This window comes from Eurypyga helias, unplaced genomic scaffold (genome assembly GCF_000690775.1).
Source record: "Eurypyga helias isolate BGI_N326 unplaced genomic scaffold, ASM69077v1 scaffold18994, whole genome shotgun sequence".
In the NCBI taxonomy this organism is placed as follows: Eukaryota; Metazoa; Chordata; class Aves; order Eurypygiformes; family Eurypygidae; genus Eurypyga; species Eurypyga helias.
Window position 1 is genome coordinate 1 of NW_010248415.1, and position 58,114 is coordinate 58,114.

Here is a 58,114-nt window from a genome sequence, read left to right on the forward strand (position 1 = left end):
GGCAGTCTGCCTCCGTCAGTAATGGCTTTCGGAGTGCCCCCGGTGCCTCTCGCCGAGCTCGTCCCTGACGTGCTGAGGGAGTTTCCGGTCCGCAGGTGGCTGCGAAGTGGGCAAGGGCCCGAGCGGCAGCAAACCTTTCCTCTACGCTCAACTCCAGCGACCGGGGAGTACCCGCCTTTCCAGTCTGACTGCCCACCCCAACTGCCCGGAAAGTCCCTCAGCCCCACGATGGGTACAGCCAGTGTGGAGATGCTGCGGGCCCGGCTGCCCTCCCTGAAACACTGGCAGGGGGGCCGGAAGAGGGGTGCGCCGCGCTAAGAATCGAGTCAGTGCTTACCTGTGGGTCTCTGCCACTTCAGAACTGCTCTGGGAGGCTGCTCTGGTCTGTGGGGAGGCTGAGGTGGCAGAAGGGGCCCATTTGCCTCTAACCACCCCCCTGCAAGGCCTATACTGCAGCTGAGCCCAATAAGGTGACCTTGCTGAAAAACCTGTGTAGAACTTGGTGCTGTAAAGCAGAGACAGAAGACCTGTGCTGGATCCCAGTTGCAGCTGTCTAATCACGCAGGAAGAGGTTCCTGGACATTGTGTAAAAAACTAATTATTTCCTTACTTCTCTTGGATTGCTTTGTTTTCTGTATTTCATGCACAAAACCAGATTAGATAGTTTAACATTGTTTTGAGAATGGGACACTGAAAAAACACGGTGCTCTAGTAAAGTAAACTCAAATCAGCAATAATAAATTGTAAAAAATAGTGTACTTCTTTACCTTCGTACATTCCTCTCTCACCACCCTTGCCTGGTTCTTTTCCTTCTTTTTTCACGTCCTCTTCACAGGAAAGAATGAATACAATCTTCTGGTAATTGGTGGAGGGTCTGGAGGCCTTGCTTGTGCAAAAGAAGGTTTGTATGTATAAATAACTAACAAAACTTTTGTTTTAGCTTAAATGGTGTTTATGGAAACTAAGAGAAGTGTTACTGATAATGCTAAAGCTTTTTAAGAAACATAGTATATTTCAGTCCCTGCATATTAATAATTAACTCAGCTCTATACAGTTAATCTGCAAATTAATTCACACCCTCAGGTGGGGTGATCTTGTTTGCTTTCCCATTAAACTTTAAAAAAAAAAATTCTTCTTTTGTCATGGGAAAATCTGTTAAGTATTTATTTCACTGTTACTGAAAAATACTCTGCAGTGCCTCCATAGATACTGTATTTTTAAAATAATTTAATTAGTTCTTGTTTATGTATTAAAACAACAGTCCCTTCGGACTGTTTCCAAGAACTGTTTAACTGCTGCAGAGAACCTTGCCCCTTTGTAATGCAGTGTAACGTGCTCAGCAACCCACAAGGTTCTTAAACATCTCATTTGAGGTCAAATTGCATTTTCAGAGCTGGTGGAAACTGGAGGTTCTAGTCTGAGTTATTCACTGTCTTCTGGGGAATTTGCTGATTCCATAGGCAGTCTGGGTCCCTAGTCTGGCATCTTGCATCCTGGGTTAGACAGTATAAACCACCAGCTGCCATCTCCTGTACTCTCAATTTGTACCTGTGCCACTAAAAATGTTTAGGTTTGTGTGTTTCTCCTTCGTCTAAATACCTTGTCTTGTTGGCTTTTTTTTCTTTAAAGCTGCTCAGTTTGGAAGGAAAGTGGCTGTTTTGGATTATGTGGAACCTTCTCCACAAGGTACGGAAGAGAAATATTAGGATATTTGCATATGTGTATGAAGTGTTTGCCTAGGTGAGCATATTGCTCCAGGCAGCAAAGTGGCCAAAGCCATACTGCTTGTTTTGCTTGTAGTAAAAGTCCTTAAGACCAGCATGCTGTGCTGCTTGTTCCCTCCAGTGATGTCCCAGCTCTGCCTGGTTCCTCTGCACATTAAGGTTGTTAGCAGTGTTTGATGCTACTATTTCTAATAGACTTTGGACTTCAGTATGAGAGAATAAAAATATTGACTCTGTCAAAATGTCATTTATAATTTCTAAAAAATATCAATCTCATCATGTCGAGGCTCTTCATGTAAAACAAGATCTGCAAATGCAAATAAGCAAATGTAAATATGTAGTAACTGGATCTTCAGAGCTCTGAGAAACATCTTGAGATGGTTTGAATTTTAGAAGAAAATTATATAGAGATAGTTTTTATCAAAACAACTTAACATAAGCAGCGGTAGCAACTGATCTCTAGGAGAGAATAAACTGTGTGTTGTTTCAGAACTTTTAAACTAATTGCAGGAACAATCTAGTTCTCTAGGTAACCCAATTGCATTAAGTTACACTAACCTGATGCACTGACTTTTTAAAAAATTTCTTTCTATTTTTTTTCCCAAGGAACCAAATGGGGACTTGGTGGAACTTGTGTGAATGTAGGCTGCATTCCTAAAAAGCTTATGCATCAAGCAGCCCTTTTAGGGAGTGCCCTTAAAGATGCCCAGCACTATGGCTGGAATACAGCCCAACCTGTTCATCATTCCTGGTAAAGACTATTGCCTGTATCTACTCCTATGTGCTACAAATGTGTAACAACTTTTCCCAGTTGGTGTTTATTTAGGGACAATTAAGGAATTGAATATTGCATGAAGCCTTTTAGACTGTTCCTTGTTTAAAGCACAAAACTGTATTTACTGGTTTATCAGGGCAGATATTAAGTTGATTTGGAATTGATAATTTACTTTTATAACAAAAAGTATTGTAGGACATTCCTAATGTCTAGCAGTTGCTTGAATCCTTGAGTTGCATAATCTGAATTTCTAATGTGATGTCCTCACATTCGGTTTCTTGTTTGATGATAGGTCTGTGATGGCACAAGCTGTTCAGAATTATGTGAAATCCTTGAACTGGGGACACAGAGTGCAACTGCAAGACAAGTAAGACTGAAGTTCATCTTTCTTCCAATAGTCAAGGAGCTCTTCTCATTGTAGAATTGCTGAATTGCCTTTGGATTTTCTTAGTAGAGCTTTTATTTTGAGTTTGGAAGTCCTTTCTGCTCAGAACTGTTAAGTGCCCTTGCCAATATAAGTGATTTTCTTTTTTTTTTCCCCCTTCCTTTTCTTTTCTGGGAAATAGTGTGTGAAAGTGACCATATGTGAAAGCTTTCTAACAGTGTTAATGATCAGGGAATGATCTCTGATCTGCAGAGTTTTTGCATTAATACGAAGTAGTCAGGGGTTTTTCAAGGCAAATTTTGGTGGACAAGCTTGAAATTATATACCATACAGGCCTGCAGGTAACACTATACTAGAGCAGCTGATTTTTTGTTTGCTTTCAGTGCAGAAATGGTTTCAAGTTTTTTCAGCATGCAGTTCTCTTTTTAGCGAAATTATATTAATAGATCATTTAACAGGTACTAGTCTTGTGACTCCTGATGAGTCAAATGAGCATTGTATTAGTAATGTTACAGATAGTAGTAGTAATGCTGTGTTTAGTGGAAAACCAGGTACTAATCTTGTGACTCCTGATGAGTCAATTTTGTGTGCTTTCAAATGAGCATTGTATTAGTAATGTTACAGATAGTAGTAGTAATGCTGTGTTTAGTGGAAAACGTATCGTTTGAAGAGGTCAGTAACCGGATTCCAAAGCATGTTACAAGGTTAAGGACTCTGCTGTATAGAGGAGTTAACTGTGACACAAGAATTAGGTGACTAAATTTATGTGACAGAGCTGCAAACAATTCTATGAAATGAGATTCTGGTTTTTTACTTTTTTGTCCCTGTTTGCTATCCTTTTTCATAATTCTGATATGGAAAAAGTAGCTGATCGTATTTAATTCCTATTTTTCATTAAGTGTGCATTTATGTTGCTGTTTTCTTCCAAACAGGAAGGTGAAATATTTCAACATGAAAGGGAGTTTTTCTGATCCGCATACCATCTGTGGTTTAACAAAAGCAGGTAAAGAGGTAAGCTGCTGTGCTGATGTATGCAGTATCGTTCACTCCAAATATTTCGGGACTTCATATGTTGGTTTTCAGGTCAACTGGGAGCCAGATTCTACTTTTGCGAATTGCTTTAGTTATATTGGATTGTTGTGACAAGGGAGATTTGCATTTTCCACCCAGAGAAGATGTTTATGAATTTGGCTGTTGCCTACTGAGTCCCTAGCCCCTAACCTGTCAGTTAGATGCCATTAGTTTTTGGGTTTTTTTTTTCAGATGGAAATGCTGAGACAAAAGGATTGGGTTTTTTCTGTCAGCCATATGTTTTGATAGATACTTCTAGGGGACCAACAGCTCCTTGTTGCTCTGGGCATTAGATGAGCCTGAAATGTTTTTCTCCTTCAGATAAATTGTAAGGGTACTTAGCTTTCTAATACCAAATTGTGTATGGGAGGCAGTTATACTGAATGCATAGCTTCAAGCAACTGGGTCGCATAATAGAAAGGTGTCTATTTATGCATATTTAATGAGACTGAACATGCATTTTTAATGCTTTTTTTAGGATAATTATATAATGTTACTGGTTACTATCAGCTTGAGACAGCAAAAGTTTTTTGGGGTAGATGCCTAACATTTTCTAAAAACATGCCGCTTTGAGGTAGCTTAACTCTAGGCCTTAGAGGCAGAATTCACTTGCTGTGATCTCTGTGTTTTGCTCTAAAGAAAAATTAATTATAAAAAGCTTCCATTTGTGCGCAACTGTTGCTTCCAAGTAGTCATCAGAGTCTTGTCCAGTATAGGAACAATGGTAAGTTTAATATTAAACAAAGAACAGTAGAGAATGTGTGTGGTAAACTCCTGCATGTATTAGTTTGTTTTACCTCATCCTTTTTTTAAATGATTGCTGATTATTATGTCATATAAATAGCAGGTGATAGTGCCAGCTTTCTCATTTATCACTTGTTTGTACATAAGTAAAATCTAAATACGGATAAAAGGATTTCAAATGCCTGATTTTGATTTTGTATTTTTGTTTGTAGACTACTATTACTGCAGAAAACATTGTCATTGCTACTGGAGGAAGACCAAAATATCCTATGCACGTAAGTTACACTTGCCATCTGACAACTCCAATGCCATTACTGATTTTGTTGCAGATAATAATGAATGTTTGGAGGATGAAGAAGTTAGAAACTTCAGGTTGGAAAGGATCTCTAGAGGTCATCTAGTTCAACCTCCTGCTCCAACAGGTTGGGGTCAGGTATTTGAGTCGCCTGTAATGAATGTTTGGAGGATGAAGAAGTTAGAAACTTCAGGTTGGAAAGGATCTCTAGAGGTCATCTAGTTCAACCTCCTGCTCCAACAGGTTGGGGTCACGTATTTGAGTCGCCTGTGAGGTCAGATTGTGTTGCTCAGGTCTTTTTGCAGTCAGGCTTTGAAAATCTCCAAAGACAGAGACTGGGTAACATATCTGGGCAACCCCACATATAATCCCCTTGGTCTACTGGGGTATATTTCAGGTAATGCAGCCCGATTTGCTATTAGCTTTCTTTGCTGCAAGGACTTGCATTGTACATTCAAGATCTTACCTGTGTGTTCGTAGGTTGCAGGTGCACTGGAGTATGGAATCACAAGCGATGATCTGTTCTGGTTAAAAGAATCTCCTGGAAAAACGTAAGATGCTGGCATTCATACTTTTTATTGATGGCAAGGTGAAAAATGTTCAAAGTTGTGTTTTATATACCAATTTTTCTCTGCTGTTTTCCTTCTGAGAATGTTTGCTTTGTGTCAACATCACACTATCAATCAAAAACTATTAGTAACTAGTAGATTCCCCTCTCCTTATGAAATTCCCTTCTAAAATTAAATTAAATAGGAAATTTCACTGTCATAGGTGACTTGTTTGCTGTAGCAATTATATGTTGAAGTCACAAGAGGGCACCATGAACTTAAACAAAGGCTGTATTGTCCTTACTCTTTGCTGCTGGTGTAGGTGAAATTGGTCTTCAGTTAGGAAACAAAATCCACCATAACATTGTGTTCTCTTAAGTGGTGGCAGTTCTGATAACCCAATTGTCTCACCATATTTTATTTTGTTAATTTTGCCTTTTGTTATGCTTTGAGAGATATTAACTAAAATATTAAAAAATTGTTTTAAATGGAGGTACTAAAATGCCGTAGTCATTGCACTACAAAGATGTTTTCTGATGCAAATAATGCTGATAGGAAATGTACATTATCTAGCATGAAAGTCAGATAATACTTTTTTTTTTTATTATTTTCTCTATTGAGAAATTATAGAAAAAGCAGGAAAAGGGATTTGAAACTATAATACTTGTGTTTTGAAAGGAAACAGCTGCCATTTGTGTCTCTGACTTTGTAACAGAAAAAATGCATTGTGTTAAGTTAAACATCAGATAGATATACCAGGCGCCTTGGGACAGTTTAAGAAGGAAAATAAATTTGCTGTTTGTAGTGTATCAGTCACCTCTTGATTTTTGAGAGCATGATGTATTATCAGGAAATTGTTTTAAAAAAAAAAAAAATCCAAAAAGCCCACCACCAAAACTCCATACAAAACCTGAACATAAGATTTATCCCTCTGTTTCTGTGAAAATGTGGCTTTTGTCCAGTTGCTGCTAATGCAAGTTGTAACAGTGTAATGTGGGAGTCTAGTGTTTATATGTTGCATTCCTGAGAGTTAGTCAAAATAAGCCTGCAGGGGCTACAGTAGCATTTCTGTGCTTTATCAGGCTGTGTCCTAGCAAATGAAGGAAGGAGTTGTTAAAGGTTTGTTTCTGTCAGATTTGTTTCTATTATAAATATTCCCCAGGTTCAGTTTAACACCTTTTGTTTTTAGTCTAAGCCGTGTTGTACTTACTCTTTCTTTTCTTCCTCTCCAAATGTAGATATCTCAGCTACAAATTACATGCCTGGGGGTTATAGAACTGTCAGTCCTGCAGTTATTCATATTAAAAAAAAAAAAAAAAAGGCAGCAAACCGTTAACCAGCTTAAAAGTCCCTGAGATATATAAACATTGTGAAGAAATTCCTGCTACTGAGATGAAGGGGTTTGGCAGAGTGAATTAGAAAAGATGCCTTGAAATGCATGTTGAGAATGAGTGAGAGATTGAGCAGGTGTGAAGGAGGGTGGGTTCTGCTTTCTTAACTTTTCTATTAGACACTGACAATGCCCAGGAACCCTCTACTTTGTAGAAGAAATTATAAATGATCTGCTGCTGAATTACTGCCAGCTGGCATCTATTTTTCATCTAATGAAAAAGAAGAGCAAACATTTGCCCAAATTACAGATATTCTCAGGCTATTCCCTGTGGATCTCCAGCAGATATTTCTTTATGGGCAGCATGTGGCTTTTTGCAACACTTCCTAGGAGCTATGTGCTAAAAGAAGGGGTGATCATCCATTCACAAATGAATCAGATGCTGTATTGCTGGAAAATATTATTTCCCCACTGTGGTAAATTGTTTGTTAAACATAAAACCCAGACTCACAGATTTTAATCTCTGTACCGCAACCTGTTCTCTGTACACCTTCACAAGTTGTATGCTTTTTATTATAGGATAGACAGATGATATCTGGGGTCTTTTGTGAGAAAACATGTTGCACTGACCCTGCAGTTCCTGGAGCCCACCAAGCAGCAGCCCCCATATCTGCACTTGTTGGAAGTTTAAGAGAATCCCTGTTAGAACTGGGAGATGGTACAGATTTGTGGTCTCTACCTTACCCTAAACTGGGTAGTGTTTCACCTACTGTTTTGCTCTGCTCTCTCAGCATAGGATAGACTGTATGAAAAGCTTTTTAAGTATTGCACTTGTTTCTCTCTTGCAGTATGATGGAAGAATAACTTTTCTAGGAATATGTGGCTGGTCAGTGACAGGGATAAAAGAGAAGCCAAATTTGCTGCCTGCAGGGCTCCATCATCCTCTCACATTTGTTTTCAGTTGTCATACAAGTTCACATGTAAAATATTTTCCTTTTCGAAGGTTCTTGATGTCCTGTAATACACATTTTTGTCTGTGTGTGTGTGCCAGTGGTTTTCCTGGTAACAGGGTGGAGGCAGGATCATGCTTTGTAAATTTTAGTTAAAATCAAGGAATGATATATCCTTAAAAAGAGACTGCTGTGCATGCACAACTTTCAGCCTTCAGTTTGTGTGTGTCTTTCCATGGATTTAAGGGTTTGTGTTTATTTTGTGAAGCACCATACTAGCCTATACTACTTCAGCCAGGAATCAAGCACAATGTAGAATACTAAACAGTCTGGGTTGTGTAGGTCATGGATTGATATTTCAAATGTGTTCCTTCCTGGGATCTGACTACTTTCCATTTTTACCAGTTCAGAGCATGTTTTGTCAAAATAGTTTTGCTTTGTTGCTTAGAGGTTTTGAATTAATGGTGGCACAGCTGCTGAGGGAAAAGGTCTCTGCTTAATGGATTATTGCCATGCAACTGTGCTCTCTGCTGGAATTGTCATTTCTGTTGCTAAAACCTTTCTCAAAACAGTCAAACAAGTTTGGATATGGGTAAAAGAAAATTATAAAGTTCTGTGTTTTATCCTTGTAATGCTTATGCTTCCTCGCTTCTCTTCCTAACTTTAAAGGACCTATTTAAACTCTGATTATGTAAGTTTGTATTTTGAGTTTTTAAAGTAAACTTCTAGCTTTCCAAAATACAATTAGCAAACTACTTCTTCCATACCCAAAAATCCAAGGGTAGAGGTTTTTTTTAACTTTTCAATATAACAATCATTTGAATATAGACATGGTTTAAAAAAAATACCCCAAAATAATCAGAAAAGAATGTGCCAGATACTCAGGTGCGTTCTGAGTGTTGTGGTTTTGTGGTGTTGCTTTTTGATGAAAAGTTCTTTATAAAGCATGTATTTCCATGGATGAAAATCATAGTCAGAAAGAGCCTAACATTCTCGTAGTAACTAGAAATTTTGATCCCTAATGATGCTTTTTTCTACCTCAAAAACTTAACAAAAGACTTTGTTGTAAGTGGAAGTATTACGTGGAATGCATCTCCAAGCTGTGAGATTTTAACAAGTGTGCGTAACACATGAATAGCACAGGAATGTGAGTGCAGCCTGCCCAGCAGCTGAGTGACACTGGCGGGCTGGTTGGACCCACTTTTACCCCCAGAACGGGGACTGAGTGTTCTGCTTTTTGTGTACCCAGCAGGCGTAGGGAACTGAAGATAGGGTCAGAAGAGAGAGGACTGCTGCATTGTATAGGGCATCTGGGTACAGGCATGGAAACTGCTGTGCAGGAGAGCTGATATAGCTCATAAATTAAAAGTGTTGATGGATGACTTTGGTTATATTCTTGATTGAAAGGGTGTAAAATAAGGAGAGAGATGGGACCTGTAGTTTTATTTAAGTTCGAAAATGGATGCATTTGGTAAATACTAGTCCAATCTATTAAATGGATGTTCTGTTACTGTGTATACAAACTTTTAAGAAAGAAGGGCAAATATTTGGCATTTGGATAAATAAGCTTATGAAAAAGCAGATGGTTATAAATCAAAATTAAATTTAGCAATGAATAAAATCTTATATTGGGAACTGAAATCTACTTGATAGGAAGATGATGAATTTCAAATGTGCTTAACTTCTGATTGTGATATTTTCGTAATAATACATATTAAGTAATTAAGATACCTCTAGAAATTTTGAGATGTACTTGGGTTCTCACAAGGCTGCTGCATGTCTGCATATGTTGCCCACTGTCTAGGAGGCAGTGGTGCTAGGAGGCGTCAGTAGTAATAGGCACTGGGGGAAAAACCTGTCAGTGTCCACTCCTGATGTTTCCAATGGAGGTACATCATAGAACAGAATGAAAATATTTGTGATGCCTCTTAACCTTGCTAGTTTCTATGAGTTTTTCATGGCTTTCTTCACTTAGTCTTCCAGAGTATATGTTTAAAAGTCTCTTTACAATATAAAAACAATTTCTTATGGCTTACGTACTTTTTATTACAAGCCCACATTATAGTGTTTTCTTTGTTGGAGTTGACAAGTTATGCTCTTCCCATGTAACAACATTAGATCCACACCTCAAACCTGTAATTTTGTAACTATACATATTTCAGAAAATAACTTTTCAGTTGTGCAGAAATGTGCAGAAGCTCATTCCACTGCTTTATTCTTTTTTTTTCATGTAACAGGTTGGTTGTTGGAGCCAGCTGTATCCTTTGAAAAAACTGTGATGATTTATGATTATGAGCTGCATAGCTGTCTTTCCTATGAAAGCTCAATTTTCAGAATTCCTTTGCTCATGCTCTGTAGTTGAGTTGGTAATACAATCGTAATAGTTTTCTTTGCAGTAGCGTCATGGGAATTAAAGTCAGCTGAGGATAAATTCTCCAGCTCTTAAAAACAATGTTATCTATGAGGAAAATATTGTAAGGCTTTGGAGTTTAATTCTATGCAACAAAGCAAGTTAAAGATGATGTCTGTGTGAGAAGAACTTGATAGCTCTAGGTAAAAAGCCCAGTTGTATACTACCTTTTTATATTGCACTTACATAAAATTATTGTCTATATTTCCTTAACTGATGCTTCACCAGATGTTTCACTTGAGTGTGCTGGTTTTCTAACAGGCATTGGATTGGACACTACAGTTATGATGAGGAGTATCCCACTTCGTGGGTTTGATCAGGTGAGTACAAAATATCTTACATCTCCTTATATATCAAGTATGTTAAAAAACATACTTGATTATTTTTGTCCCCTAAAGAAAAGGTGTTGTTGGCTTCTCCAGACATTTCCTAGGACATGCTTTATGAAGAGAAACTAAATATTAACTCTTGTTTTCCTATCAGATCTCTTCATACTGAACTCAGAAAAGTAAATCTTTTTTTTTTTCCTCCTGCTTAATTGAAAACATAATTGAGAAGGTTGAGAAGCAGGGGAGGAATTTGTGCCACTGGTAAAAACATTAGACAGTCTCTTTAAAATAATCCTGAACTTCTAGGAGTTACAGATAATGATTTTTTACGTAAATTATTGGACTTAACCAGGTAGTTCAATGTGGAGTTCATGATGATGAATATAAATAAATCACTGAGCTGAAAGATTGTAATGACATAGGAGTTGGAGATCTTGACCTTGCTACTTCCAACAGTGGCAGTTATAACTACGTTAAAAAAATATATATACAGTGATCTCAGTAGAACTATCAACCTTAGACTGGAGAAAATTTTAAAGCAAAAACTTTCAGGCAGGGAAATTTACAAAGAAAAAAACTGCATTTCAAAATTGGGAAAGATTTTGGATAGTTTTATTTAAAAGTATAAGCGATCATGATTGTGCTGACAAAACAAAAACCAGTTTTAGCCAGAAACCTAGTCCTGTATAAATAGAATAAAAGCAAATAGACATAACAGCAAAAAAAGACAAACCCAGAGGTTTTATATAAGATCTGTGTAAAAAGTATAACTGCTTAAAGAAGCAATAGAAGGTGATATAGCAGGTTTATGTTAACGACAAGTTACTGGTTCCAGTAAAGTTGTGACTTGGATATGAGTTTGTAGCCTCTATTATACAGGTTAGATGATCTCACTGATAGCCTGATAGTCCTTTTGGTCCCTAGGTCTGTAGGAAGAGTATGTTGAAGGTGATTGTGAACCTTCTGTCCCTGCAGGATTTGATACTAACACTACTTTGAAGGGAAACTTGCTGTAATATTCTTAAATCAGTGAGATTCTGGGTTTTCACACACATGTGCAGTGAACTTTCTCTTTGAAGTTTCCAACAGATTTTTTCTCAGGCAAATAACTTTGGAAAGTGTCAGCCTTAAGAATGAAGATTGTGTTGTGTTAATCGCTGGAAAATAGTCTTTTCAGAATGGGAATGAATGCCTGTTAATTATTGCTGGTATCATGAATTAGGATTTCTCTTTAATGCTTAATTGTAATAGCGTGAAACATTTACAGGCCAAAGTCAATGAAAGAGTGATAGAATCCTATGGACTTGATTTGAAGGACTTCTTTGCACACACAGTGTGTAGCAAATTTATTTTTGTCTGTAACAGCACAGTTTTTGAGAGTATTGCTGTTAGAGGCAGCAGTGACAACTACCACATCAGGTAGTGACAGCTCCTGGTTGCATGCCAGCCACTCCCACTTTGAAGTGGCTTCCTTAAAACTAGTGGTATGTGTACCAGAGGTTGCAAAACATTGTATAAGAATGTGTCTTGGGATTTACACTCATCATTGAAGAAATCTGCACCTGTAACAGCATGAGATCTGAGCAAGCAGGGAATAGCGTTAAGAGTATGAGGTAACACTTCATAAAACATTTACAGTAGGGTTTTTTTGAGATCTTTGTGGGCAGGAAGAGCACAATGAACATTTCAAAGTTAAGAAAGTATTAATAGAATTAAAATACTTAGGTTCAGTCCGTAGCCATATAGAGTCTGATGGAAACTGGTCAGTGAGCTATCATGTTTCTGACGAGATACAACCCTGCTGTTGCCTTCATGTTAGTTAATATCAACTTTGAAAATAAAGTTTTGTAAGCTGAAAGCTTGTATGTAGTTGTTCTGTGTGAGGGGTTTTGTGATAATATCCTATAAACAATAAACAACTTCTGTGACATAGCGCAACCAGAATTACTGGAGTCAAAAGCAGTAACATCTTTGGATAAACTTGTCACTGTGATACTTCACTACTTGACTGTGCTGTGGCATTATTTCAAACAGGCTCTTAGGACAAAAGCATTAGTTCCTTTTGTAGTAGAACTTTCCTGGAAACCTTAGTGATTCATAGTCATTGGAAAGAAATGACAGGTGTCATGGCAAAAGGAAATATTTTTCTTCCTTAATTTTATGAAGGTATTTAATTCTCGTCAAACTTCCAGAAAATGATAATTAAGATAATGTTAAATTGAATATGCTCTAAAAGCTATTTTTGTCTAAGCATAAAATTATTTAAAAACAACTGTTTTATGCATATACTATTTCACTTTTTTGAAAATAATTTGAACGTTCAGATGCAGATGCCTTTTGGAATGGAGTTGCAGATCATAGTTGCTCAATACTGTTTTATTTTCAAGAAAGTGAAATAGTATACGCATAATTTGAACGTTCAGATGCAGATGCCTTTTGGAATGGAGTTGCAGATCATAGTTGCTCAATAAATTAACATGTGTTGACAATGCATAGTAACTAAGTGACAAAGAGTGTTTGAAATGCACAGTGTATTTACTAGAGTTTTATGAAGACAGCTGAAGGAAGGTATTACATTAAAAGCGTTCATATAGCTAAGAATAAACATTTTTTTCCCCCTAATCAACAGCAAATGGCATCTTTAGTAACTGAGCACATGGAATCATATGGCACAAAATTTTTAAAGAGATGTTTCCCAACCAAAGTTGAAAAGTTGGAGAGCAACAGATTGCAAGTCACCTGGAAAAATACTGACCTGGGTACAGAAGACACAGATTCCTTTGACACACTGATGTGGGCAGTAGGTAAACTTGATTATATTAACTTTCGTTTTGCAATGCTTTCCATTCTGAAAATGAATTCCCTTCATCACTTTGTAAGGGGCAAAATAGCCTCCTCCTCTTTTATAAAATACTAAGTATTTAGTGACCTAAACACTGATAGATTTTAATTCTTTTCTGGCATGCCTGACTTGTTCACTTACAGTCTAAAACCACATGAAGTTACTGCAATGGAAGAAATCCATGGTAACTACTTTTGCATGAAATGCAGTAAATGTGAGACCATTTAGTGTTCCTCACATTTACTAGAGGGTAAGAGCATGAATTCAACAACCTCTGTGGTGCACGTACTGTTCTCTAAGTCCATACTCTTGACTTATTCATGAAGCTATTCACTACACGTTCCTATTTATCCTGTTTAAGAGGTTACCATTTCTTTTAGGAATATTTCTGAACTGTGCTACATAAGTTTGTTACTGCAGTCATTATCCAATTTGGAGAAAGAGAAGTATTTGTCCCTAAAAAACTGAGCTTATTGCAGGGAACCTTGGAATTTTAGAGCTTTTTGAAATCTGTTTAGGAGTTTTGATGTATCTCAGATCCCTCGGAACTTACATACGAGGTCTAAGTCAGAGTGAAACAGTTTAAAAACAATTTTGTGATGAATGACTATGAGCATGGTCACCAGAAATGGGAATTAAATCTGTTTTTTGCCTCCTTTGAGTCAAATGCTATTTCTTGTGAGGATTAACACACTATAGGATATATGGTACAAGGCTCCGACCTGCAGGAACGAAAATATTGTCTTCCCAAGCTGATCGTTTGTTGCTGTTATGAGTTGGCCCTCAGTTGCTATAGTGGTTCAGATGGACTGCAGGCTCACCAGAGCAGGAGACCTAGTCTTCGCTGCTTATAAGGCTTTGTGAATATCTGGAATTCTAGATAAATAATGAATGGCTAAAAATAGTAATGATATTGGGCAAATAGATGATATCTGGCGAACAAATAAATAGGCTTAAACTTACCACCCAATAAATCTGTTTTGATGCACAGGAATGATTAATTTTACTAGCAGCTTTAGCAATTCCTTTACCTACTTCATCTTTTTGCTATTCCTTTTATCTGACACTACTGTTTTAGAGTAATGGGGAAAGGGTTACTCTTTCATTTGTTGATAACAGATAAAGTTAAATTCTTGTGGTTGTAGAATAGATCCATTACAGGAAACAGGAACAGATCATTTACAGCTTTTTGCATTTTGCTCAGTGGACTAAATCTGTTGTCCTGTTGTTCCTTTCCCCTGGTTAAGTCAGCTTTATATCTTTCTAATATGCCAGAGAGCAGGTTGTGTGTTGTGACATATGTTTATTTCACTTACTGTGATTACTATTCTCTTAGAAGTGCTACGGGCTTCTGTAAATTGGTTCTGGTGAGCATAATCCATTATTATAGTCTGTTTCCACAATCAAAGGCACTACTGCTTACCAAGAGCAAAAAAGATCAAGCTATCTGGAGATGTGACAATTCTGAAAATTGTAGAATAATATTCATGAGGTGAGATAAAAATGTTGCCAAAAAGTGAGTTTCTAAATGCTGTGTTTCATTTTTCTCAAGCTTTCTGGTAAAAGTACACTGAGGTTGACTCACACCTATAAAATGTCAAGTCAATTTGTTTACTTTTGTCAAAGATGGACAAAAGAGCTATTAAATTGAAATAATAAGGAAAAAATCTTAGTTTAGTGTTAATGGAATAAGGTTACATGATATACTATTGCAACTCAGTTGTAATTTAACTCCACTCACTATTTTAATACGGAGGAACTAAATGTATTATATTTTTTGTCATAGATTTGAGTTACAGTCCATATTTACAAACTGCAGAAAGAACAGTTTGAGGGTTTGGGGGTTTGTGTTGACTATTTTTTTTTCCCAGTGTTCAAATTGACACTCCACCCTTAAGGATTAAACACACTAACAGTTAAAGCTAGTTAATTGATGTGCAGTTGGCATGATTCATTGTTTTGCTCTGTATCAACACACCCACACCAGGTGTCTCAGATAATAGGCTGGGAAACTTAGTAGTGTTTAGGATTTCCTGTCTGCAGATGGGCCAGTTACAATACTGATTGAAGAAAGTCAGCTTGTAGAATTAGTTAAAAAGCAGCCACTATTGTTAACAAATCATAACCTGAATTATACTAGATATTTCCTTAATTTTTGTAAGCACTTTGTGGAATTTTCATAAGATTCTGTGAATGACGTTAATACATTTATCGACACAGTGCGACATAGTTTGAGCTCAGTAAGTTACAGTATTATCTCTTCATCTAGGCCCTTTTCAAAAAAATTACATTGTGTTTCTGTGAAGAAGAGTTTTGTTTATCTTTTGGTATAAGTAATCTTCTGTTTGTATCGGTAAGCCAATAAAATCAGGCATAATGCTCTCTTTTCTTCTCTAGCAGCCTTTTTGAACCAGTCAAAATATTTGAGGGGAAAAAAAAAATCTCATTTTGATATCCTTCAATGTAATTTAAATATTTCAATTCAAAGCGTTTGTAGGTAACTGTTATGGGACTGTGTTACCTTGCTGAGTGACTATACAGTTACATTCCAGATCAGTGGAACAGCTCTTTCTTAACCTTTATTTGATTCTGCCTGTCTAGTCCTATAATGTCCTTCTGTCTTTTACTAGTGCTCTATCTAATCTTATGCTTTCGTGAGAATTCCCTGAAATTATGAGCTTTGGGATTTTTTTTTTCATTCAACATGGAACCAATAAACTTATTTTAAAGTATTTATTTAAAATATTACAGTATTCCCCTTCTCCTTAAGGACCTACAAAAAATCATATGTTAGCTGCCTAATATACCTGACCTGCAAAGCAATGGTGTGTGCATGTACAATTTAACACAGGGTCTTCATCCAAAGAAAAGGGTAGAGATTGACATCTTTATGATAAAACAGATAGAACTGCTGAGCTGCAGAGCAAAGGTGCAGGAGATCTGGCTTCATAGAGTAGGCTTGTTTCAGATATTGGAGGACTGAAACCTGTGGATTGAATGCTGCAGATGCAACACTGCAGCTAATATATAAAGGAATTGGTGTGTAGTATTTCCATTTGATTTTGCAATAGGTGGCAAAAGATCATTGCTGTAACTGGAATTTGATTATTCACAAAGTCCTTAGAAAAGATACTGACTTCCTTCATATCTAATGGGGTCTTACTGTGTACAGGAGCAACACTGTATTGATGATTAAAACAAGCAGGTGTTTAAAATAACACCCTAGAATTGGTTTGACAGAGAAGGTGAGGTAGTGTGCTAGTAAATTCTTTACAGAAAGCCATGACCAGCAGCAGATTATAAGTTTAACTTTACAAAAAGAGGGATCGCCCTGATGAGAACAAAGGAACAACTATTCTCAAGTTCCTTTGCATTCATAAGTTTAGAGGAAAGCCATTCTGTCTTTGAAATAATACAAGCTTTGCTATAAAAAGGAATTAAAGCTTTAGCTCAGTGTAAAGCTGAGCAGGTTTCAGGTGTTGCACATCATGTGCTGTCAAGCATTTTTTTTTTTTATAGTAGTCGTCTTCAAGTCTTACAACCAAATCAGGTTGGATTAACTAAGAAAACAGAAATTTTGTTTGGAGATTTTCTTTGAAAACTCCCATATGGTAAAATATTGATGTGGTCTCCTGTGAGGATATCTCTGCCAGTATGTATAGAAAAGGGGATGGGCTTTTAGAGTCATCTTTGCAAAGAAAGTCTGCCATCCTGTTTTTAAGCTTTGAACTGTTCAGTGAAAAATAATGCACCTTGGTTGATCTTAGACAACTGTTAGTGATGGGTCTGTGTATTCAACTTCCCATGTCTCATTAATTTCAATTCATTACTCTCTTGGCAAGATGTGGTTTCTGCAGTCCTAATGAAAATTGTTCCCATTACATCAGCCAGTGCTTTTAATTTTTTTCCCCAATATCGAGTTTTAATGATGTTCAGGCAGACTTTATTCAACAGGGTAATTTTTAATGTGCTAGTAATTTATTTGCCTTGAGTGAGTCTTGGATAGTACTTTTTCCTTCTATAGTTTAACCCACCCGTAAACTTTGAGTGTAACTGTTATTTTATGCTACATATTTTACTAGCTTGTAACTACAAAAACCTTCATGCTGAGGAAGAGTTAGATGCTAGGCTGTGCCTCTAACTGAGTGTAAAAGAACATTTTGGATTCAGAACTATAAGGTGCTATTTGAGTTGCTGGGTAGTGGCTAGCCTTTACCGGGATGGCTGTATAAATAAATTAAATACGGTGGGAAACGCTCCAAAGTAATTTCATGAAACCAGTATAATTACTATGATGTCTTCTACAGAATGTAGGTTCTGTTCACCCAGAAGTGTCTAGGTGATTGAAACCAATGACCTCACTTGAGAATGGTGGTTGGATACTGGTTTTTGAGACTGCACAGCTATCCTTTAAGGGTGTACAAAACCTTTAGCTAAAGCAAACTTAGTGTGTGAGAATTAATGTAAAGTGAATAGTAGCTTTATTTTGAGAAAATATTTCCAGCTGACTTTCCTTCATACAGGACCTTGAAAACAAAACAAGTAGAAGTCTGTCCCATGCTGTAAGGTTTTCATTTGGTTGCAAGTCACTTGGGGTTGCTGCTTGTTGTTTGTGTAGGACCAAAGCGACATGTCTCCAGATGCAAGTAACTTCAGATGGGCAGTGGATGGTGATGGCTGAGTGTTTACTGATTGCGTCATGGCTGCCACCAAGCTTTCTGCTGAGATGACTCCTCTGTGTATAAGTATTACTAGTCAGTGCTACAAGTGAGAGTAGAGCTTAGGAGATGTGGTAAAGAACTAGCTACTGCCCTAGCACGGACGATTTTTTTCTCAACTTGGGGCAGGTATGCTGAAAGTTTATCAGAAATGAATGAAATAATCAAAAGCATCCTTGTAAAACTGGTAGACACTGCTGTCAGTGTGCTAAGGGTTCTGAATGGTTTTTTTTAACCTTTGTTAATCCTACTGTAGTCAATATTTTCTTGTAATCTGAACATTAGTTACACTGAATTGGTCTTTATTAGTTATTATCAGCTGGCTATGTTTAGTGGACACCTTGTGGGTTTTGAGGAGGGATTTGAAGGAGGGAAGACTAGTGGCCTTGAAACTAATCAGGGAAGTGTGGTAGGCACACAGACCAAGATGACAGTGAGTACCAGGACTGGGAACACAGATGAGATTTGGACTAAACTCAAGCTGAGGTCAGATTGGGTAAAGTTATGAAGTGATGTGTCAAAATGTCAGTGTATAGGGAAGGAGTAGCAAAGACTATTGGGCTATATGCCAGAACCATCCTGTCACCCTGCCGTAGCCTCACAGTGGCCATCTGCAGTATCATGCCTGATAATAAAATGCTTGGTTGGCTCTAGTTTGGATTTTTCAAAAGCTGGGGGGCAAACAGACATTCCAGCTTCTGTGATTAAGAAAATGCAGAAGACCCATTTTAAAATTCTGCTGTCACCTCCACAGTTACCACCCTGGGAAATCTTACTGTATGCAAGAGTATGCTATCACTCGTTTACTGCTGCTATTGGCTTGACTATGGCTGTTGCTGTGGTTTCTTCTCAGCTTAGCTGCTTTAGTCTCCACTGTTGAAGGTCCTGCACCTGAAGGTCCAGCCTTTGCCTTACTATGTGGGCAAGTGATTACCAGAGCCCCTCAGCAGATGATGGGACAGAAATGCCACATCACAACATAACCAGCCTAGCACATATCTGAGATGGGTGATGTAACCAGTCTCTTGTCCCTCTCTGTAGCTAAGCTGGCTGGCAGCCCCTTAGGAAGCCATAAACTTATTGTTAGATTTTTCAAAAACAGATCAAAAAGCTGTTTTTTCTTTTGAAGTTAAAAGCAAATGGGACAGGCCCTCAAAGAAGGGGTCTGTGTGGTTTTCACAGCTATGTGGTTACTATGTGGATCTATTAAAGATGAGATTATGTTGTGATATTAAAGTGCAGGAAGGTAAAAAAGGTAACTTTTTTGTAGGGGTCAGATTTAAATTGGCACGTTTCTTCTGGATGTATGGCATAATATCTCGCTGTTTTGAATAAAAGCTAAATCTAGTCTTTTGTCTTACAGAATCATACACTCCTTGTTCTGTGGCTGTTTCAGGGCAGTGGACATCTTCAAACTAAAAGCACATGTACTGGCAATAGGGGGAGGAGGTGGGGGGCCATCTCTGTGAGTGCCTGGGAGGATTTGGTGTAGTTTTGTATTGCGCTCTGAATCTTAGAAACAAGCTGTAAACTCATGCTTTCTTGAAGCTAGAAATGTAAAAAACTCAGGAGTTATGGGTATGAACAAATGTCCTTCTGTTCCAATACTACTGAGAAATTGTGAGAACCAATTCTATAATACAAGTAACTGAATGTTGGGAAATATCTTAATGTCGTGACTTTGGCATTAAAAGTTACCAAGACACATTGGATAATCATGAAACTAAGCTACTGAATTTGAGGTGAAGCAAGATCAATAAGTAGTTCTGACTTATGGATGTGAGACAGCATGGGGCTAAAGGCCAATAAAGCGTCAGTTCAGGTTTTAAATGTTTTGGTTTTGCTTTCAAAAATAATATTTAGGCAGTTAAGTTGAGAGAGAAATTTCACTGTGTGAGTAGCAACACATTTTTTATAACTCTTCGCTATTAATACCAAGCTGTACACATGTTAAAATAGACTGGAATTGAAAGGTTAAGTGTTATGCTGCAGATCTGATAAACTCAGCTGTTGTTGTCACAGCTCTTTAAATGACTCTATTGACAGTTTTTCTTTTTTTTTCCTCTTTCAGTGCCTGCCATTGCGTGCTAAGCTTTCTCTTGGCTCTGCCTGGCAGGAAAAAGGGGAAACTAGAAAACCCCATTAGTTGTCCATTTGCAGAATATCCAGGCTTTACTCTCAATACACAAAGAAATACAACGGTAGGAAGTTGTTTCACATCCGAGCCAAGATAAGGTCCTGGAGGTTTATTATTTTTGTTGCCTGATAGCATCAGGACTGGGGAGCAGGGGGCAGAGAAGGAACAGCAGATCAACATCCCATGGGGACAACAGAAGGGAAGACAGACAGATAGCCAAGTGCCGACAGCTTCAGTCAGTACTCCCAGAGGAAGTGTTGGTTTCACCAGATGAAATTAATACACAGAAGTCTTTACAGAGGCATTCAGATGTGACATTGTTTGGGGGGCCTGGCTATATGGCAGATGTATAAAGCAGTGAATCATATGTTTACATATAATTAGGTCTGTATTGACAAGCCAGGTTTTCCTTTTGTTTAATAATTTCCTACATTAACATCAAAGAGCTTGTTTTTATAATGAAAAAACATTTCCCTTTTTGTTTTGCTTTGCTATAGCTCTGTATTAACATCAAACACAGTCATGACTCACGCAAGGGAGACCTATATAAGTAGATGTCAGTATATCCATATTCATTGATAGCCTCTAAAAATTGATGCAGTATTATAAAATTTCCTTCATTTGGATATATTCAGGTAATCTTTTCTATGTGATCCTGTGTGTCCCTACAAATTCTGGGTGTAATTTCACTATGTTTATTAACTTTCAAATACATTTGAAAAATTGGGTGGGATTTAGGATTCCCATTCCTGGGTCAGGAATTGCTTTGTTAGATACTGTATAGCAAGCTCAGTGTAATGTTATAAAGACTTCAGTGGTCTAAGTGGTAAAACTATGCAGAAAATGCTACAAAAATACTTTTTAAAATATGATCTAATTTAAAATTGTTGAAAAAGGAAGCTGTAATAAAATCTAGGCTTGGTAGAATTTGCCTTTTTTTTAATCCATTTAAAATAGTGTTTCTAAACTCAAGGAATAGTGTTTCTAAACTACACAGAAATAACTCATATACAGAGTTTGAGCTAGATCAGCATTAAGGACTTGAGAACAAAGTTGGTAATTTTTTCATCCATGGTGAGGGAACTAAAAAAGCTTTAAGATAAGTGTATCTTGTGGCTAACAAGAAAAAGAGGACTTCAGGAATGTTTAATGTTTAATGTTGAACAGCATTATTAATAATTTTTATCCACAAATGTGCAGAACAGGCTCTTTGTTAGTATTGAGTGCCACTTAGTTCATGTTTATTGGAAATATTCAGTGTAGAAGTTGCTTAGTTATTATATGTATATTCGTGCTATATTAGTAACCTGACTTTAGAATGTGCAGTTAATAGTAAACCATGTGGGGTTTGCACTTTTTGCAGTGGATGTTGTCCTGCCCTTTTTTAAAGGGTAACTTTCTCTGAAATAGTATGAACAAAGGCAGCAGTAATAGAGCTTCGTTCACAAAGAAATTCATATCCATACTTTCCACCCATGCATTTTTTTCAGTATGAGATAATTTTTGTCATGTTTCTACTTGGACTATCAAATAGCACAGAGTTCTTGGAAACCTACAGCGGAGAATGCCAGCTTTTTAGATTAACACTGCTGAAATTTTCCAATAGTTTTTACTTTATTTTTTTTTCCTTAAGGCCGAGCCCCTGCCACTGAAACTCTCAATTTGGAGACCATTGGAGTGAAAATGAATTCTGAAACTGGAAAGATCATTGTTGATGCCAGCGAAGCTACTTCTGTTCCTCACATTTATGCAGTTGGAGACATAACAGAGGTACTGAGTCTACATAAACTGTTTTACAATAACAGGAAGCCAACTTTGTTCCTGACTAATAACTAGTCCCCAGATGTCGTCATGCTCTAGCATGTATCTTAGTGTTTTGCTCTTTTTCATTTTGCAGAGCTGTAGTGTTTATGCCAGCCACCTGGGTCAGTAATTTCCTTCACATGGAGCTTGTGAAGTATCTCAGAATTAGATATTATTACTGATGTTTATCAGAGAATGCACCATTGGTCAGAGGCTAATAATAATGTCTTTATCACTTCAGTTATCTTTCTAATAATGTTTTTATCACTTCAGACATATAACTTCATACTGCCTGTGAATGCTGGGTGAAAGCAGTTCCTACCTTCTGTGCGGAATATACTTACTGGGAATGACCGTGACAAGTTCTGTAGTTCCATTTTTAGTATTTTGGGGTGTATTGGAGACTAGTCACAAGACTAGTCTGCTCCCTGACAGAAAATGCTTCTGACAAAAGTATTTTCCCCTAGAATAAGAAAAAGTAATTGCTGCAAATACTAAATGCATTTGACTTCTGTTCATGATTTGTGAATGATAATGCCAAGTAAACATGAGGGGTGGTTGTTAGTGTTTTTTAAGGAGAGGACTTAATTACTTAAGCAAAATAATTTACTTATTATAGATGCAAAAACAGAGTTCTGTGGCCTTAATCTAGTGCTGTTGATAGTCTACAGTTACCTATGACAAAAATGTCTCCTGATAAAAGTGCACTGAAATACTTTCAACCCCTCAATTTTCAGCTTACAGAAATGCTCAGAGCATCCGCTCTAAGTCGGGCATCTTCAAATACTTTGTCTTCATAAAAAATAATGTTTGTCAGGATTCTGAACTGTACAGTTACAGGAGGATGTTTTTATCAGCTGCCTACTGTTCCTGAAAAATTTGGGCAATATGGGGAATATAGAGACTGGGCATTGCAAGATACAGAATTCTCTCACCTGTTGTTGAACTTTGTGGAACGGAGCACATGCCTTCCTAACAAGATTATTGTTGATATTGTGAAGGCATCTATTCTAAAAGTCTGGTAAATCTAAATACTGTAGCAATATCAAAATGCCATATATGATATAATTTGAGAGACCTGTAACTTATTCTGCCATGTTTAAAGTCCATTAAAGGTGTCGCAAATTTATAAACCCTACAGGTGTTCTGAATTTTTGAAGAGATGTCGCAGGTTACATGATGTCTTGGGAATAACCCTGCAAATTTCTGACTGGACTCTGGAGCTGCCAGAGACACTTAAATCTCATAAATATGCTGCCCACTCCTGACGTCTTCCCCTCTATGCAGACATGTGTTTCTTCCTGTCTGTCTCCATATTCATGCGAATGACTTACCACTGACTTGCCATTTCCTTTTAAACTGTGTTAAAACTCCTTCCCGCCCAGCTATTTCTCCTCTTTCCCCTTACTCTCCTCAGCTTCTTTGTCCTGTCCAGTCACTCAGAGCTTTGGGATTATGTACAGTTCTTCTTTCTTCTCACTTCACATACAGGTTCCCTCTATACTTGTCACTTCTTGCTCTGGGATGTTTCCTGAAGTCCTCTTTCTGCTCACATTAACCTCTTACACCTGATTGTCCCTGATATCTACCTTGGTTGGGCCTCCTTGCTTTCCAAACTTTGTTTTTAATTTAATCCAAGAAGCAATTGTTAGAGGCAGTGCTGGCAGGGCCTTAGATTGTGTTGCTGATTTTGCTGCCAATCTGCAATGTTATTTTGGGCAAGTAATTTCCTTTTGGGTGATTTTTGTCTTCTGCCCTTTGAGAATTTAGTTAAGTAAGAAATATAAAGTTGGAGGCAGGATGCCCTCCTTGTTCCTACTCTGGATTTAAAAAATCAAGTCTTCATTTATTTGTCATTTTCATTTTGCTGTTAAAACTTGGATTTCCTTTTCCTGCCTTTGTCCTTATTAGTGCAGATTTTGGAACCTGAGTTGTTTAATAGGTGCTTCTAAATGCAAGTGTTAAACTCAGCCACACAGTTTTATACTGTGTCCAGTGTACAACTGGGGTAAAACTGAAGAATTCAATCAGTGCTCTGTAGAAACGTTCTCTTGAGCTTTTATCTGCATATGGGCTCAACACAGGGAATGAAAGAAATCGTATAGTACTCATGCATTTATAGAATTTAAAGATAGAAGGAATTATTACCATTATCTTATCTGACTCCAGTACAATGTGAGCCATGTAGTTCCACTTGCTAAGCAATAAAGTTTATTTTATTAGAATACGTAAATTAATTTTGGGTTTTTTTAAGCAGAATTAATTTAGATAATACATTTCATTGGCATGAGAACCATCAGTAACAGAAAGTTCTGTGGTGGTGCACATCTCAAAGAATACACATAGAAGAATCTAGTGCACCCTGACAAGAACCACAGAGCTGTAGAGCTTGGTGTGTGATACTTTCTGGGTGAGACCTACCAAGACTGGGCAAGAAAGGGAATCTTGTTTCCTGTGAATGGGCATCAGTGATCCCTAATATTGCTTCTAAGATTTTTTTTTTTTTTTCTCCAGTGTTTCTACTCAGGATTTCTCTTTGCTCTGCTCGCTCCCTGTGAGAGTCTCTTTGCTACCATAAAGTGCTATTTTCTCATGCCTTTGCAAGTAGTTTTCAAACCCTTCTCCTCCCTCCTTTACCATGCAGCACTGAATAGAGACTAAATTGCTACCAAACACCAAGAACTACTTTTCTTGTTTCAATTCCGTGCCCTGGCTGGAAGGAGAGTGAGAGAGGGGAAAGGCGAGTTTCCTGATATGCTCAGAATGACTGTTTTCATTTGGGAGTCATACCCAGCTGGCACAAATGGGAAACTATGTGTGCACGGGTGTCCTGTTGCACCCTTGTATGGCAAATGGAATCCTAATGTTATCCAAGCTGTTCATTTGGAGAAAAGGAGAAAAAAAGCTTTCCAGAGGTCAGTCAGTTTGTCTACCCTCAAAAGAAGTTTTTCAACCTTTGGCAAAATATTATTTTCAACTGACAGGTGAAATTGCATTTAGGCATTTTCATCTTCTGTAGTCAGGATGAGGAAGATCAAACTGGAATTTTACTTTGAATTTATTTTAGTGCTGTTTTAAACTCTCTGTGTTAAAATTCTTTCTCCAATAGTATTCTTGTTGAAAAGCATGGCACACATATAAAGAAGTTCTCTCAGAAGGAGGTTTCTCATACAGTCATGCCACTAGACATCTGTCATATTTCAAAGGGTGTTATAACAAAGATGTGTAGAGAAGGTGGAATGTACAGTATGTTGGTTCGAATAGAAATAAGACCAAAAAGAGTTGTGCTAGAACAAATACACATTACTTCAAAGCTTTTTAAACTCTCTTAGGAGCCATCTCGTTTAAATGTATAATACATTGGAGGATTCTTATGAACAAATCATATCTATAATAATCAGCAGACTAGTTCTACACATGACTGCAAAGTGAATGTTCATTTCAAATATTTACCAAGGAAGGTCTTTAAGTCATTGTTTATGAGAAATTGGGCTTTATCTGCATGGATGTTTTAGTAATTAGTTGGGTTTTATGGAATGCATGGCAGTGCTTTCACAATTTTATCTCTCGTTCCAATCTTCTATTCATTTCTGGAATGCCAAAACAACATCTGTATTTCCTGCTACAGAAATGATTGGCAGTCATGTTTCAGGCAAAGTGTATAAGAAAAAACAAATGGCAAATTTCATTTGGTAAATGACATTCACAGACTTGAAAGTCAAAATGCTGGATTCAAAAAACATGACTTGATGTATCTTTGGGAGAAAAAAGGGATAGACTTGCAATTTTGTCATTTGTCCTGAGCTGTGGGAAAAAACAGGTTAGTCTTCATTAACAATTAGAATTGTACTTTCTGTTATCAGGTTAGACATAGTGTTTCAGTTTGTTTTTTTGTGATGTAAGTCTTGTCTTAACTGGTTATCAGTACAGATAAAAGCATAAATGCATATTAATATGTAGATAATTGATATGATTGATATGGTATGTATACTGAAGTAAATGGTAGCTAATACCATGTACGGAATCTATCTAGCAACATACAGAAAAGATAAGCTGGGAAGGAGGAATAGTTTCCAGTAAATGATAAAAAACTTAAGGATGGGGGGGGAAAAAAAAAGGAAAGGTTTGAAAAACCTGAATATATGTAGTTTGGGATCCTTATTTTATTTTCTGCTGAAGACTGTTTTTGAGGGCTTTTTGAGTGACTGCCTCCAAGTGGGGCTTTGCCAGGAGTGTGACAAGTGTAGTGTCTATGTAGGACCTGTATGAATCAAAACTTCAAAACATCACACATTTTATCAAGCATTCCATGTTGTCCCACAGAGGTGTTTTTCAGTTACAGCTTTCTTTGGTCTCCGCATCATTCCTTCTAGATTTGTGACCTCTTTCCTCATCTCAGACAAGCATCTTGATGATATGTCTTGGATGAATTCTGAAATAATGTTTTTTACTAGATTCATGAAGTTTCTTAGATCTTGTTAACTTATGTTTACTGCTCTTCTTTGGACTTCACGAAGTTCCTTTGAAAATGCCTTACTTCAATTTTCCAAAACCTCCAGCTTCCTTAAAAATAGCATTGGAGCTCTGATGATATCGTGCTGGTACTAAAAATTAGGGTTCTGGCACATTGCATAGTCGTGTTTGGATATAAAAAGTAGCCAGGACTCATGGCTTGAACTGGAGCATGTCCTGGTCATATCCTGCTATCATTCCATTTCTCACTTGCAGGAAGTTAGTATTTGCCAATAGCAATCCTCTTCAAGCCTCTGTCTAATACCAGAGCCTGAGACTAGGACCTACTCAACCTATAGTCTGCAGTGCTAGAAAAATCCACTTCTCTGATCCAGGACCAACATAGGAAGTCAGTAATAGTGCCTACAAATAGCTGGTTTGTGCCTGTTTTCTGTAAAAATGTGACAGACACCTTTTTTAAAAGGTCTGAAGTTATAAAATTGTTGCTTTGTATTAGGCTTTTCCTGCTTTAAAAGACCATCTGAAAAAATTCTTGATGACTTACTATGGAAAGGGGGAACTGAATGGTTAACGTGAATATCCTCTGCCTTTCAAGAGGTGATATGATAAGTTAAAAGATTTTGACACATTCGTGGCATTTGTTCTCCACCATTAAGACAGATATTAAACTCGGAGACTTAAAAGCATGTTTGGAGAGAAATTATTACTGCCCTTTCTATTTGGAGTTCTGACTACTAGGCTGGAATTCCAAAGATTTGGCCTTCCACTGACCATTGTCCCAGGAGAAAACCTTGGATGCTACTTCTCTCTTAGTTAAAACAAAGCTTTGTGCTGTCTTCTTAGGGCCGTCCTGAGTTAACACCCACAGCAATAGCTGCTGGAAAACTGCTGGCTCGGCGTCTTTTTGGCCAATCTTCAGAACTGATGGACTATGACAATGTGAGTTGTTATTTCTTTTATCAATAATAAAACCAAAACTTATGCTTTCTTTTTCTTAAGAATTTTTAAAGGAATTGCATTTTGTCATCTGAAATCCAGCTTTAAGCATAGCCAATGTAAGTGTGTGGCAGAGCTACGCTTCTCAGTCATGCAAAAGTCTCCCCTGTATCTGCTGTGTAGCTACTTCATATGGTCCAGCAGTAACACCTTCTGTTTCCTTGCAAGCAGGTACCTACTACAGTTTTCACTCCCTTGGAATACGGTTCTGTTGGATTGTCAGAAGAAGCAGCTATGCAACGTTATGGATCAGACAATATTGAGGTATGAAAACATTTTTGATTGTATAGTTGGTGTCAGAGTTGCACTATAAAAAGAAGTTTCACTGTTGTATCAGGCAAAATTTTTGGTCCCCAAAACACTATGTTTGAAGTTAGGGAGTTGGTGTCTTCAGAAAAGCTCAGGACTTTATAAGTATTGCACCAGGTCACAATGCAAACTGTGACCTAGCAAGCTCAAAATTATTGATAGGGTGTAGCAGCTTTAAACTAGGTGCCATTTCATTAAGTCATAATTGTGCAGCATCATTAAACAATGGTTATTTTAATTGTCAGAATAGCCAGTTGGGTTTTTTTAGTCTAAATTTTTGGGATGTCCTCAGAAATAGTCACACCAAGTTCTAAGTGTCTTTGTGGCTAAAATATCTTGATAGAATGTGCCTGGGCATGACACAGTGAGGAAGAAATCCGTTATGGCATAAAATCACACCCAGCCCTCTGATAGGAGGAATGAGATTAAGGTCCTCATGATGAAGCAACTCACAATCACTATATAATAAGAAAAAATTTGAACAACTCACTCTTGAAAGATATGTTGTGTTACCTTTATTCACTCATTGGAAAGACTGTCAGCATGTGACTGGGTAAGCTGTGGAAATACAAAACGCCAGATTTACTTCACATCCAGTCAGTTATTAGTTTTGTCTTTTATGATTCAGAAATACAGTTGATACTTCAGAAATCTGTCCCAGAATTCTTATCAGGGTTTCTGGTTGCTAGTGCCATCTAGAATGATATAAATTACTGTAAAACAGTTGTTCACCTCTGATTAAGGCAGGTAATTGATGTTGTGTGTGTCATAAGATGCTGATGTTATGTATCTATCAGGGAGCAAGTTCAGCGGATAGATTTAGCTTGGAGCCCTAGGCACAATCATTAATGAAAAAATAAGCATTTACTATTCAGACTGCAAAAATTACAGTTTGGCTTGTCTGGTGCTATACATTGTTATAGATATGGAAAGCTTCTTGGATTTAATTATTTACATTAAACAAGGTATTAAACTTTTGGGAGAAGCTTAAAGGGACAAACCTAACATTTTTAGTTTGGGACACTGGTTTGTGTAACGTCATTATTTGTGATTTTTTTTTTTTTTTTTTTTAGTTTTGTCTTTAATCTAATGGTTCTAAGGTAAAGGTTTGTTTTGAACTCTTACTGTGCTTTCCTTACATTTCCTTAAAATAATTAACATGTTATAAACAAATAATTTATTTCTACAACATTGTAAATCTGTCGTAATGGTAGTCATTATAATACTAAATAGCATTTTTTGACGTAATAGTACTCTAACACAAAATGTTACTGTCTTCCCTACCAGGTATACCATGCATATTATAAACCTTTAGAGTTTACAGTGGCTGAAAGAGATGCAACTCAATGCTATATAAAAGTAAGTCTTGTGAGCTTTTAACTTGCTTTTAACTTAAAACAAGAGATAGGGTACAACCAGCTTGAAGGAGGACTGTTTGGAAAAAAACCCTATCAAGACAGATGAGAGATTTTCTTGGTGACAGCCTGTTTCTCTAGTGTAGCTTTAAATGTTTAATATTCATTACATATCCCATTGCATCTTGAAATTGCTTTACAGGTATTAGCATTTTTCAGAGCTGACATTCTGCTGATTGATACCATCTTTGAACTGCTCTTAAGGTCCTGAGAAATATTGCAAATTCTTAGAGATTCATCTCTGCTTCCCTCAGCAAAGTTCTTAATTAGTTATATGTAATATTCGAGTTGCCATCACTTGGGGAAAGTATGCTACCTTCAGAAAAATTAAGCATAAAGCTTACAAAACTAGACTAACTGTTCAGTGTTACTCATGAAAACAAAAACCTCCTGCTTTAGACCAAAGTGTTGGACTTGAAATGCATCTTCTCCTAGATCAGTCCAGTTGCTTCAGTGTTGAAAAGGCTTTTGATGTACTTGCCCATAGTAGAGAATCTGAGACAATATGAATTGTACTGTTTGCAGAATATATCATAGTTTTCTTTTTCTTTCTTTTTTCCTCAGTATCAGGGAACAATCTTTCTGGAATAATGTAGTAACTTCTGTAGGCCCATCACAAATTATTATGTTGTTGTGTTATGTAAGGACTCTCCATTGTCAGTAGTTGTAACCAGTTTTTCGAACTATATTTTGCCACATCTGATTAGTGTGCGTGCCTTGGTAGTTTGTCTTACCTGTCCCAAAGTATCAGTGGAACTAAGGTGATGCTACTTCTTTTTAGTTCTTTCCTTTAAATTATGTCAATGAATGTAAATATTTGAGGGTGAAGTAGTAATAGTATAATCGTTGTTGGATGATACTGAATATAGTCCTTATTACACTCCCAGAACACATGAAGAAACATTAAACTTGAGAGTTTCAAACTCTATTGCAAGAGGTTTTTTTCTTTAAAACTCCTACATATTTAAAGTACCATGTCAGGATAGCTGCTGTTCCTGGGGTTCCTAATGAAAGACTCCAAGCCTTTACTGAATAACAGAACCTATTAGATTACTGATGATTTAATGTTTGTTGGAAGGACACAGGGAAAGACTGATTTTCTTTTCATAATTTTAAAGATGGTGTCCTTAAAGGAACTAAAAAGTTTTCATTAAGTTCTCTAATAAAAGTTAGGTGTGCAGTGACACAGGCCCTACCAGATACTTACTAACTCCCCTTCATCTTCGGCTGCTTCCAAGGCTTGACTCCTTTTTAGGTTACGTGGCTGGTGTGGTAAATGTATATCACTAAATATGCTGCTGTGTTTACTGACTGAATCACAAAGGCACAAAATATCCTACAGTTGGTAGTGTCATCTTTGGAAATACAGCTGCTGAGCAGCTGAGAATAACTGCAGGGGCTAAGAATTGCTGAGAATTGCTAAGGTGGGCATTTAGTGTCAAAACAACACTAGTCCGGTTACTAAACTACATAAGGTATTTTGAGGATTTCATACAAATGACAAACAAGAAGGTACTCAATTTACCACAAATTGTCGTTGTCAGTAATGCCCTGAAGTCTGAAAGAAATACATTAATAAAGCTTTGATTCAGGAAAACGCTTAAGGAGAAGCATAAAACCTATTGAAGTCAGGAAGACTTAAGCAAGGGCGTAAGTTCTTGGCACACCGGGAATAAACAGCTGAGCTAGGATCTTGGGGCACTTCAGTTTCATTTAATTCAACTTCATGCCTTATCTTTAAATGTTCTAAGCAAAGATCTGTATGTAATGTATTGTTTTCAGATGGTATGCTTACGAGAGAGAGAGCAACGAATACTTGGCCTTCATTTCATTGGACCAAATGCAGGCGAAGTTATTCAAGGATTTGCTCTTGGAATCAAGTAAGTACAAAAGAATGTCTCTAGCTTCTAAAGCCTGCTTTTTAAGTTATTGTAAGATTATAAAAGATAGCTGCCTAGTTTTGGCAACACTATAAAGAATCCATGCTTTTTGTTACTTTTATGTAGTATTGCACATATTTTCGCTAAAAATACTGCAGTTCTTCATTAAGATGTACTGGATTTAGTTACTGTACCACTGCATATGGTTAAGGAACCACCGAGGAAAATATATTGTTGGCTTGATATAGTTAAAGCAAAAAATAAACTTGTGCATTACCTTCCCTAATGTTAGTTTTCTCAGTGTAGCTTCTTTTGCATTCTATGCACAAATGACCATATGGTTTTGCAAGTCACTTCTTTAAAAGGATATCTGTGCTTTTCATAAGAACCTTTCTTTACACCTGCCAAGCAGTTCCTTTCCTAATCTCATCTTTAAATGTGCGCAGCCATTGCTCTTCAAAAGCTCAGCAAGAACTTGTATGAATTTTTGTATTTCTGGGGTGTAAGATAACCATAATATGATAAGGTAAGGAATAAACCTCTTTAGGGCAATGGGAAGAGGGAGATACTTTTGTCTGGAGCTATCTGATATCTGGGTGTTGGAACTAGATGATCTTTAAGGTCCCTTCCAACCCAAACCATTCTGTGACTCTGTGATAACTGCAATAACAAAGTTACCTAGGTAGGTGAACCTTTGTGGTCTGTTCACGTTTAAGAGTTTGCTCAAACACTCTTAGAGAAGATCTCCCTTTGAAGGAGTAAGGAATGGTTCTGGGTCCTCTCTGATTAAATGGAGAATTTCTGCTATGCAGCTTGTGTGCTACAATTATTTATTATTTGGTTTTTTTTTCATTTCCCTTCTTAATGCTGATTCACATCTTCAGAAATGTTGATTCATATATTTACTAAGTTATAGTTTTTAACTCCTCTTTGAAGAAAGTAGCCTAGGACACAAAAAATCACCCCAAGTCGTGGTGTTAGTTCATTTTCCTAAATATCATCACCATTTTATTGCCATTTTAGTCTCACAGTTGTGAGTGACTAGCATAAATGAAAAGCAGAAAGGATTAAGAAGGAGGGACTGCAAGTATCAGGTGAGGAATATCTTGGAAATCACTGATTGCAGTGTACCCTCAGTACACGTTTTCAACATGTGTTTGTAGTCAATTAATTGCCAGTGGTATAGATTTTAGAACTACGTTTTTTTAGGATGTCATTGTTTTGAAGTTCTATCCAAAATAACCATTGAAAAGGAAGAACATGAAACTGGAGTGCTTTTCTGCCTTGCCCGAGGGAAATGAAAACTTTATCCACAGTAAGAGGTTTTCAGCAGGTCAGATTCCTGTATTGGTTTCTATTGTATTTCACAAATCCAGAGCTTTCAATGTGGAACACCCACTCTAAGAGCTGCTGGTCTCCTTTGTCAAATATTAGGTTCTTACTTCAGCCTCTCCAAAGGATGATTTTCCATCTTCCCTCCCCACTTAGTGCTCCAGTAACATCTGTGCTCAGTAATGATTTTTTGCTTGTCATTGCTTTTTTGGATATAGGTGGGGACACCAGAACACATCTATGGCTCTCTTCCCTGTATTTTGTAGAGGGAGAATGCATTATTCCATAGAGACCTTAAAACAGTTCTTAAATTTAGGGCCATTTCAGCTATTTTTACAGCATGATCTGCCAGGAATAGCCGCTCAAAGGAAAGTCATCAAGTCTAAGAATGTTATTGGACAAGTAAAGGAATTAAGCAAGTGAAATTTTAACTCAAGGGGTTTTGGTGGCTTTTTGTCTTGATTTTTTTTTTTCGAATGAGAAGCTTTTTCATCATGTTTATAACACTGATAATTTCAGCGTAAGCACTGGACTTTCTCTAAGATAATCAAAGAATATTCTGGTACTAATTGCTTCAAAAGATTCTGTCCAGCAGTCCTAATTAAGAATTTCTTCCTCTGAGTGTATGTGTTTTTTCCATCTGGAGTCAGAGTTAGTGAAACACACATGTATGTACAAGAAAAGGAAGGCTGCAGTTTTGTCATATGTTTTTGCCATAGGCTCAGTTGTGACTTGGGGTAAATTGCTTAACTCTCTCTGTCTCAGCTCTTATGACAATTCTTCCCTACCCAACAGTGTTGTGAAGCTGGGCGTTTAAATGTTGTTGTGTAAGTGCGTGAGAAATAGTAGGCAGCATTGTTTGAAGAATAAATGCAACTCTTCTACCTGATGAAATGAACAATAGCAGAGTTACTTTGATGTTTTAGGACCTTCTAGCTGTTTTAGGAGAATAGTGTTTGACATTGTGGGTTTGTTTTTTTGTTTTGTGGTTCTTTTTGTTGGTTTGTTTGTGTGTGTTTGTTTGTGTTTGTTGGGGTTTTTTTGTAGATGTGGTGCTACGTATCCTCAACTAATGAAGACAATAGGCATTCACCCTACCTGTGCTGAAGAAATTACCAAGCTGCACATTACAAAGCGTTCTGGTTTGGATGCAACAGTCACAGGTTGCTGAGGTTAAATACCATCCCTGGAAAGAAGGAAAAAAAGTACAAAATGTATTTGTAAAGAAAAGGGGCACTTAGTCATGAAACAGCTTTAATGGTTCAAGTTCCAGGAATCTGTCTCATTCTCCCTGTAGACAGCTTTTTCTCACAGGCAGCCAAAGAATTCGCTCTCGCACCATCACAGTTCTAAAACCAATGCAGTCCTGCTGTAACAAATCCCTTTCAAAGTGCTTATAATTTTTCCTTGCTACGAGCAAGTTTCCTATGTGTAAATATAACCGAAGCCAGTGACACCTGAGGCCATCTACAAATTAAACAGTTGTGATTTGAGCTTCTCTGTTGGCATGAGTGACTTGCAACAGAAGAGTCTCATGTAATGTTCATACAGATGCTGGGAATCAGACAGGGTCTCCCTTAGTATTTTGGTGATGATGCTTTCTCCTAAGTACTTGAATAGTTCACTGCCAATCTTGAACACTGAGACTCTGTACCTCATCAGTAGAAACAAGTTCCCAGAGTGTGTAACAACTTACAAGCAGTCATCTTTGGGTTTTTTCTTTAAAATGTAGTACGTACAGGAATATCATAGAAAATCACCTATCATTGGAGCTGTGCTGCTACTGGATGAATCCCAATGGATTAATTCAGTGGCAACCTGGTCATAACACTATGGTGATGGCTGAGGATGAATGTGCTCAGAGCTACTAAGGAGACTTGAATTTTATGGTGACTTCTCTGCCTACTCTTGAAATTTCCAATTCAGTTAAATTGACACATCTAACAAATTACTGCTTAAACACCACATGTTAAGCAATGCTGACAAGTAGAATCAAAACCACTAATAATCCAACTCATGCAGCTTTTTCTGTTTTATAGAATGTGGAAATCTGGCTGACAGTGATTTATTTTGTTGGTATATTTTTAAGATTTTCTCACGGATGAGGTGGATATTATATTTGAATGAATTTAGATCTGGCTTTAATAAACCATGTTACTGAAGGGAACTGTATTAAACTGATCCATGAAAGAAATGGTCCTGCTCAGAACAAAGATAGAAAATAATTATCTGTAAACTTTTTTTTTTTTTTTTTGAGTACTGACCAGAATAAGGAGGAGAATGTTGCAAATTTCTGCTTATTTTCCTGCTGTCCAGAAGGGGGAGATGCTGGCTAATTTGTGGCAATAAAGAAACAGAAATCTGACAGCGAAGCTTCTTTTGCAGAACCCTGTTGAATAGATAGCTTGACAAAGGCAAACACAAAACAAACTGCACTGAATTTCAATCCAAGTTGCAGTTGCCAACTTTTTGATATGCACAGCCACTTATTTTCTTGCACCCTTTACAGCAGAATAGTACATGTAGGAAAAACAGAGATCATCTTGAGGTGAAACAAAAGGTATCCTTTTTGCAGTTAATTTATACCAGTGGTTTTGTGTGTGCAATTTGATATTGTCATAGCTGCCCTGTTGCATAGTTTGGAAGAATAGTCTGATGATCGTGTATATCTTTGCTATTTTTTCCTTGACTGCTATTGCACTGCTGCAGCATGCAACACAGACAAATGGTTGGTTTATTTCAAGTGTGAAATCTTTTTTACCATGAGAATTGTACTTGTCAGAGAAACTATTAGACGAAAAGTGATCAGACCTTCTTTCTAAAATACGAGGTAATGGCATTTATCACGCTCCCGTTGACATTAGAATATTCCATTTCCAAAGATTTGTTCTGACTTCAACAACAACAACAAATCTTAAATGCTTTCTTTACAAAGTCTTCTGATAAGTCTTCTGGTCTGTAAAAAAGGCAGGAGTGATACAGTCTGACTGCAAGTGGCATTCCCTATCGGATCTGCTGATGCTGGTTTTCATCTGTGAAGTCATCTGTAAGCTTGAAGTTGAAAATAAATACTTCGAGTGGAAGTGCAGTTTAAAGACTGCCTGAATATTGCAACTACCTTAAGAAGAAATGGTGAAAACTTTGTATCTGTAATATAAATGTGTGCCTACCTGCATGTTTAGAAGTTCCTGTTTCTTTTAGTAAAGGTCTTATGAGTATGGTACAGCCAAAAACTCTACTGGATTTTCCCAGCTGTTTAAAAAAAAAAAAAAAGTAAATTAGGGTTTTTTTAAAATGTTTTACTTAATATTTCAAAGCCTTGAGATAGTGAGCATGTCAGTCTGCAGAGATTTTGGTTGTGAGAAACATCTCACCTCTGACTAAACTGTAATGTGTATGCATGCAAGATTTTTTTTCTTCCTAGTGATTACCTATTAGAGCTTGTACCCATAAATTAAAACATTCATGTTTAGCCATGGGAAAGTTGCTTCTCTTCTCTGTCCTGCCAGTGCATGCAGCAAGCTTGAGTTGTCTGCCTCTACAGACAAACCAATGGAAAGATGAGTTAATTTCATTCATCATAAAGTTCAAAATAATGATTTGGGACAACAAGTAAAGAGATCTCAAGGAAACACATCCTCAGTGTGTATAGGGTGTGAAACTGAGGCATGTCAGCCTTTTCAGAAGTAACAGAACTCTTGGTTTTAGAACTGCTGAGTGGACTGCATGAAAATTGATTGCATATCTTGTAAGCAGCCTACTTCTGTTCCTCATTTAGTGAAAAATGTTGTTGTCCCCCTGAAGTAAAACTAAACATACATTCACACCTAAATAACCCTAATGTCAGAATCAACAGCAAGACAGAATAACAACAACTACTGTGATTGTGCTTTTTTTCCTGAAGGACTTACCAGGGATGGTCCTTAAGAATTGTTTTTAAAAGCCTGACTAATGTAAATTGAAATTACTCATTATATGTGAAAATGTACCTCCAAAAATATATATATTTAGTCAGGCTTATTCTCAGGACACCAGCTGATGAGGGCTTGTTTGTCAAACCACACCATGGTGCAAACAAGTCTGAGCATTGCTGGGTCCCTCATATATATGATCCCAATATTTATTGTGTTGCAGATTAATGAATTAATAAAGATTTTTTTCTAGTAAACGTTTGATTGTGTTTGTTTGATTTTATACATACGGCTTCTGCTTACAAAAGCTTTCTTTTTTGATCTTTATGCTGTTTCTCTTGGTTGAGGTATGGATTAAGGAAACAAAGAAGTAGACAGAGTCAGCCCTTTTAGTAAGGAAATGTTGATACCTGTCTGTCTCTGGATAGCCATGAAGATTATTCCAGGCTGGATAACCTTCCTAGTTTTAAATTTAAATTAAGAGAACCTCAACTTGGTAAGTATGGTTTCAAATATTCTCCTGTTTATTCCAACTAATGAGGTCTAGCAAGTATTTTCACAGCCTGTGTGTGTTGTCATGCTTCTTGAAGACTCGTCAACAGGAAACTCCCTTGAAATACAGTGGAGTCAGGGTATTATACAGGGCTAAACTATTCTACATTAGCTATTCACTTTGGGTTTAAACTAGAACATGTAGGGGAAAAAATGCATTGCAGCAAAGCAATTAGTAGCTGATGGTACTGCTAGGTAAAAATGTTGAAAAAAGAATTAGAAATTACTAGCAAAATACATTTAAAAACTGAGAAAATTCTCTACCAGAAAAGAAAGGGACTACATTAATTGAATTTATCTCTATTTTATTTTATTTTTTTAAACCCACTTATTTTGATGAGAAGTTCCCATTTAAACCAGGTGATGCTGGGCTTCTGAATCAGGCTCGTTTAATATTACCTCAGTATTTGCCATGGATTTGACTTCTGCATTTTTAATATGTTTTAATTTCCTGGAATATTTCATTGCAGATTCTAACTAACTAGGAGACCTAGGAACAGTGGATAAAAAAGGATAAGGTAAGCATAATTCTTGATGGTTTTTCTCCTTATTTTCATATACCGCTTAATTGTGAAGCAAACAAGAATAACAGGCAAGCATATAGACTAATCTTTACAAATTAGGAATTTAATATACTGCATTATTTATATTGTACCTAATGATAGCTTGTTCTCAATGTAAAGCTATTGTATACAATTAAGTTGTGCCTTTTCCCATTTATGTATGCACTGTATGTCCTTATACCTACTGGAAAATGTTTCTACAGTTTAGATTGTTCCAAATCAGGAGCTGGAAAAGTTATTTCAGTACAGCAGATACACCTTCTTTTTTTTTTTTTTTTTTTTGCTAGCACAGTTATTCTGATAAAAACATAGATGCCATACTGCAATGTATTTCTAAGCAAAACAGTTGTACATTTGAGTATGAAGGCTTCTCTTCAGAGTCTCATACTTACCCAACAAAGTAGGCAATTTTGTGCCTGTATAAATTGTCATTTGTTTAGATTCCAGTGAAATCAATGCACTCAAAGTTAATGTTAGCCATTCATTTCAGTGGGATGCAAGTATGTGTCTTAAGTGCTTTGTTAAAGAGGAATCAATATAAGCATATGCCAAAATGTCTTTCATTATTACAGTTGGGGAACAGACTGCAATTATGATTCAAAACATAAAAGGTACAATAGACATCTATGATTAGGCAATGAAATATGCCTTTAATAAGCATAGTGCAGACAGTTTGTTTTGCAATAAACTTGTATAAAATTCATTGATTTTTTTCATTCTTTCAGATGTATGTGCTCTCTTTTAAGAGAGGTTTTTTTGGTTTTATGCACAAAAGTTTTCCTGATGTTCTTCCAGCAGAAAGGCTGGGTTTGCATGCATTTATTCTAGTGCCAAACTTGAATTTTACTGGGAAAAGAGGAAACAGCAGAGTAGACCTTAATTTTTCGAGGGCAGCATGCAACAGATACGGTGTAATTACTCTAACTGATTTTTTTAAAAAAGGAGTATTTCTGTCCACTACATGTCAAAGAACTAATTATGTTTCTGTTATGGTACTCAAAGTCAATATTGTCAGCTCTTCTTAGTTCTAATCCTCTACACTGAGTTTTGATGGGCCAGGTGAAATATCCCCTTCAGCACCTTACTGCAATTTTTGTCAATCATCTTGCCTTGAAAAACATGTGTATTACAAAGGCTTTGGCAACACTGCATCTGATTTCAGTCTTTAATCTTATATGCACCTTAAGAAAACACCATTCCAAATACTGACGTTCTGTTTGGGACATGAATGGGATGCTATTTGCTGTGGGAAACAAAAGAAAATGATGTAATCTTTAATGGATATAATGGAACTCTGGCCATCACAGTATAAAGGCTTAGTACAAAACCACCAATCTAGTAATAAAACAATTGGGATGGTGAACTGGTGCAGAAATTAGGCAGAATATCTCATGTGAATAAGTAAGAAAATGCACATTTATTTATTCAACGTGTAATTCTGAAATACCTCATTTCAAGCACAGTAAGAGATAGGAGAGTGTCTTTTTTTTGTAACCCCTAGACTTTCTTTGCAAGGAGTGCTGTTCACTGAAGTCCATTTCTAAGCAGGGCATCTAAGTAGTGTGCATTCCTCTTTGTTTTGTTTTGTTTCTTATAGACAAGATCTAGCACATCTAAAATCTTCTGGTACTACAATGGAAAATTAACATCATCCCTAAGAAGCTGGAATATAAACTAATAAGGCAGGTTTCCAGAATCTGATTGCATCAGTCAGAAAGATAGAGTATGAAGAGAAAAGTGGATATTCCCTGGGGGGTAGTGTGAAATGGAGACCAGTCTTGTTTGAACAAGGTGCTTTGCATTGTTAGCTAAGTAGAGGTATTGGGAGTTGCAGCCTGTCAGAACCAGCATCTCCAAGGAGGAGGTGGAGGGGACATTTTTCCAGGTAAAAGTCTCAGCAGTTTGTGGCAAAGTATGTCCAATATACTAATATAATAATTTAAGGAAGCCCTTTATAGTCCATGAAAGATTAACTGTAAGGATACTCAACCTTTCTGCACCTCCTCCCGCCCCCCCTCGTTTTCCTTCAGATCTTATGAAGACCAGAAAGACTGTTGGGTTTCTTCCGTCCTCTTCCCTTTACCTTAAAGCAACATGGGAATCAGGCTGCTTCTTCCTTGTTCTAGCAGAACACTGAACAGCAAGGTGCCTCTTCTTCAGTCCTTAACAAGGAGACTCCTTTTTCCTAAGGCTGTGTGAGGAGTTAGAATTACCTGGGTGGTAACATAAATCTAAACCAAAAGGACTATAGATACCTGTTCAGTCTTTGTTTATTAGAATATTATGTAAGTCTAGCAAAATAAAATACTAAGGGAAGAAAACAGTGAAAAAATACAGCTTTTAAGCTTTAAAGAAAAATCAGGAATATAAATAAATATGGTTCCTTCTTTGAAGGGAAGGCCTGAATACTTATTCTGTTGTGTACTCCTAACAGAACAGTCAGAATTAAAAGCTTGCTTTATTTTTGTCTCTCCCTACTGTGTGAATGAACGGTAATGCAGCCAACCAATATTCTATTCACACCGTGTCAGAGCAACAGGTTATGTAGCAGCTTTTAGCTTTATGCAGGAGGTTGAGCTGTCATACATGACACTTTAGTTTGTAATGCAATTAGTGATGCCGAGCAATCTTTACATAAACACCTTTGTTCAACAGTGACAAAGTATTGAGCTTTGGCATTTCTATTTAATCTTGATAATCTTCCTTCTTGTTTCTCTCTCAAAGGATCAAGAGGAAGTGCATTAATTTTCAGCTTCACATGAAGGCAAGTTGTACAAACACAGCTGAAAACATCAGGAAACCCAGGCATTTTCCTTAGACAAATGAAGTCAACTAATGTTCTGCTGGCAAGAGACTCCTGAATAATTGGGAAGATGTTGTTAGGCACAGTAGTTTGGGCAGCAGAGTGTTCATACCCTGATAGCACTGATCAGTTTGCCTAGCATAGATGAATGATTCCCGTAATATAGAAAGAAGAGATTATTAACCATATAACAGGAAGCAATTTAAAGAATACAGGCTGCTTTGGAGACTTAAGGAATGGCTCTCAGATTAGCAAAGGATTTCTTTCTTTTTTTTTTTTTTTTTGACTCAGTTAATTTACACCAGACCGGGATCTAACTGAATGATGGAAGTGCTTTTGATTTTTGCCTCTTTAATTATCATTGAGTTTATTTCTTAGACATATTTCAAACATGAGAAAAATATTTCTCTTGACACTGCAGACTTTGCTTGCATTGATTTCTGGCCTTGTTCATTCTATCCAGGATACCTCAAAGTTTTGGTCAGGACTTTGGATTTTGTCCTTAATTAGGGATTTAATTGTATTGTCCTTTGCATCTTGAATTTTTCTTGTTCCACTTTTTTATGACATGCTCATTCTGTTTCACTTGGTTACTTTTAGCCCTGTTTAAGTGTTAATAAGTGAATTCCCTTTGGATGGGGTAAGAGTCCAGTGTACTCTTAAGAGAACATTTCAGGATTTTCTGCTGGCATCTTCCTTCAACCCCCTTGTACTTTCCAAATCTGGAAACGCCACAGCTCCAGAGGAAACAGTTCTAAGTAAGTCCTGTCCTTAGTTGTGGTATAGTCTCCGCTGAAGAATAGGAGACCAACCATTTGTGAGTGTTTACAGTTGGACCTTCTGAAGGGCATCATCTTTCCTTAATGACAATGTGCATCAGATTCACAAGCTGTGACAACAGCGCCTCCGGGTTTCCATGGCAGTGGCAAAGTGGAACATCTGATGAAATCTGCTTATGAAATGCAAGGCTGCCTTCTCTGTTGCTGTGGTTACTGACAGCTCTGAGGTCTTGCATTTTTTTGTACCAAGTAGCAAATACTCAAAAGTACAGAAAGCTACCCTGAAGTGATGAGACTTCCCATGTGTGGGGCTTAAACATGCTTGTGAGGCCACCTCATTGTCTTACACTCTATTTCTGGCAGTCCTAATATTTCCCAAGTTCACAAGTTGGGTGAACATATACTTTAAGCAGTTGAGTTGATGCCTAAGAACAGCAGAGGGAGGTGCTCACTTGGATCTACATTACTGATTGAAGCACTCTCCCTCGCTGTACTTCAGTGAAGTGTAGCCAAGAACAACAAGATAAGAATTAATATAAGTGACAAGGGAGTTTCTCAGACTGTGCCGATGCACATTAGCCTGGCTGAAGAGAAAAAGAAGCTGATACTTGAGTCTTTTGAGTTGCGAAGGGTCTGGTCAGTCCTTGAAGGGGAAGTACATGAATGGCCCAGTTGTCATCGCATTTTATTTTTCCTCCAACTTTGACTAATGGTGCATTTCCTCTGGCCTCCCACGGGCCAACCGTGGCTGACTTGTTTTGTCACTCTTCACATCTAGTCGCTGCCTTTACTGTCCACCCTGTTCCCATGGCAGGAACCTGGTGTCCTCTAGAAAAACGCACAGGCATAAACCATCTGTCATTCTTCCCACTCCTCTTTCAAGCGACCACTTCCCATACTGTGTGGCCTTGCAGGCTGAAAGCATTCTGCCTCCCCCAGCATGCCTGGAGTACATGCCAACTCTCTCCCCGCTTGATAAGGGACCTCCCGACATTCTGCCTTTTAAACTACTAATGGGCATCTCCCAGTTGATAACCAGCTCTGCCTTTTTATTGTGTTCATAGGGTGATAAGTTGTCTGGATCAACAAGAAATTGTCCCTTTTGCCACTTTACAGCCAAAGTTATTAGGGTCATGTTAGGTGCAAGCTGTGAAATTAATCATTGCAACCACAAATAATTTGTAGTGCGCTATAGACAAAGGAAAAAAGAATTTGGAGAATAGAAGGGGAAATTATTGTAGGGCACAAAGAACCAAAGTGATTGGGAAGGTAGGAGGAGAGAATGACTGGCAGTGCTGTACAGGATGTAGAGCTAGGCCTGTATGCTGGGCTGGATTTAAGTCTTTTGCACCTGTGGACTGTGAAATCATAGAACAAGGTAGTTCTTTAACATAATTTCAGAGTCCTAATTAATCCACACCTAAGGTGTCTTAAGGAGAGGAAATACCTGAATGCTCATGGGCTTGTAGTAGATGCTTTAGGAGAATCTGCAGCTATGACCATTGGTGCAGACTAAGCTGTGCCTAAACTGTGTTTGCCAAGTAGGGCAACACTGATAGTGCAGTTAGAAATACTCTTATCTATAAAAAATATAGAAGACTAATCACATGAACACTTTTTTTGTACGTTTAGTAAAAAACTGGAAGTAATTTTGTTTCTTTTTTTCAAGTACTGGTTTGTGAAAGATGTCATAATCTGAATTGCTAATCTGAATTACGTGGATCTAGTCTCTGCTGGAACTGAAGTCCACAAGATCTAAATTATAGCTGGAATTTCTAAACTAAAAACCCACTTCATCTTTCTGAGGCAGCACTTGTCAATACATGCATGACACATTCAGAGGAATGGTGTCCTCTGAATCATGCCTTCTCCTACAGCGTAGATTAGACTCACTGCTTGGGGACACAGCATCTTGGGTCAGTTGATGCATGCTGCATGCACAGCAGTATTTAAGAGAGTTGATGAGAAGAAAGCAATGTAGATAAACCCTCAATTTATGTGTATAAACAGTGTAACTGGCATGACCATGATTTTCAGCAACATCAACCAAGTTTGGGAGGAGGAAGATGCAACTCAGAGGTTGAAAGCAAAGCCTGTTTGTTATGCCGAGATCTCTGTGTGAATTTGGTTCTAACTTCAGAAACTGGGGAGCTGTGAAGGGAGGATGATAAGGGCAGATAGTGCAACACCCACTGAAAAGCTCCCATTTGGGCTTTTGGGGTGAGAAGCCTGAATTTTGTGCCTAAAATACAAAGCTGAAGGTGTGCTGGATTTTCTTGGAAATGTTGCAAAGCTATTCTCATTTCCTGTAACTGTTGCGAGGTTGGCCCTTTTCCATGGCTAAGCCCCAATTCTTAGCTGGCCAGAATGAAGTGGCAGGAGAAATTCACTCTCTCTTTCATCTTATAGTGTATCTAGGAAGGCAAGAACCAAGACTTTGAACCATTAATTTCTAAGTCTGTGGCTTGATTTGCTGCAATAGAAACTGTGTTTTAAGGGTTTTGTTTTCTCTTACCAAAGCTAATTGTTAATTGCATCTTCTTTTCTCTAGCCACTGCCATAAGGAATGACTGCCTTCTGTGCTGATGACAGATCTGCCCCTCTGTTATCAGACACTGCTCTTTTACCATCTCAGTTTCATAACAACTGCCTCTGCCTGAGAGCCAGTGGAGCTGCTGTGTTGGGCAAAGCAGCTCTCTGAGGAGGTGAATGATGAATGACAGGGTGATTCCCTTCAGTGTGGATGCGGCACTGAAGTTGTGTTAATTTTTCATCCCTCCCCATATTCCCCCTTTCCTTGCTCTGAATCCTAAAAGCAAATCATGGCATTGCTCTATGAATAATACAGATGATGTTATGGTAACTTGAAAAAATATATTTCATGGCACTGTTATTTGTCATTTTTGTCACAATAGTCAGGAAAGAGACCATTGCTACAGGTGGCAGAGGCTGCCAGATGACCATCAGTGGGCACATAGGGAATGAATCTGACAGCGTCTGACAAATTTCTAGTGTTTACACCAGTGATACTGCTTCCTTTTTTCTCATGACTGTCATATGTGTCATTTTGCTGCAACTTGTATACTGGCCTCCCTCCTGTGCTCAGGGAAGAAGCAGGTCTGGCACTCATACTGGGCTGAGGTTCTGATGGGCTTTTGGGTTTTCAGTGATACACTCATACTGGCACAAAACTCTGGAGGTGTTGTACCAGCAGAAAGCAAAGTTTGTCTGGAAGCAGCGTGCTCTGAAAAGTGTCTGCAGGCAGTACAGATGTCCTGATGGAGATGGGTTCTCAGGACTGGGTCTCAGCTGTATTGAGCTTTAGCTTTGATTAGCTTTGTGTTCACGTACTTCCCTGATATATTCTATAATAGTTGATTTGAACAGTCTTTAGCAGAGATCATATTTCTAGTTTGGGATTCCCTTTATACATCTTTCATTAATACAGGGATTCTCCACAATCAGAGTCCAGCACTGCAAAACAGCTGGATCCATTTTGGCTTGACGAGGGGCACGGGCATTTTTTTATATATATTTATGGCTCTCGTGAACCTTCAGAATGCTTTTTATAAATATGAAAAATAATCAAGGGTTCTGGAAAGAATTCATACTACACTGCCATCATCTGCAGGAGTTCTTCCATCTTTCTTTAGAATACGTATTATTAGCTAACACTGTGAACGAACCTGTCCAGTCTGGGAATCTCTAGCTACAGCTAGAGGAAAAGAGAGGCTGCGAACGGAATTGGTATCTCTTGATCATCAGAGAGAGCAAATACGATACAGGCGGCAGCCTGGCTGCCCCTGGAGCAAGTCAGAAGCAAGAAGCTTGCAAGCAGGCACCTCAGAAAGCTCCCCGGAGTTTTGCTCTGCCTGCTGCACCCGCTGTGGTTATTTGGTAGGTTACTTGCCCTGCTTGTCTTGAGGTAGCTGGAGTTGAAGCATATGTTTTCCGTTTAGAGCTTGGAGGATGCCCAGGTCTGACTTGGCATGCTGTCTGCACTGGGCATCAGCAGCAGAGATGTGGAAACCACAAACCCGATTAATATGAGCCTAGAGTAAAAACTCAAATAAGCTTATAAATAAAACCAGACTTGCAGATTATTTGTTTCCATATTAGTCTATAATAGACCCTACTCAATATGTTTGTTTTATTTGGTTTGGTGACCGACCTAGGTATTTATATTTCCAATAAAAATTTAAATCAGAATGCAACAGATGAAGTAAGCTTAAATTATTTGTGCAGAAGATGATTGCAACTGTCTGAAGCATGTAATTCCTTACATGAAATGTTAGCCTGCTTTGAACAGAGATGTGACAAACTCCTCAGTATTTAATTTACCATTCCATCACAGCTCCAATCCTACATTTATATATTAAAATGGACTCCTAAATCCACTCTAATCCTCAACAAACAATCCAGAGGTGTTGGATGGCTTGGAGGGTCTAATGCTTGGTGTAAGCACCATCTGTGTGATCTTGTGTGAGTCACTAAATGATCCTCATGTCTTAGCTTAAAGTAGTGACTGTCTTTTTTCCCCTGCCCATCTCCTGCTCAGCTCTTGGCATACGTAGGACCTCCAGTGCTCCTTTCCAGTGCAACTTCAACTGCTCCAGTGCAGGTAATGAAACCATCCAGAGAAGGTTCCAAAGAACCATCTGAGCAGATTCTTCAACAGTGATGATGGACATTTTACTGTGTGGAGTTCTCTTCCTGGGAACTGCTGGCCCTTTATCCAAGGTGAGATTGCCTTGATTCAGTTCCATTTAAGCACAGCTGTACCAGAAAAATCTATGGTTTGGCAGCAGTAGGACATCTGATTTATTCTGCCTGTACTGTGACACTTAGTATGGGATGCCTGTGCAAAGCCTGACAAGTCTTTGAAGTGACACTTGTATTAAGGACCTCTGTGGTAAGCAGTATCTGCAAGTGATCAATTAAGCCTACCTAGCTTTCATACCATGGTGATGTAACTGCAATTGTGCTTCTCTCCCCTAGACCTCCTGGACAATAGAAGGAAATAAGCACTTCCACATGCTGGTGTGGGTCTCACATAGGCTATGAAGGGAGCATGCAGTTCTTGCGTCCCAGTGGGATGAACCTGAGCCTTGGGTAGGTATTTGCAGTGACTTCTTTGTGAGAGTGGGGCTCTAAGGCAAATGAATAAACAAACAGTGCTCTCTTCCCAACTTCTTCTTGCAAAAACATAAGGGGGAAAACTCTCACACCCTTTGTTAGGATGTCAGTGCCAGAGGAAAGACACCGGCAGTTACTCCATTCAAATGTCCAGTTTTTCTTTCCAATTGTTTCTCTGTATTCCTTTTTTATTTTTTTTCCCCTTCTTCAGCTGGTCGAGCGATGGCATGTTCTATGAAACAAGTTTTCAGCTTCACAATGGTCCTGACTTCTCATTGTTTGAAAGGCATAAGGGTCACTCAAAGTAAACTCTCTTGGGCTAGGTAGTGTTTATCCACATGGAAATGTTGGAGGGCCACTCTGTGCTGTCAGTCCAGAAAGGCCAGAAGATGCCTTCAGACTCCCCAGGTGCCTCTGTGTTTGTTTTCTAATGTTATTGCACATATTATACCATTAATATTATGTCCAGAGCTTGTCTTTTTAAACAGAGTCAATACATCTAACCTATTAGTCAGCCAGAGGGAAAAAGGAAAGTATTAGGTCAACACTGTAAGGAATTAACCCTTTCCATTGCCCAGAGAAGAAAGCAAAGATGCTATGACCTCTTTAAATTGCAAGTGGAGACTTTATTGTTTTTTCTCACAAAGTAGTGGAAATAATTCCTCTCACTTTGGCACTAAGATGTAAAATACAACAGCCTGTGTCCTGCAGGAATCAGAAAAGACTGGTGACTTACAAGACGACATTCTCTTTCCCATGGTATGTTCCATTGAAGGGCAGGAAATTTCCCTCCCACCCACCTTTTTTTTTTTTTTGAATCACCATTTCCCTGTGGGCTGTCTCAGGTACTGAGCTAGGCTTGGCACGTAGACACAATTAGAAATATAGGCGAGACTGCATGGAGCAAAGTGTCCAAGTGCTGAGTGAGTGCCCAATGGGCCGTAGCAAAATGCACAACCAAGTCAAAGAAAAATGGAAAATATTTCATAAAATTCATCTTTGCATCCCTTTTTCCTCTCTTGATATATGGCCCCTTATTCACAGCTGCCCAGGCCCCGGCCCGCGTGTAAATATGTCAGTGCACCAATGAGACGGAACATGGTCACAGAAATGCCGGCAGCTGTTCCCAGATAAAACGCTGAGCTGGAGCCGAGGCGTTTATTGTAAATAAAGATCAAGGCAAAGCAGCAACATTTCTGTTCAACGCAAGCCTGCCAAGGTTGCTAGCCCAGCTCCTTTCACGACTACCATATGTCCACATGGATTTCCCCTTCCAGAAAGTGACATGTTACTCTTCTGACAGCTCTGTAGCCATTGCAAGGTCCTCGATACTTTCCATGTGTTGCTTTAGAATAACCTGGAAGCACTGGTGGCAGATGGGCCAACGGGTGCATGTGTGGGCATGGAGAGGAGAGGTAGACTTCCAACTGTTCAGCTCTCATACTGCTGCACCTTAAGAGTAACTTTGCGGGACACAGGACATAATAATGCTTATTTTGGTTCTGTTCAGCAGAGGGCACTGGATCCTGTAAATAGGAATTGATACAGTGGAGCACAAAGGGCCTGATAGCTTTAGCAGATGGACTAATCTTTTTTCCTCTGGATAGTGATGGTGTGGAGGAGAAGTCTGGAGCTCTGTCTGCTGCATGCTGATTGACCGAGAGATGGCCATGGCATGTATTAGCAGGTGATAAACTCATGCCTTTTACATATATTTTTTGTTTTAATTAAAGTGGTAGCTACAAAAATCAGTCATCTGGAAATCAGTTTGGCTAAAGTACTAGCCATCTGGCATTGTTCTGAACAGCAACACCAGCCAGCTGGCACAACTGCGAGGAGGTGCAAGCACCTACAAAGCAGAGCCTGAACAGCCAGTCTGGGATGGAAACTGGTTGAATTGTGCAGACTTGTTCCGGCAGTCCACAGGGGAACTGTAAGAGTGGTTTGAGGGGAGTTTGCTGAATCAGGGAGTTCAGCCTTCTTTGTAGCCCTTGATCCAAACTCCCCACAGTTTCCCTGAAAAGTTACCATTTTTTCCAATGAGTTTGTCTTGATCTCAGCAACAGCCACAGACAATGCATTGTCAATCTGCTCCACTCTCCCTCTTTCATCACCGAGTTCCCTTTGCTGTGTGCTGGGGTTTGCGTTTTCCTCACTCATGGCTCAGAAGAGCTGTAAGCCAAAGGGACTAACAAAAAAGTATTAGGAATGCAGCTTTTTCAGCTGATTTTTTTTAAGTTTAGATGGATCTTGTGTGTGTGTGTTGTAACCTAATTCTTTTAATAATAAAAGTTTTAATGCTAATAAAGAACATATATTAAAAAAACTTCATAAGCCTTCATCTGGCACTAATCTAATATGTTGAAGATTTGGCACAATTTACTCAGATAATTCAAGAATAAGAGCTGAAATTATTCATTCTCCACACTGACGGATCAAGACCTAAGTTCTTGAGCTGACCCAGGATGCTTCACTTTCGATGACAGCTCCAAATGCAAGAAAATTTAATACTACCACAATATATGCTTCAGCTCTGTTGAAGAAAACCGTAAGGCGATGCTGTTTCCCAAAAAGCAGCTAGTTACTGAGGGGTTTATACTTCTATAGCAACACATCTCACCACACCCTAGCAATTGCAAGACCCAAACTTGAGGTTAAATGTGCTGGAAAACGTGGCAGTAGCTTCCAGCATTTGCTGATTCCTGAGCTCAGTGGTACTTGGGCATGCCTGTCTTGCATAGGAGCAAAATCCACCTCAGCGGTGGGAGAAAGGAGCAGCTCTGTCTCACGAGTCTGAGCTCCTGCCTTTGCCTTGGTAATGCAACTTAGGGTTCAAGAGCTGTGCCACAGGTGACTGGCCCTTGGCTGGTGGTGCTGTGCCGCTGTTCCCATTTAAATCGGATAGAAGCCATGATTGCCAAAGGTTGTGGGTTTGGTTTTTTTATTAAATAGGTCAGCAGGCCCTAAGAGTTGGCAGCTGTCTCCAACCCAGGAGCTGTGTGATGAAAGGCCATATTATGGCAGGCTCCAGTGTATCTTTTTATCTGTCCTACTTGGTACGGCATGTTCCAGGTGGAGCCTGGCAGGATGCTAGTGCTAAACCCTGCCCTGTTGCTGTTCCCCAGTGTCAACAGCAGTATCCTGGCTCCTCCTCCCATATTCGGATCCCAGCTTCCTTTGACTGCCCTGGAAACTACTGCTCCCATCACAGTTCTTTGCTATGTGGAGGCTTCCTGACTCAGGCACCCTTTTCTGGGAAGGGACATCAATCTCTTTTAACTCCTTTACAAACAGATGTGCTCTTGAAGTGGTTCCTATAGTCTGTATTCGGCTAAACCAGGTTTACATTTTGTAACCAACTTCACTTTCCACTGCAGAAGCCGGATACTGTACCTTCATTTCTGGTACTGTAAATCATTATTTCTTAACACCACTCAGTAGAGGCGGAGGTAGATGATAAACTTGGCCATAAGTTGGTTCAGTAGCAATTTCCCTTAGCAGTTCTAAAGTGTGATTTTTTTTTTTTTTTTTTTAAACTCTTTTTAACAGTTCCTTGACAGGTTAATGGGGTATATGGACAGGAGACTTCTGCTTTATCCCCTGGAGCCCTGACAATTTGAGGTGTTGCCTGGCTCAGCTCCTAGACACGAGAGGAAGGAATAACTTGCACTTCTCCCCAGTGATTTCCTGATGCTCACTGGTGGATAACAAACATGACTCACTCCCGAAGGTACTGCTGAGTGCTCCCAGGTGTCTGATCTGCCAAGCAAAGTAAGTAGCATCAGCTCCCATAAGATTTCTCTCTCCTGAGGAGAGGCTGGTGTCAGCCCCAGCTAACTCTGAGAGGCCTGACATCAAACTGTGTAGAGTTTTTGTTAGAAGCCGACTGAAAACGTGCTGCTGTTACTATCTGACACTGGCTGAAACAAAAGCCAAATGTTGATGAATGTCTGATCCTAAAAGTAAACAGTTCGATTTCCCCCCCCCCTGTCGCGCCCCCCCCCCCCCCCCCCCTCCTTTGCGAGTCAGGGGCCCTCTAGGGTTTTATCTGATTTTGGCAATCTCCTGCACATTTTGGGGCCTGGAGCATGGTTTTAATTGTTACATCACAAAAGTTGCCAAATAACGTTGAATGCTCCTTAAAAACTCTCTCAATTTTCTCAACGGCTTGACTAATACAATAATTACTGGAACTCGGCTATGTTGCCTAGTGGCAAATGGAATTTTTTCATAATGATGCTGTCTGTCGTTAATAGCAGGATTTGTTCTTTCTCTCTGCGGGAGAGAGGCCAGAAAGCCATGGTATCTGCCTTTTTTAATGACAGCCAACAGCAAACGGATAAAATAATCAATTATATCTACAGATAGGTAGATAAAGTATAATTTATCATGTCAAAAACAAAAATGGTTTTAATTGGGCTGTTAATCATTTTGTAATTTTAACTAAAGAGATGGGGGCTCTATTTTGTGCTCAGACATCACAAATATTTCATACATCAGCCAATCTTATTATAGCTTTAATAATGGTGTTTACTACTAACTGCCAAAATGTAAAATGTGATTCCTGCTCTCATTAGCTGAAGCCTTTGCAGTTATAAAGGGATGCCCTTCCCTTTTATTTTTAGCCTTCTAGAAAGATCGAGGGGGGCAAAAAGGGGTTCAGCTGACTAATCAGCTCTAACAGTTTCTAGAATATGCTGATCTTTTTGTTTGATTAGGAGTACCTATACTAGTTACCAACAAATGTGTTACTGGAATGATTTTTTTTTTCAGCAAAGCATATAAGCAGCTTAGTATAACACAGCAAAGATGGGCAGTTGGGAGTTTTGATTTCTAGCCACACCTGTGTTGTCTTGTGGGAAGCTGGGCAGATCATTTAATCCCTCCTAGCTTGTTCTCCCTGTCTGTAATGTAGGTATTAGATAGCTGCCTCCTCAGGCAGCTGTAGAGTATGTAAGTGCTGTAAGATTCATGAAAATTTATAATAAAGATGGCAAACATCTGGATGGATAGCTGCAATAGCAGCCTCTCTGACAGCTAGCTCTTTGAGGAAGGAAATGGGAAGTTTATGACTAGACCTAAATCTTCCCCATATTATAACGAAAAATGTCCTCACGATGCTGCCTGATTTCAGGTTCAGTGAGGAATAATCTAGCAGAATAATGTCACAGCACTGGGGTACTTTGGCTTTCTGCTCTTTGGTTATTATTCCTATAAATGTCATGAGCAGGTGCCCTGTGTGGGACCAGATCTCTATTTTACCTATAAATTCTACATTTAAAAAAATGTTAGCCATGCTACGAAAAGAAATGTTGCTGACTCTTGAGCACTCCTTTGCCTGAAATACACTGGAATTACTTTCCTGCTTCAGAAGTGTTTGCAGAGGCAAATTTATCTCTATTCCTCCTAACTTGGTTTCTCTCTGAAAAGCTCTACCTGCCTTAAATCAAGACCTGGCCTCTAGAGTACCTGTTCAGGAGCACAACATGCACTTAAAGTTGTTTTGCAAGGGCAGATTTCACTTTCAGTGTTGCGGTGGGTGTTTTGGGCTTTGGGTTTAATTTTACATCCATAGCATCTCCCAGTGATGCATGTAACACAGGGAGAGGCAGGACTGCCCTTCCTGTAACTGAATCTTCCCTAGGACTGGAGGGAAATCTAGTGGATTGAGTGGCGTTTTTACAGGTCTAGTGGCAGGATTGAGGCTGCATTCATACTGGGAAACAGGGAGGGGAGGCTCTGGGGCTGCCTTGCACAAGCCTAAATAAATTGGAGGTGCATGAACATTCAAAAACTTCCCAGAGAGTCACGTTGCATAACTTAATGGGCCTGGTGCCTTCACCTGTGCCAATTTTATGTGACTCTTAACTCTGGCGTTAAATAAAAATGAGACTTGCTGTAATGACATCAACAGCCTGCGGTGAAGAAAATATGCTACTACTTTGATACAGATCCCCTTTAAGGAGGACACAGTAGACAGCCAAGGCTCTTTTTCCCATCTGTTAGGTGAATGTTACGATTCCCTGCTCAGAAGCATGCTCTCAACAACACTCCTCTGCTTTCAGCATTACCCTGGATGATTTTCAATAAGAATATGGTTATCTCTTGCTTCTGGTTTTGCCACCTTCATTATGCTCTCCTTCTCCATTACATGAAGGGATGGAAAAGGGGGACATGAGTTGTCTGGGGGAAGGGAGCAAATAGCAGGGGAAAGGCATTAAATGAAACAGCTGTTATGTGTGAAGTATCTGCTTTCTAATTGCTTCTGTTGGAATTCAGGGGGAACAGCCCTGGCTACACTTAATTAATAAGGCAAGACTCACATAAACTCCAGCTGTGAGCACAGCAGTGGTCTTTAAAGGATAAGCTCAGGAGGTGGGGCAGAGAGTTTGATTTCCTTGCTCTAAATCCCATCACATGCTGCTGGTAGTGTGTGTGTGTCCTCAAGCCTTTTGGTTGGTCTGTCTGCACCAGACATGAGGTATCTGTTGCTGTCCATGTGCCTCACCCCAAGAAAAATGATCCATCCTCAGAAATCAAAGGTGTGAGGCTGTGTTTCAAGCTTGTCTGAAACTGCTAAAAAGTGAGGATGCTTGGATCGAAGAGTTTTGTTCAGACTTAAGAAAAGCATGGTCTTTTGCAGCTGGACCCAGATACAGGTTTGCTCCTCAGTCTTCTGCCTAGTTTCACAGGGTTTGGATTTGGCATCCTGTCAGCATCTGTCTCTTGCCTGGGCTCTGCCTCAGGAGCTTTGCTGCGAGGGTAGCACTAGTAGGGTGGTTGTGCAGCTGATCCCTCCAGACCATGTCCAAAGGCCATTTTCCAATGATTCCTTTGAGGAGAACAAAGCCCAGTTAATTTCTTTTTTTTTTGAGAAGGGCTGAATGAGATCGTCAGGAATTTCCCTGAGTTATAGACAGTGCCCTTAAAACCCACATGACAATACGGATGTTACAGTATTTCCCCATTTGGTCCTGCTCCAGGCCACTGCTGGAGGACACGCCCCACCACCACCCATGCAAGGTCTTCCCAGTCAGAGGCACAGCAGTACTGGGATCTGTGCTGAGAACAAAGTCTTCTTCCACTTCCCATGGGATGGCATCTCTGGATTTCAAAGCTTGTTGTTTAAATGTGTTATGCTAGGAACAGTGGAATCAGAAACAAAGGTGGAGGGAATGTTCCCATGTAGTTAAGAGCCTGGTTTTCCTCACTAGCTGTGAAGGGAAACGAGCTTCCTGCTTAAGGTGAGGTGTCACTTGCTGGATGGAAACCTTTGTGTCCTGCCTGGCTTGCTCCTTTGGGTGCCACCGCTCAGGGCAGGTCTCTTCCAGTGTGATCCCTCTCCCTCCCAGGCCCTCTTCCTTTCCTGGCGCCATGATCCTGCCTTGCATCCTGACGCTCCTCAGATGAGTGCCAGGGTCAGCACAAGGGAGGGGACGTGGCCATGTAGCTGCAAATGGGTTAGGAAAGGAGGAGCGCTCATTTTGGCACTGAGATCCCAGCTGTTTGTTCTCACCGCACTCTTCCTCCCCAGGCTGGAGAGGAGCAGGTCTCCATTTGATGTTGTCATGTCTCTTCTCCCCCTCGCTCTGCTTGGGATCACCCACCACCTTCCACGAGCTCCAAAAATGCAAGAACTCTTCAGATTTCTGGTCAGAGCCCTTTGTTGTTTTGAAAGGTAAAATAACTCAAGGCTGAAGCAAACAGGAGGATTTTGGTACTTCAGTGCTCCTGATTTCAGTGACAGCTAGGCCTGGTGTGTGACTAAACATACAGGTACATCAATAGCCCCACGGTCCCGAGGGAGCAGTGTGGAGCTGGACTTCCCACCTAGATAGAAGAGCGATTCTTGGGTGTTACAGCATGTTTCCAAGCAGGCAAGGTGGGGCCTCACTCTGCAAAGCTCTATAAACAGCCGCTCTTTGTCTCCTCCGTTTCTCTTCGCCCTGAATGTGTTGCTATTTTCAAAGGTTGGTTTCAAAGTGCTGATTCACAGCCACCAGCCGTACTGTTTTATCAGAGGAGATTAGGGCTGAGAATGTTGTGGTTTTGTAGTGAAAAGACTCCATTGGAAATAGCAGCATATTTGACATGAGACTGTTATTTATGCTCAAATAACCATCTCATTTAAGGATGAAGAGTCATCTTTTTTTCTTTTCAAGTACAGATCAATCATGTATGAAGACAAACTCCCACTCAGCCTCCCATGGCCACTAATGCTTTCATTTCATTCTTCTTCTGCTAATTATTTTATGATTTTGTCCTTGACTGGAACATTTCTCTCCTCTTCTTCCTAATATGCATCATTAAAAAAAAAAATTTAAAACTCAAGACTTGTGTCTTAAGCCATAAATAATGTTTTATACAGGTTCTAAGATTATGAAATCCTTCTATTTAGCCTCCCTCTTACTTCTACAGCTCATCTGATTAGAGGGGACATACTCTTTCGAAACTTGTCTTAACCATTCCTGTTTCACTTTTGCAAGCAGGCATGAGAAGATGGGATCCAGCAGTGTGCATTGCTGATTGTAAGACCTGCCATAGGCATGCAAAAAAGCTTGCCTGCAAGAGGATTGTCAGCATGGAAAAAAACCCCAGAGAGGCCCTGTAATTCTGAGAGGTAGTCGACTTTCTAAATACAGGCAAGTCTACAACTGAAATTGAAATCTGTCTGTCTAGGGAGATAAATGTATTCAAAATATGCTTTTCTGGAGAGGGCAGATAGGTACATAATCAGTGAAGGGAGTGCTTTGGTATGAGGACACAGTTATGCTCAGGTAGTAACTGATCTCGGACAGCAACAGGAACTAACCCGTTGAGCTCTGTGCATCACCTCCCCATAACTATGCATCCATCTCCTTTTGGTACCAGGGCCAGGCATCACAGAGTCAGGCATCTGAAGCTCAGCTTTTCCCTACAAACGCAGCCAAACCCGATGCTGCGGTTTGTAGAGATCCTGAGACTATAGTGCTGAGCTGTCCTTCATTCCGCTTGATGAAATCTGCTCAGCTCTGACAGTACCTTAGGGGTACGGCCCTTAGTCAGGCCTTGCCAGTATTACAAACTGTGAAGCTGAGCACATGGGGGAAAAATATCCCTACTTGAGAGAAAGCTAGTGAAAAGTGCTGAAAAGCCTCACAGTAGATAGCCTACACAATGAAACCATCTCTGTGGTCGTCAGTGAGGCAAATGTCTCTGCCTCCTGAGCTAGACAGGGCGGAGTTTTAATAATAGGCATAAATCTATTGTGCTTTTCTCCTCGTGACCTAGCATATTCTGTCAGGGCAATGCATACCCCAGAGAAGGACTAGAATTTATGTGTATGATATAACAATAGAGCTTCAGTGATATCAGCTGTTTGACGAACTTTAATATACATTTGCTATAAAACAGGCAGCAATTACCAGAATGTGATACCCAAATAAAAATCCATGATCCATTTGCGCGACAGATCTTCAATTTACTCGCATTCATGTGAAAGAGACACATAAAAATGATATCCATGCTTAAAATCACTTAGAAGCAGTCTGAGAGACCCCACAGTTGCAAGTGATACTGCAGTACTTAGCTAATACTCATGTTTCGATGGCTTTGCCTTCATGATTCTTCCAGTGGTTCCTTTATGTTTTCTGGTATTTTGCCAAACACCTGTGAATCAGTGCACAACAAATATTCCTGCCATTTAATTTAGCCTTGCACAGAAAGGCTATATTAGGCCTGATGCAGACCTAATCCCAAACCTCTAAAGAGGTTTAAGGCACTCTGGTTTCACCTAATCCCGAAACCTAAGCCAGAATCATTGAAAACCTCCATACCACCACAGGAATGGGCAAATAAAGAGTTTCCACTATGAAATTATTAAAAGGACACAGTGTATCTTTTGGATTTGAGACCTAAAGCTTTACCTAAGGAGCTTGGACTGTCCACAATAAAAGTGTTTATTTTGAAGATAGAAGGTTGAAAGGTTTATTTGACTAGAGGGCTGATTTCACCCCTCCCACCCAAAAAAAGAAGAGGGGTGATCCTCTAGAAGAGTAAAAAATAGGAAAAGGGATGAACAAGTAACAGGGCAGGGGCAGGCCAGCAAAGCAGCCAAAGGAAATGAAGCCCAGGTTTCTGTTTAAGGCTCAGTCATGGCCCCCTGTGAGAAGGAGCAAGAGCACAGCCCCTGGTGCACAACTGGGCTGTTGCTTCCTGAAGTTCCTCGCAGCAAACACGTGAGGAAAGACTGATTAGTGATACAATAAATACACGGCTGCTGTTCAGAATGGAGAATCTGCTCTTTTGAGATCTTCTAGTGATGGGAGATAACATGTAAAAACGTGCACTGTAATGGAATGTTCAATTACAAATTGCACCCAACTGTAATAAATTTGATCTTGCATTAATTAATGTTAAGTTAATTGGATTCTGTCATTCCTGAATTCTGGTAACCACCTTATCTAGCCATGTAACTCGTTATCTTCGTGTTGTGAAAGGGGTATTTCACTGTCAAGGTGACTGTAGGGAATATTAACTGTACCATATTCTAATAAACATTTAGCTCCTAACAAATTAAAGACCTGAAAGTATACTGCACAAGTGGTTTCATTGTGCATAGCATTTTATGGCAATGATCTGCTGCCCTAAATCTCTTAATTCAAATCATTTCAGCAAAACATGTAGGGAAGTACAGGGCTCTGTTTGCGCATTATACAATACTGAAGGTATTTATCAGTGCTGAGGATGTTCCTAATAATGAGAGGCGTAGTCTCCTCCGTGTATTGCGTTGCCATAACCACCGAATGTCTTTTAAGAGCCTTTTAGAGCAAAGATTTAGGAATCAGTGTTCCTACTGATGGGAGGTTTGGTAAAATTTGAGTAGGAAAGCAGGCCCCAGATTTACCTTCACAAACTCACAACACATCTCTGTGCCTTTGTTTGCATCGATAAAGTGGAACGGAATAGCGTTTGTTTAACAGCACTGTGGTACTCTAGGTGTAATTTAGCTTTGAAAGACTCTTTGACTCCATAGGCAAAAATGGCAAAAAAACTGAAAAGCATTAGCATTATGAGGCACCAATCTTTCTAGCTGGAATTATAGCAGGATAGCCTCCAGAGAAGCTACGTAAATGGCAAAGCTTTTATCTCCTAGCCAGATGACACAAGCAAACGATGGGTTGCTTGCCTCGAGCAAGTCTTGGTGTAGCTGCAGAGCAACAGGGACGCTTAAGGGGGAAGACCGTGCCTTTCTGCAGTGCTGCCATGTGTACTGGCCTGCACGGCGCTTGCAGTCTGAGGAGGGTAGATGGCTGTGTTAGCAGGGTATGTCCCAATCCTACAGAGCAGCTTTGTTTTGTTCTACTACCAACAACACATACTGGGTTATTTAACTATTGTCTGATTTAGTCCAATTATGACAGCTAACCATTAATTTCCATTTTGAACAATTTCAGGAGGCAACTTTCTTCTCTAAATGGGCTGTCTTCCAAGACACGCTTAAATGTGTCTATGCTGCACTGAAAGACTTGGGTCCGTTTATTCCAGAACAAATCCAGATTGACAGCAGTTGCTGAACAGGCAAATGAATTCAGGAACAGAGTATCCTCAGCAGCGCTCCTGGCAAACGGATGCTGTGCAAGCAGAGCGGAAGAGAGCCTGAAACACCACACACCCCGCTGATCAAACTCTGTGGGGAGGACTGGTGAATCCTGTGTCGCAGCCTGGCTCGCCGCGTGCTCGGTGGCAGGACAGCCCGGCTCCAGCGCCCTGGCCAAGGCCGGCCCAGCTCGTTCAAGCACTCGCCGTCGGTGCCACGACACCCCACTCGGGCGCATCTGTTCCTTTGCACATCCCGGTGTTCTCGGCTGGCTCTGCAGAGCAGTGACACGTCTGGAGTCCCGCCGGGCCCTCCGTCCCGGGTAA

At 39.0% G+C, this 58,114-nt stretch overlaps 1 protein-coding gene across 1 annotated transcript; it reads left to right on the plus strand.

Annotated features, from left to right (window-relative positions):
* Nucleotides 1-21: 21 nt before the first annotated feature.
* Nucleotides 22-33,637, plus strand: TXNRD2 (thioredoxin reductase 2). The gene is made up of 17 exons (XM_010151047.1): nt 22-304; nt 836-901; nt 1,630-1,686; nt 2,331-2,475; nt 2,792-2,866; nt 3,817-3,895; nt 4,912-4,974; nt 5,475-5,545; nt 10,060-10,079; nt 10,461-10,552; nt 13,191-13,365; nt 21,892-22,028; nt 27,378-27,473; nt 27,702-27,794; nt 29,127-29,198; nt 31,037-31,134; nt 33,514-33,637. The coding sequence occupies exons 1-17, from the start codon at nt 22-24 to the stop codon at nt 33,635-33,637; spliced, it is 1,746 nt and encodes a 581-aa protein (XP_010149349.1).
* Nucleotides 33,638-58,114: the final 24,477 nt, after the last annotated feature.

Excerpts from the sequence above, each read along its gene's own strand:
- TXNRD2 (XM_010151047.1), top strand. The coding sequence starts at position 22 with ATGGCTTTCGGAGTGCCCCCGGTGCCTCTCGCCGAGCTCGTCCCTGAC. Across the intron at positions 1,687-2,330 it reads TGTGGAACCTTCTCCACAAG|GAACCAAATGGGGACTTGGT; the intron begins GTACGGAAGAGA and ends TTTTTTCCCAAG. Across the intron at positions 5,546-10,059 it reads AAAGAATCTCCTGGAAAAAC|GTTGGTTGTTGGAGCCAGCT; the intron begins GTAAGATGCTGG and ends TTCATGTAACAG.